This window comes from Phyllostomus hastatus, unplaced genomic scaffold, assembly GCF_019186645.2.
Source record: "Phyllostomus hastatus isolate PE091 unplaced genomic scaffold, TTU_PhHast_1.1 phas_contig_80, whole genome shotgun sequence".
Lineage (NCBI taxonomy): Eukaryota > Metazoa > Chordata > Mammalia > Chiroptera > Phyllostomidae > Phyllostomus > Phyllostomus hastatus.
Window position 1 is genome coordinate 24,466,940 of NW_025333960.1, and position 72,089 is coordinate 24,539,028.

A 72,089-nucleotide genomic window follows, 5' to 3' on the forward strand; every position below is an offset into this window, starting at 1 on the left:
ATTCTAGCAGGCAAATAACAAAATTTCAAGGTTAGTGGCTATAAATATACTCAAATATATCCATTAATTTATCCATTTATTTATGTAAGTCTGACATATATACTGGCACATATTTAAGGCCATCATCTTTCCTTTCAGATATAAATTGTTACAGCAGAAGACATTAGAGTTAGGGTAGAAAACCGCAGGTGAACTGAAGAAAAAGGAACTATACAAACAAAGATAGACTGTGACCATTACTGTTGTAGTGGTAATCAGACAATATACAATTGTTTTTGTGATTTACAATTTATATATTTTTTTCAATTTATAAATAAAATATTTAGGCTAAACTGATATATCTTTTTATGTTAAAGATCATGAATTAATTTGGAACAATTGTAAGAGAAATACATGAGTGAGAAATGAGAACCTTAGTATATTACGTAAACGCTGTTAGTGTTTCTGGCTAGCTTCTCTTTGGGTGGTATACAGTGCTTTTTGAGTTGAATTTCTTAACAAATGATTGACTCAAAGAAAGTAAAGTTCTATTACACATTTTATCTCAAATTCAATAACTGGAAGTTTCAACAAATTTGAAACTTAAAATTTTTGTTTTAATATGTGGCATTGAGAATCCCACAGAATTTCTGATGTTGCTTAAACCCGCCAGGCCAAGCAGAATGTGACTGACAGAGCTGTCTACATTGGTTGTCAACTGTAAGAAGGCTGCACAGCTCAAAGCCCGCTTTGGAAGAGTTCTGAAAACATGTTGTGCCTATATAATATCACTACACTCACTCTTGCACCTGCAATTCACTTTTTAGAGTTAATGGAAACCTCAGTCCCCATGGTAGCATATGTAGTTAGCTAGTGATTGATAAAGGAAGGAAGCAAAGGAAATCAGACATTACTAAACATAATGAACTGGGGAGCAGAAGTCTGTTTGCTTTACCAAAAAATTACAGCTTCACATACTCCCCAGGGAACCACCAGCCTGTTACCCGCAGATCACTAGGGGGAAGGACAAAACAATAAAGGGGGAAGTAAGCACATGTGCAATAGAGCCAAGATGGGACCATAGAAACCTGTCGGTCTAGCCTGGGGAAAAGATTGAACTGTGTGAGACACAACCCAGAAAGATCTGGAGAATAAATTGGTTAGGAGGTGGATGCATTAGAAGTCCCAAAAGCTTGGGAAGTTGATTGGTATTTGGAAAAACCCCTGGTCCCTCTCAAGCCCTAGATAATATAATCTCAGCTAATGAAAAGGTTTTCCTCTTGCCCACCTGACGGGTAACACCGGTGCTGGCCCCACATTGTTCCTGCGTTCCCTGTCCTTAGCAACCACGTGTCCTCAGCAGCTGTACTGCCAGCAGCTCATCGTCCAGCTCCAAGCAGGAGCCTGGGTACAGCAACGCAGCAATGGATCGCAGCGGGGAAGGGACTCTGCTAGCTGATGGTGACAAAGGCTAGACTGGGGACTAAGATTTAATATGGTACAAAATCTCTGGACAAAGCAAAGCCTTTGCTTTGGCCTTGATGAAGACAAGATAGGACTTTTTTTCATGGCAGGGTGGAAGAGATGAGACATTGGGAAACTGGGGACAGCCTCCTATTTCCACTCAAATACATAACACCAAGCCTCTACCCTCTATGTGGGTCTCCTGGAATGCTTTCTTTGTGACTCTGCACAAATGCTATTTCTGCTGGAAACACCTTAAACCAAATGTAGCTGATGAGGAGGTGGCTATGCTTTACCATGAGTGATGCATGCTAACAAATCCTAGTCCACCCAACCCCAGGCATGGCCAGCAGACTGCCTTCAGGCAGAAAAACAAAAAGTAACACACTCCCTTTTAATTGATTGCTCCTAGCGAGAAACCTGCTGATGAGAAAACAGATGTAAGCAAAGTCTGAAGTACTTTGACCTTCCCAATTTACACCTGGCTGCTGCTTCTTTTCCTAATTCTATCATGCTTCTTTCATTTTTGCTGCTCATTTGAACCCACACAACAAGGTGTATGTGTAGTTTCTTTGTTCAGCATTATGAGTTAAAATGATAGTTGCAAAATTATGCTATGCTTTTAAGAAAAATTAATTAAATATATTTCTGACTATTGCAAAAAAAAAACAACAAGTACTACCCATCTTTTGAAATAAAGTATTAAAGTAAAAGAGATAACCAAAGTATCTGTTAAATAAGGTACTTATGCAAGACATGCTACTTCAAATTTGGATCGCATAGATATATTAGAGAGAGATCAAAAGGCTAGTACATTATTAACTACAGAATTATTTTAAATTTTATAAAATACATTATAAGCACAGTAGATAATAAAAAAGGATATTATGCTACTATTTTCCTTTCATTCATTCATTTAATGATTCATTGAAGATACAAAGCAAACAAAACATAAACGATCTCTGAACTCTGGGTACTTATGTCAGCATTGAGTGAAAGAAAAGCAAACAATAAACAAATAATCACACTAAACATTGGGGGTATGACTGTGCAGGTGCCTTAAAGAAAAGTGTAGTGATTTATTGATATAAAAAATTACGTTTTACCTAGTATGCATGTGTCTCCCCATTTTAAGTATATAGTAATGAACAAAATAGACAAACATCTCTGTTTTTGTTAAAAAAAACAAGCAAAATTTCTGTTTTTAGAGAAACAATAAACCCACTAGGTACAATCTGGGGAAGAGTGTATCAAGCAGATGAATCAAAAATAATAAAGGGAGATGTGGTCAGAGAGTCACTGAATTGAGGTAAGGGGATGTGTAAAGTAGGGTGTTCTAGCTGATTTCAAAGGCATTGGCTTCTACCCTGGTCACAAGGTGAGCCTTGCAGTACTTTTATGGGTGACATGGACTAACATGCCTTAAGACAATGACTCTGGCTGTAAGAGGTAAAGGTAGAAGTGGGAAAGACCATTACGTCAATTTTACATTCTAGGCAGAAATAAGGATGGTTCAGAAAGTGGTGACAACATCACAGGCAGTGGAAAGTGGTTGTATTCTGGATACGATTTTAAGGTAATGCAACAGAGTTGGCTTTTAGATAGGCTAAGGAGTAGAAAATAAAGGAGTCAGGGAGAACTCTCAGGAACTTTAAAACAGTGAGAGTTTTTAAGGAGATCTTTCTTGAGAGAATGACAATTGAGCTGATATTTGAAGAGATACTAGGAATTATCTAGAAAAAGAGTAAGGTTGTACCAAACACATGGGGTGAGAATGATGTTCCCAGGAAGATGAAAGGAAGGCACTTCTTTTATTGAAGTATTAACAAAATACACTGAAATTTCAGTGGATTTATTACACTTGTGAAACTTTTAGGAAAGGCATGTTTGCCACCTATGGAGCAGTGCATATGGCACTGCACTAATCATAAATTCTTAAATTTCTCTCTACATTAATTAGGTTGCTTTTACCTAAGTTTAATAAATATTATTCCAGAACTACTGTTGTAAAAGGTTCTTTTCGACACTTCAGCTGTACCTGACCCAGAAGCGACAATACAAGTTGTGTATTTCTAAAACTATGCAGCCATGCTTCTCTTTGGCAGCAGGGGCCGGGGTGGGAGTGGCCTCACAGGTCTGCAACCCTCAGCCCCTCGGCTGCAATTAAATTAAAAAATATCCAGCCTGCTCATAAGGATTCAAACCTCACATTTAACCTGGGAGTGAAATACATTAAATCTGGTCTCACATTAATACAAAATTAAGCAAATATGTACAGCATTAGCAAATATGAGTAGTATTCTCAAACATTTTCATTTTCTGTTAAGTATGTACACCTTTTACTAGTTTCATGTGTATTGTACTTACTAAATAACCGTTCACCTCTTTGCTGTTTCTTAAACACAGTACTTACATAAAATAAGCTGTAACGAAAAGGCTGGGCCATCTACGTTGTGTTTAATGCATTTTAAATGTCTCTGCTTGCACTTTCAGTTGGCTTTGCCTCTGATGGTTTGTATTTTCCTCTTTTAGAGCAGCTCCTAGAAGTGCTTAGTCTTGGGCGAATTATTAACCAAATTTGAAAAATTAGGTTACTCAAACTGCCCAGAGCAGTGATCAGAAGTGACATCAAAGGCTTCGTATGATGCTATTTTTAAAAAGAAGACTGTGAGGTGTGGTTTGATTTTTGTAAAGGAGGAAATCAGAAGTCTCAGGACAGGAGGGATAGAGCTTTGACAGTGACGCTCGCCCAGCATGGAGCTGATAGAATAAAGGAAAGCCCATCAGAAGCACATCTGGCTACCCACATGCAATCCTAGGTGATGCATCACGTCTTCCGGTGAACACTGTAGTAAACTACCCAGGTCACGTTCTCCCTGGCTTTGGAAATTCAGATGGGCTTTGGAGAGCACAAGTGGGTTCTATTTTCCCTTTTGTGTTTGAGTTACATTGATGTGACGAGGACGATGAGGCAATGCAGACAACACAAGTAAATTCAGGAAAATCAGTCATTTAATGTCAGTTTGGTAACTGAAAACAACACCAGCTCTTAAATGTTGTTAACATTGCCTGGAAAATATAAGATATATTTTAACTTGACTTCTTATTTGGCATAAGCTAAGTGTGTTGGTGGTTTTTTTTGTGTGTGTATATTCCCAATTAAGATATTAATTTTCTAAAGGCTAGAGCCAGAATACTATTTAAATGACCCTTGCAATTCTTAGGATTTGGGGGATTTTTTAGGCTAATTTTCTGACGACAGCTGGAGGACAGGAGACCAGATGAGAAGTCGTTGCTGCTTTTTCTTACCCAGGCTCCTCAGTGTCACTGGTGTCCCCATCTACCTCATTTGTTTGCAACATCTGCCCACCATGCTTACTGCATTCAGGGAAAGTTCTCTTATGAAATAGTTGTTAATAATTACCTACTGTTTACATGGTTTCTTCCCGTTTAAAAGTTGCTTTTTAATGATGTTCACACAGGAGTTCTCTGGAGAAGAAATGTACGTAAAATTGCCCCATTTTACCAATGAGAAAAATGGAGGTTTTAGTAAGATGTTGAACCGGTATATTGAAGGTATTTTCACTCATCTTCATACACACGAGGTGACCTATTTTGGTATTATTACTATTATCACTTTCCCTTTGCTTTTGGGGCTCCTCACTGCAGCAAAATATCATTTTATACCTTTGTCCAGTGAAAACATTTCCCTTTTAAAGTTTCCTGTGCAAAGTCTATTTATAGTGGGCTTTCTTTCATCTACCTGAAACATATTGCAGAGCTCTCCAAGCCGGGATTGCTAGCGGTTTTTATGAAGGACTGTCAGCCCCTGCATTCTTTACACATCGTTGAGTTTTAAAGTGCAGGACTGTGGCAGCTTACTATATAACATGGTCTAAATAAATCTATCAATTGGAGACTTGCCTCAGCAGCATTTCAAAAGCCTCACACTGGCCCCAGGTACCTTTGCGGAAAATGTCCCCTCTCAACAGGCACTTGTGGAAATCTGAATGCAATGTCGGCCCTGGTTAAAAGAAAGGCCCCAGAAAAATCAAGAATTACTGAATGTGTGAAGCCAAATCTGCCTTGAAACCCATTTTTACAACTTCCATTCAACTCTGTGAGGGCTTGAAAATAACGCATCTAGGGTCAATTAGCTTTAAGTTTTAAAATAATGTTGGTGACTTTCATTCTAGAGTGAGATCTGCTGAGGGCTTCCTTCAGATGGAAGATAACTCACTTGTTGTAATAGCAAATAGGAACTAAAGAATTAGAACTGATAGGCGAACACTCTTGATTTAGATATGGGCTGGTTTACTTAAGAAAAGTGATACCTTGGTAGCCTGGAATCATAGTCCACTTTTGTATTCAAATTTTGTATCACTGGCTTTTTCCTGGTGTTCCATAGTAGATGGGTGGGATATGGAAAGGTTTCCTAATAGATATTCTAATGCTTAGTATACATCGTACAAAGATAACTATTATCTCATATTTTCTCCAGTGCATCATTCTTCTTGAGTGTACGTAAGGCAGAGTAGATAGTTGAATATAACTGGATGAAAGGGAGACACGAAGGCCTCCCTTTCCAGGTATTTGCTTCACTTGATGATGTCTTCTCTTAGAGTTCCTATGTTTGAGGGAGTCATTGTGCACCAATGCATTAATTTTCATTCAATTATTAGCATTCACCACCAAAACATTACAAATCAGTTTATCCAATTATCTGATTATCAGTGTTACAAAGAGATATCAACACAAGCAAGTTTTGCTTAGGACATGAAAGGGTACAGCAATATATATTCTTTGCATGGAGGCCAAATTCAAGTAATGGCCTTTGAACAGATGGAAAAATTCTTTCACACCTTTTATGTGCAACTAAACTATGCAACTATCATCTTTCAATGCATACCTAATGACTATCTACTCTATTCAAAGCACTATGGCGTTGGAAGATAAAATAGGTAATTTAATCTTTGTATCTGCTTTTACAGACAGATGAGCTAAATAGGGATGTGTATGTATGTGTACATGTAATATGAGGAAAGTATTGGCAATGAATTCCTAGTGATTGAAGTAAAGCGTTGTGTGTGAGCAGAGGAATTAGAGACTAATCCTCCCCCAGGGGAACTGGGCCGGGTTCGGAGGAAAGCTGTCATTTGTGCTCTACCTTGAGTTGTAAACAGGATCCTGAGCGATAGGAAAAGGGAGGAAAGAGCCCCGAGAGAGGGAATGACAGGAGTGGAAGTTGGAATGGGAGGAGAGGTGGTGTGGGAAATGGCCAACATTCCTGTTTCCTGGAAAAGTAAGGTTCTTATAAATATGTGGGAATAAAACGTATTTGAAAGTAGGATAGTTAAAAGTAGGATAGCAAGGGCTAGAAAGTCATTATAAGGGTTTTAGAATTTAACAATGTAGGTGATAAAAAGTGAATAAATGGATTAGAAATACAAGAGTAATATGTTCAGTTATGTTTTATAAAGAGAACAGTTTGCAGAGAGGATCATTTGGGGAGGGGTACTCTTGCTTTTGCAAGAGTAATTTAAAAAAATGAGAAATGAAATAAAAACTATGAGGACCTGACCAGAGCAAAAGAAAGAAAAATAAGCTGGGAAAAAAACTAGGATAGAGCACCAAAAGGATCTAATGATTCATTAAATGGAGACAGTGGAGTAATGGGGACCCCAGAAAGAAATAGAATGAAATTTAATAAAAAAATTTCTTATTATTACTTCTGAATAAACTTCCGGCAAGATGGAGGCATAGGTGGACACACCGTACCTCCACGCACAACCAAGATTAGAACAACAACAATTTAGAGGCAGAATAACACCCAGAACTGATAGAGAATTTATCTGAATGGAAGTCGGACAGCCAAGAAGCTGAAGAAGATCCGTTCATCCAGACCGGTAGGAGGGGCAGAGAGGAAGAGCAGACGTGGGTCGTGGCGCTCAGAGATCTAGGAGAACTGGGTGCATAAGGCAACCGGGAGTGTGTAAGCCTTCTGGGATGCAGCGGTGGACCCGGAGTACGCAAGCGGAGGCTGGCGGACCCAGTGAGGCAGCGATTGTGGTCCAGGGCAGATCGCGCAACCCAGGATCCCAGAGAAGGGACTGAGATCCCAGGAGAATGGAGCTACTGCCATTGTTCCCTTCTGTCCCCACTCCCGCCCCCACATACAATGTCACAATCTAGCGACTGGGGTGCCCAGCCCAGGTGAACACCTAAGACTCTGCCCCTCACCATAACCAGAGCAACCAGACTGAAAAAAAAAAAAAAGGGAGAGAGAGAGAGACATATCTCCAACAGAAGAACAGATCAGTCCCCCAGGACTCATCTTTTTGAGCGACCAAAAAATAGCCAATCTATCAGATGCACAGTTCAAAACACTGGTGATCAGGAAGCTCACAGAATTGGTTGATTTTGGGCGCAAATTACATGAAAAAATGCAGGTTACCATAAAAGAGATGAAGGAAGATGCACAGATAACCAAGAGTGAAGGGAAGGAAACTGGGACTCAAAACAATAGAGTGGACCACAAGGAAGAAAAAAACAACCAAGCAGGAAAGAAGGAAGAAATAAGAATTCAAAAAAACCAGGAGAAGCTTAGGAACCTCCAGGACATCTTTAAATGTTCCAACATCCGAAGGGGAAGGGGAAAAGCAACAGATTGAGCATGTATTTGAACAAATAATAAAGGAGAACTTCCGCACTCTGGCAAAGGAAATAGACTTCCAAGAAATCCAGGAAGCTCAGAGAGCCCCAAAGAAGTTGGACCCAAGAAGAAACACACCAAGGCACATCACAATTACATTAGCCAAGGTAAAAATGAAGGAGAGAATCCTAGAAGCAGCAAGAGATAAGGGAACAGTAACCTACAAAGAAGTTCCCATCAGACTGTCAGCTGATTTCTCCAAAGAGACCTTACAGGCAAGAAGGGGCTGGAAAGAACTATTCCAATTCATGAAAGACAAGGACCTACATCCCAGATTGCTCTATCCAGCAAAGCTCTCATTTAGAATGGAAGGGCAGATAAAGTGCTTCTCAGATAAGGTCAGGTTAAAGGAGTTCATCATCACCCAGCCCTTATTTTATGAAATGTTAAAGGGACTTATCTAAGAAAAGAAGATAAAGAAAAAACATGTATAGTAAAAGGACAGCAAACTCACAATTATTAACCACACCTAACGCAAAACCAAAAGAAACTAAGCAAACAACTAGAACAGGTGCAGAACCACAGAAATGGAGATCACATGGAGGGTTAGCAACAGGGGAGTGGGAGGAGGAGAGGGGGAAAAGGTACAGAGCATAAGTAGCATAGAATGTAGGTTGAAAATAGATAGGGGGAGGGTAAGAATAGTATGGGAAATGTAAAAGCTAAAGAACTTATAAGTGTAACACATGGACATGACTAAAGAGGGGGATATGAGTGGGAGAGGGTGTGCAGGGTGGAGGAGTGTGAAGGGGGAAAATAGGACAACTGTAATAGCATAATCAATAAAATATATTAAAAATGTCTTATTATTCTTAAGCCACTCCTTATTGATATAATAATGATATTGATAATAATGTTAAATGGTTGATAAGTGTTTATTCTTAATCCTCACAACCAATTGATAAATGGACAATATTATTGAGACTATAGATGAAAAGCAGAAAGGTTAAGTGAAATATATAAAACAGAAATTTAGATAGCACATAATTTACAAAAAAAGGGTCAAATTCAACTGCTTTTACTCCAAGTTTAATCTTCTGAACCATCCATCAGACTCATCTGTTCTGTGCATCATTAGATTCAACAGCCCGAAGTCCATACATCCATACATGATTAACACAAAATGCTCTTCATCTTTTGTGGGGAGAGGGAGGTTCTTATTACATAAATGCTATGAAGCAATTTTCTTTCTCTGCCAGGAGTAGGAACAAGAAAAGCAAACAAAAGTATAAAAAATTGAAATAGTAGGGATAAAATTTCTAAGATTAAAGGAAGTTAGAAATAATTTTATTTCTAAAGTTAGATATAAACTTCTCTGCTGTCTCTAGATTGGGCAAAGAGGGACATAATCTTTGTTATCCCATTGAAATGGACACCTAATAATGCCTTCTCTTCTTATAGTTAGTATAGCATACATTTTCTTTTCAAATTTCACTGTGAATTGTGTTAGTTGGTTTTACATTTCATTTTATCCTTGAAACAACCTTTTTTAGTAGATAGGACTGTTTTTTTTAAGCTCCTTTTATAGGTTAGGAAGTTAAGAATTTTCCTCATAGCTGTTAAATGACAAAACTGGAATTTGAACCTTAATCTTCTGATACAAAATGCCTGGTATTCTTTCCATGATCCCACATGACTTAAGACAAGTATGATAACTGAAGGCAAACAGTTTCTATTATGAGGAAAGAGAATGAGAGTTAATTTTTTAAACTGCCCTTCCATCTCTGAAAGTTTTAGAAGAGGAAGCCTCAAGCTGGGAATGCTTCATTCATCTTGTCTCTTTGACAAGGAATAAGATGTATTTTGGAATTCTCTAAAGCCCAGAAGTCTGCTGTGCACTGACCGAGCTTCCTATAATTAAAGGCTACATTAAATTTGGATGGAAGTGGCAAACTCACTTCTAGAGGCAAGGAGCCCTATGCAAGGCTTAGTTTAATAAAATAGAAATCAGAAATCAATCGAAAGTGAGATTTGTTAGGATTAAGATGTTAAATAAAACCATGTTCCAGGCAGAGTTGACAAAATCTTTCTCCCTGAATTGGTGTGAAGTAAGGAGCTTCTGCAATCATAAAAAGGATTTTATTTTGTAAGTGGGTGGAAAGAAGAGATATTATTTGGTCTGAGCTGGAAGCGTGCAGAACTTTTCAAAAGATTTAGTGAACAGATGCTTTTAAAAGCTCTTACCACCTCAGCCTTTACTACTAGTAATTTCAAACAAAGCAGGAGGTCGGAGCATTAATGTTATTTTCCTTCCTTTGTCTGTAGTCCCCTTGGCTAACCACTGATACAGAACAGCCTGGAGCAGCCTTGAGAAGTCCCCATGGAGAAAACACACCAATGTCAGCTTTTAACTGGGAGCCTGTCTGCTTGAACTAATTTTTCCCGTTTCTCCCCTGTTTACTTTTTTCTAACCACATTAAAAAGGAGATGATATCCATGACCTTTCTCTAAAGATATGCTATTTTATTTGGGTTTTCATCATGAATTTGTCATTTCTTACTCGTGATGAATTCTCTGTACATTTTCCCAAATAATAAGACAAGATGGAGTATGAGGAACTAATGATACTCTTGCCAGAGATGCTGTACCCACTGCAGAAAATGCCATCTTAGATCGGTATCTCTAGAGGCAGGCTTTGAAATGAGGATCCATGTGCAATAGAGTCATTAAGGGGGTCCTTCCTGGAGACACTGTTAGGGAGGGATTTCAGCAGGAAAAGGAAAGGGAAGAAGTTTGCAAAGGGATGAATTCCAGCTAAGTCCTCCTGAGGGTGGCCTCAGTGTCCTCCCCCCAGGGAACTTTGGCTTGTTCTTACTCCTCACAGCTATTCCTGCTGCGGGTGGTCTTAGAAGGACAATCCTACAGGAAAGCAGAAGCGAATGCATTCCAGAGCTGGGGGAGATAATCACAGAAAGAGTACAAGAGGCCCAAGGGGATCTACGCAGAGCACCGACCGAGGACGCAGCAGTTGGTTTTTAAAAACCGGATAGGGTTGCGTCAGCATTTTACTTTCCCCCTAAAAATTCTTGAAGTTTATTATGAAACAAAGGACAATGAACAGCCCTGGGGTAGAGACAGGTCTTTGGAGAATTGTGAAGGGGAGGGTGGAAGTGCTAGGGAAGACGAGAGGGAGGCAGCGTTCACTGCAGGAGTCAGACAAACTGACACAGGATTTGCTTCTACGGTACACTAAATAGCATCATTTGGGATAAGTTAAGTTTACCTCTAAAGTGGCTATTTTGAAATACGTTTTCCTATTTTTACCTAAACTCCCCAGAGAGGCAACCCCCCCCCCCAAAAAAAAGACAATTTCAGCTTTTTTAGGAGTAAGTACTGATTTATTTATTCCTTTCCCACTGACTTTTGTACACATCTAAGGCTTCCTGATACACTCTCCTGCATTTTCCTCTATGCTGTGCTTTGCCAACCCCAAACTGGAGAGTGTATTACCAAAGCAGCACCATTTGATAACAGCTTTGTATGCCCAATAAGCATCTTTCCTCGCTGTAGCTCTGCCCTGCTCCACTGCACTAGCCTGGTTCAGGCCACTTTGAAGGCAGAATACACAAGCAGCTGTTAAGAACAGGCAAAGTAGAGACCCTGTAAGTAAGGTGCTCAAAAATTTTTTTAAAGATCTGATCATACTATGAGGCTTGACTTCTGGCAACCAACTGTACAGATGAATCAACTCCATTTCATTGTGAAAAAGGCTACAGTATAGTTCCTGTGTCCACAGGTTATGACAACCATGTGACTTGCAAACTGAACCATGACAAAAGTATTTTGAATATAGAATAACATCTAAAAATAATCATTATTGGTACCCACAACTGCATAATAATATTGCCAGCATTGCCAGTTTCCTAAGCAAAGGCTAACACATGCATTTAAAATCTTAAAAACAAGCTATTAATGATGGGATGGTAAGCAAGCTGGGAGTGACTTCGCTGCTTCATTCTGTCTGCAGAACTCAGAAATACTTTGTGTGTGTAGCTGGGAATATTCTCCATCACCTCCCCACCCCAAGCCCCAGACCTACTCTCCATCTTGTCCACCTAGAGTACATCAGAGGACTCTTTGTCCTCTGTCTTTGGTTCCATGGGCCAATCAGAGGCAGTAAAAGGAGCTAAGTGGGAAGAGAGTGAGATGGGCATATCTGTTCCCAGATTGCCTCCATCCTGGGATGTATAGGGCAGCTACAACTCTCTCTCTCTCTCTCTCTCTCTGACTCGGAAACTCTTCCCTCCCCTCGAACTTTTAGACTAAGGGCTACTAATGTGTTCTCCCTGTTGCTAGCCCTGTTTTCTCACTGTTTCACACTGTTTCCAATGTTCCCAACCCCTGGGGGCTTATACACCTCTTGCTGTTTTCTATGAATCCTGCTTATATTTCTATATAGTTTTTTTTACTAAACTCAACTTCTCCATTCGAGCACAACTTCTGGGACTTGACCAAAACAGAAAGGCAGAATCGCTTTACCCTAAAAGACATGTCTGCTCATAAATCTATAGTTCCCACATAGTCCCATAGTCTGTAATAAGAAATAGACTATTTGTTAGAAGCAGAGCTATCCTCAGACCCAGGTAAGTGGGGTCTGTTGCAGGCCCCAGGCCTCAGAAAGCCTCACTTATCACAAACTCACAAAAATGAATTCATTAAAAACACCTGACTGCCTCCGTTGCTTGAAACCCAGCGCTCTGCACTAGTGTGGCACTACCCGAAATGCTGAACATCTGCTCTCATGACTAGCGACGTTAGCCTCAAGCAAACATTTCTCTACACTTTTGCTATGGCCTTGAGAGAAAATGTACTGCATCCGAACTTTCGAAATTGTGGAACTATGTTTCTGTTAATGTGGGCGGCACACTGCTTTGGGGCGCAGGAAGGATTCAAGTGGTGAAAGCACATAGGTAAGGGGGAAAATGCTAATTTATTAAATCTTTTCCCTCAAATATGAACTCAGTAATTTCTTGCATAATGAATTTTCATTTTCTGGTAGTATAGAGTACCTGTTTTCTTTTTTCTCATCCTGTTCCAATTTGTACTTCAGGAGTTAATTATAAATCAGTATGGCTTAGTCCCAACAGAAACTGGCAGAAGAAGCAGTTGCAATGTTAAATATTTAACATTTCTTTTATGTTTATATATATCTAGGTCAAGATTTAACATGCTTAAAGCCATTATCAAACAAATAAACATTGAAAATTGGAATTTAAAATAATTATATGTTTTAATAAAAATAGGTACTAAAATGAATTAAAAAGTAAACATCTAGCTGTATTTAAATATTTTTTTAAAAATTTAAAATATTTTTTATTTATTTTTAGAGAGAGGGGAAGGGAAGGAGAAAGAGAGGAAGAAAAACATCAATGTGTGGTTGCCTCTCACATGGCCCCCACTAGGGACCTGGCCTGCAACCTAGGCAAATGCCCTGACTGGGAATCAAACTGGCGACTCTTTGGTCCATAACCCATGCTCAATCCACTGAGTTACACCAGCCAGAGCTATTTTTTTAATTTTGACATTTACTATAATCATATTTATATTTTATTTTAAAATATAATTTTAAGTATTTTAGAAGAAAATTTTGAAAATAATATTTCAATCGTTAACATTTACACTTTGATGAAGAAAGTGAGCAACACAATTTGCACCAATCTTTCACATTCTCTGAAACAATTCTGTAACTCAATCATTACAAAATTATATCAGCAACAATTATGTAATGAGTGGTCTAGCTTGTGACAATATAATGATGGTAAAATAATGTTTCCTAATATTCATGTCAATTACCAATATATGAAGGAGTATAAATAACCTTTTCTGCCAAAAAATACTAAGAGAAAAAAAGAACTTTGATAATTTAACTGAGTCTTTGCTAACAATGATAAGTTTATGAGGAAAGACAGAGCTACTAAAAAATCTTGACTAAGCAATAAACCCTTTTCTTTTTCCCAGAAAGGACCACAAAGGAGCAGTTTGGAATTAAAGAGATATAGAAGAGGAATTAACTGCTATTGGTCAAAGTACTATAGTAACATCCTTTAGTGACCCAACCCGAAGTCCTGCTTTGAAAATTAATTTTAGAAATGCTTTCTTACTTACTGGTTTAGCCACATGTGTGTCTGTGCTGCATGTTCTTCTTCTAGTAGCCATCTGCTACACAGTGACTCTCAACATTTTACTGAAGGCTAAAGGGAAAAGTGCATTTTATATTGTGCCTGTGTGTGAATACACACACACACAACTATATGATTTTGGAAAAGCATTTTCACAAAACAATACCTACTAACACAATACCTGCCATTACACTGTGTGTGGTACACACTGATGTTTTCTATTCTTTTTCAGGCTTATGTAGAGAAAAGCACTGATAGCAATCCTCTACACCACACATTCTCAATGAGATTGATACTGTCCCCAAGGGGGTAAAGATGAGCTATTGGGGGCAAAGAAAACTTAGATAGTATAGTGATTTGTGGCCCTCCAAAAGGTCAGAGTTCATAAATAGGTACACAGTACACCTGTGGTATCAGCATTTCCTGGAGGTTTGGTGTTAGGGGACATCTGTGATATTGTTAACAACCACAACAAAAATAATGTTTGAGAAGTCTCCTTGGGGGTAATTGAAAAAAATTAAGAAACACCATGAAATTGACATGCAATTTATAAAACACCATTTAATAATTAAAAAATAACTTTAAAAATTTAAGAGAACCAAGTAACTGGGCTAAAATTCACATTGTCAGAGAGAAAGCAAATGAGATCAGGTATGTAAAGAACACAGTGCATTGAACATTTATTTAGCACCCAGAATCCTAAATCCTAGGCCCATTTTGTTTATAGGGTTTAATATGTCAACAGCCTTTCTGAAACTACCACCGTTACCCCTTACTTTTCTCAGATTAATCAAATTACATCCTCTCTGCTCCAAGAAATCAGGACCCGAGCTCCAACTTGTTTAAGAGAAGGGAAGAAAGGAAATTATTATGATACAATTTGAGGTTAAACTTTTAAATTAGTTTGATATTGGGAAGCAAACGTGGTTATAAAACTATGGGATCTGCCCAAGATATCATTTAGGAAAAGGAAAAGAAGGCTCATGCAGTGTGGGGAAGGCAGCAAATAGAGGAAAGCAAACTCTTTAGTGTTTGTATCACAATGGCGTTCAGGCTACCTAATGCATCAGTTACATTTGTCAACATTTTACTCCTGCTGTCCCGTTCCTATGAGCCATTCTTCTCTTTCAGTCCTCATGTTTCCATTGTTGGACCAGCTCCATGATATGGAGAAACAATAAATATTACCAAAGCTCTCATAATAGAAAAACAGAAATGTTTTAAACAATGTTTCTTTGCAGTCCAAGTCTAATATCCAAAAACATGTGGAAATCAAAACCATATTTTTCAAGTAAACTTGGAATACTTAAAGTTCACTGCAAGAAATGACACCAAAGTTTTCAGCCATATATAACTGCACTGCACAGTGCCAACATGCACAACCCTCAGCTTCTCCATATTTGCAATGGCAATCAAAGGCAGATAGAATCTGAGCAATGGAGGAAAAGGTAATGTGTGCCCCATTTTCCCCTATCCATATGTTGATTAAGCTATTCAAAGCTCTAGTCACAAAGTGGGAATGCTGGTTAGCATTTCAGTCAATACAATCTCTGTTGAACACACGATATGGTTCGTAGCCCATTCTGAACTGGCAAGCTAGGAAAACGCGGTCAAATTGTATCACGCACCTGCTGTGCTCAGAGGATGGCAGAAATGCTGAGGCACAGCGATGGCCAAAGAGGCAAATCACACCACCACAGGTGGGAGTGGGGATGGGGGTGAGAGTGGGGAGACACAGCATAAGCTGCTTCTATCAGGAAAATGTCTATTTTGGAAGGGTCGAATTTTCTCTTTCTGAGAGGATATGTGGACAAGTCAAAATGATAGCCTGCAATGAATGGGCCATTTCCTGTGAAATGTCTTTCTCTGGCGCTTGTTTCAGATGTTAGTGCTTCACGGGCTCAGACTGACATTTTGATGTATTCAGATTAATTTACTCTTCTCTGAAACTAATATTTTATTGTCACTTTAAAAAATGGCACCTGATATTTAGATCCAAGATAATAAAAAGTCTATTTTTCATACTGTTATTAGAGATACTTTTATTTAGAAAATTGGTTTATTTGTTAATGATACAGTGTGATACATAATAAAGTCCTGTGTAAGGATTTTTTCAGAAATTCATGAACTTGGTACCACTCTGGGAGTACTGTCCAAAATGGGGGCTGGAGGCCTGCCTGTTTTTAAGCAAACAAACTTACACATACAAATTCTCATTGAGCACTCAGTGAAGAGGATACAAAATATTATTGTCACAATATTATTATTATTTTTGGATGAGCTCTCAAAATATTCAATACTATAAATATGTATTTTTCTCTCTATATATATTTTTTTGTACTTTTTATTGTTTGAAATGTGTGATTAATCAAATTCAGGGCAAATAAGTTAGAAGAGAAGATAGTCTAGACAATTATTATTATTATTATTATTTTTTTTTTTTTGCTGAGAACCTCTTATGCTGAGAACAAAATTCTCTTTAATGGAAGATCTTTATGTGTATCATGATATGGCCTTCAGGTGTCTTTTAAATAAAGTATAGAAATATAATTTCTTTTTATTTTTTGGAACAAGTTAACTTTTCCTAACTGGTAGAGTTCTCTTTTTCTGTTTATAGTTTATATATATATATATATGTGTGTGTGTGTGTGTGTGTGTGTGTATATATGTATATATATATATTAAAAATGGGTTCCAGATTCCAGCTGCACACTGTCTGGATGTTTTTGAAAGCATCTCTTTTCAACTAGTTTGGTTAGCAAAGTTATTCCAACGTGATGGACACTATTAGAATAGCCATAGTTTTGTAGTAACCTACCTCTAAGGAGTATTGATGTTTGTTAACTATATCAGTTAATCCAATTTTAATATTTATCACTCTAGACTTATTGGAAGAGATGGCCACAGCCTCCTAATTATGCAATAGAATCTATTTATTCTTTTCTTTTTCTTTTGCAATTTTAGACTGCTTTGGGTTGAGAAATTATGAAATATAGGTACACTTTTAAGTTACTTCTTTGAAACAATCCCATTCTCCTGTATAATTGAGGGGTTTTTTTCTTTCTTGGTTTATTATGTAATGTATTATCTTGTATCCTATTATTTTATCCTGGCTTGTCTGGACAATACTATAATAAGTTGTGATGGCTGACAGAGCATTAAGTGAATTTCAATAAATTATGAGAAGCTTCATTCTGCCAGTTATGCCAGAAAAATTTGACACCTCAATAAAAGACAATAGGGGCAGTTTTAAAAATGAATCCCTAAAATTTAAATATTTGTCCTATTTTTTCTAATCAATTCTTCTATGTAGGGGGAAAATTGAATAAATGTGTTTTAAAACTCTGTCATGGTAAGGTTTATCTTTATTTACAAAGTCCTCAAAACTGTTTATTAAAAGTTTTGAGATACATATTTTCTTTTTAAAATCATTTAACAAGTGGAAGTTGCTAAAACATATTAGATCGAGCATTGCTAATTATTCATCGTTGTCCATGGGAAGTATTTGGTCTCTGGCCAATAAAAGACTGTCATTTCTACAAAGGTATACTGAAGCCTCAGTATCATGTGCACTTTACATGGCATTTTAAAGGAACTTTATACATAATTGTAACGAGCATGTAATTTTCCATGCAAACTGGACACTTTGAGGGGGAAAGGCAGTTAGTTCCACTCAGATGTGAAGTCTGGACTGGCAGTGACAGCCAGCACAGCAAAAAGCACAGCACTATGTACAGCTTCTCCAGCGTTGTGGATGCCCAACATACTTTTAAAAATATTTTAGTATAACTCGTTCATTCTGACAATTGTTTCCAATGAGCGCTTTTAATCATGATTTTCCCAACATTTTGCAATAAACCCACTACTTAATATGCTAGGGGAAGAAAGAACATGTGTTACAGATTTGCTCTTTAACAATTTTAATTGTAATCTTTCAATTCTTTTTTAAAAATTAAATATGTTAATTGATTTTTGAGAAAGAGAGAGGGAAAGAGAGAGGAAGAGAATATCAATGCAAGAGAAAAATTGTTCAGTTGCCTCCCATACGTGCCCTGACTAGGGGTGGAACCCACAACCCAGACAAGTGCCCTGACCAGGAACTGAGTCCCAACCTTTTGGTGTATGGGTGACGCTCCAACCAACTGAGCCACACCGGCCAGGGCTCACTTCTTTTTATAAGTTGCTTTGAATAGCCTTCTTCATTTCCCCTTTGTTATTCCACTTTTTCTTTTTTCCTCTCTCCCTCTTCTTGAAATTCAAACCTAGGATATCATGGGTTTGGGTGGAACTCTTGCCTGGTAACAAATTATTAGACAAGGTGGAAAGTGTGGTCTGAATATATTTGGGAGAAGATGGGCTTCTCCCTGGGTAGTGGTGTCTCTGCTATGTGTGGTGGGAATGGCGACCAAGGCGCCCAATTTCTCTATATAGAAACTTTCAAACACTCTCTCCCTCTGCCCTACCAGCTTCACTCATGCCCCTTGTGTTACCTGGTGAGTCCAAAACATGAGACTCACAGCGATCTGAAGAACAAAATACATGTATCTACTGAAGCTCCTTAAATTAAAATTTCCTTCCTTTCACTGAATTGATTATCTGTCAAACTCCCTTCTGTTCTTCAAAAATGTGTTGAAATACCTCATCTGTTACTGCCTCCTGTTCTAATCTCTCAGTTTTTGTGGAGGTATACTTCGAACATTTCTTTTTTTTTATTATCCTAGCGTTTTGGAAAAGAATGAAACAAGTGTTCATATATCCCATTTCCTTCAGCATAAATTTTTCAGAATGATAGTTTCAAAGCTTAAATCTGATGGTATTATTTCGCTTTACCAAAACTTTTATTAGCTCGGAAGCCCTGAATAGTCTGGCTTCTGAATTCTCTTCATTCTCATCTTGAGTCTTATATTTTCACATCCCTTTGCCACACACAGGTCTTTTTTGGTTCCTTTGATATTTTATGCTCCTTCCTCTGCAGATAGCTCTTCTTGGCACTTTCTATCTTTCAGTTATTATTTTTCTGAAGAGGGAGAAATTGCAGAAATGCACTGTTGTTCTTTAATTCAGGTTTTTATTGATATAATTGTAGATTTTAGAGCAGTTACAGTACAGAGATCTTTTCTGCCCTTTCTCCATTTTTTCCTAGTTGTAACATTTTGAAAACTGTGGTATAACAGTGATTTTCAACCTTTTTCATCTCCTATCACAAATAAACTAATTACTGAAATTTTGCTGCACACCAAAAAAATTTTTTGTTGATCTGACAAAAAAATGTTAGGTCTAATTTTCATTCTTTCACAACAGATGGCTACTGTTGTGTTGGCTGTTGTCACCTTTAACTCGACAATCTAAGGGAAAAGAAGTCAGTGCACCTGGCTAAATAGTCAAGTACTGCAAGGGTGGGGGAGGGGGATAATAGTGGAAAGAAGGAGAAGGGACTAGACACAGAACCTGTATGAATGACCCAAGGACACGGACAACAGTGTGGGAATCAGCTGTGGGAGTGGGGGGGGGGCTGGGAAGAGGAGGGCAAAGGGGGACAAATTGGGACAACTGTTTTAGAGTAACAGTAAACAATGATTGAATAGAAAAATAAAATTCTTGGGGCACACCTGTTGAGAACTGCTGTGGTATAATATCACAGTCAGGATACTGACATTGATAAGTCTGCCTATCTTATGATATTTCCCAAATTTTAATTGTTTGTTTAATGATGTTTCCCAACTACAATTTATAACCAGTATCATTTTGTATTAGTTTCAGGTGTACAACTTAGTGGTTAGAAGTCATATACTTCACAAAGTGGGTTCCCCAAAATTTTAAGTACCCACCTGCTCCTAAGGTTTCTTGCACTCATTTGTCTGGTGTTCTTAATTTTATACAATTTTACTACATGTGGGTTTATGTGTTCATAGCCATAGATAAGATACTGAATATTTCTGTCACCATGAGGATCCTTTGTGTTGCCTTTTTATAACACAGCCATCTCCCTTCTATCCACTGGCAAGTGTAAAATGCCTCTAATGTCTAAAAGTTGGGCATTTCAAAAATATGTAAGTGAAATCATACAGTATGTAACCTTTTGAGACTGACCTTTTTGCTCAGCACCATGCCTTGGAGAAGTCACCCAAGTTGTGGCATGTATCAAATTGTTTGCTCCTTTTTATTGCCGGGAAGTGTTTATTGCTGAGAGATGTGTGCACACAGGTAGTTTAGGCAATCATGGGTCAGGCTTTGGCTTTTATAAATAAAGCTGCCTGAACACTTATGTACAAGTTTTTATGTAATCATTCTTAATTCTTTTTCTAGTTAAGACATCGCAGGGAATGAAAGTTGCAATTTTACACTTGCGTGCATGATGATTCAGTTACAGGTAATGTGTACTATTGGACTTTCAGCTCCATGGGGGCAGGAATTATATCTGGTTTTCTCAGCAGTGCTTTCCAAGGGCCGAAAACAGTGCTTGGCACACAGACATTTAGGAAATGAATTGCTGACTGTGTGAATGAGACACTTCATACATATTTCTTACCTAGTCTGACAACATCCCTGAAATTTATACATTTATGGATTTTATTGTACAGGTGAATAAAATTAGGTAATTTATCCAAATTACTCTTTGAGGAAGTAGGCAGGGTAGATTTCCAAAACATATCTTACTTTAAAGTCTTCCTCTTTCCATTGCACTAGCCTTTTCCTTGCAGCTAGGAAATCATTTCTGGTTTTCTCTGGTGGAGCCATTTATTTGCAACCACAGAGACACAGCTGTGACAAAATACTACATTCAATTGATAACCTAACACAATGATATGATGAAACAAAAACTAACCCCACTGCCTTTTGTTTTGTGATAGACTGCATGAGAAAGCACACTTAGGCGCTGTGTAATTTGCAGTTTGCAGGTGTGGGAATCTCTATTTCCTATGACACAAATAAGCCTGGACATATTTGGTAATTACTGTGTTAACACAGAGTAATTGCACAGCTATTTCTTTCTTACAAATTATATGGTAGTTGTTCTTGGAATTACCATAAAAAAATGAAAAACTTCTAGTTGCCAGTAAATGATTGCTTTATAATTACAAAATAATTACATAGTTATTTTGGCCTAGAAATATAATGCTTTGTACAAAATCCATATACTTTGCTGCCAGAGAGCTGCCAAAGTTCAAGGCTATCAGTCCTTTTAGGAATTGCCCTTAGGATTTTCTAAGATTGTCAAAAATTTTAACTTCTCAGGGAAAAAAAATATATGTCACAAAAGAGATAGCCTTCCTCATTAGATGAGAATTTTCAGTGACCCCAAAGCTATGACATTGTAAAAATTAAGTCAGTAATGGTAGTAACAAACTATTTTGCCTACCCCTGATGAGACCTGGTTGGCTGTCATTACTCAAGAAGAAGACAGTTAATTTAGTGTAGTCTTTATGCATTTTCATGTGTCACAGAGTCAACTTGCTACATGGGAATTGTGACAGTTATTAACTTATTCAACTTTTCAGTAACTTAAAATATTGACTTCAGTATATTTGCCTATTTATACTACATTTTATTATCTCATTTTTAATTTTTATGTTATTAAAGCTTTACTTCCTGGGAATGTTAGAATATTGTACATAGATTGATTATTTGTTTAGATTTTTATTTATTTATTTTAAAAATATTTTTTATTGTTGTTCAAGTACAGTTCAGATTGATTGTTATTTGTGATGCCAACTCTGCTTCTCTGGATACTTGAAATTAACATTTTTTAAGAAAGTCAACAATAAAACTGCTGTGTAATTATGTTATAAAATTGAAAACTATTGGAGAAAATAATTTCAGTTACAAAGCTTAAGGTACTCATTAACATTTTTAATTATGTCTATATTGTCAGAATATAATTTTTAGTGTAGCAAAGAGTTAAAAAATTAACTTACTAAATTTTAATTTTTGTATCTAATAGAAAAAGATAAAGCTGAAACACTTTGGAGATTCATAGTAAAAACAAATTTAATGTGGAATTTCAATCCCAGGCATAATTGAATAACTACTATAAGACTTAATATTCCACTGCAAATAGGATCTAGTTTTTTTTTAATGTATAAGGTATCTATGTTCAAGTATTACAACAAGCAGTACCTGGCTGTGATTCATGTGGGAAGAAAAGTCATGAAGCAAGCTGCACTTCCCCCCAACTTTCCTCCTGAGGCATTTTGTACACTTCCATACAAGCATGTGGAACCAAAATGGAACCAAAACAGTCTTGCTGGGCAGAGAGAACAGAGGTCAAAGATCAGAGTAATTGAGGTGATGGCAATCATCAAGGTAGGCTATTTAAAAACAGGGTAAAGTGTAGAGAAGAAGCTCCAAAAATATACTTTGGGTCTCTTTGAATTTTTGTCAGATACTCACCTACAGATTAATAGTGTAAGATTCTGTAGGACATGCATGACAGATAGCTACCAGGTGCCCAGTGGACTGAAGGAAGTGTTCAGACTCCATATGGCACTAAAGACAGACCATGGAGAGGGGGGAGTTAAGGCTCTATTCAAGGTATTCAACTGAGTGTTCAGGGGAGCCACACTTAGCTTATATAGGAAAGACTTATTCTAGATCCAAACTCTCTAAAGTCTAAAAAAAGTTTTCCATAAGATAAATAAATCTACTAGTAAATTTACTGCCTTTCAGGCAAAAATTAAATGTTTTTATAGGAAATTAAAATCCACATCCTCCACCACATAGCATATACAATGTCCATGTTTTTTATTAAAAAGTAAATTATGTAGAATTAGGAAAATGTGGCCCATAATCAAGAAAAACAAGAAAAGCTGATCAATAGATAATACTTGTGTTAGAAGTGGAAGACAAGAACTCTAAACAGATAAAATACACTCCAGGTTTTAAAGCAGAAGTTGGACATAATAAATGAACAAATGTATTTTCTTGAAAGAAATATAAAAATTATATAAGAAATTCTGGAACTCAAATTATAATTTCTGAAATAAAAATTACACTAAATAAGCTTACCAGGAGCTTTGACATTGAAAAGAATAGGTAAGTGAACTGAAAAAGAACCTAGCAAAATTATCAAGACTGAAGCACAAAAAGAAAAAAAAAACAGTCTCAGCAAACTTTAAAACAACATCAAGAATTCTAACATAAAGTAATTGGGGTCACAGAAGAAAAAAAGAGAAGGATTTGTACAGAACAATATATATGTAGTCCTTCTGGACAAAGCCCACCCATTGTTAATCTAATGACAACAGTTTGCAGGATATCAATGTAACCTGGCAGCTAAGGAGAGTGGACTGGAATGTGCATGCATTCCAGAAAGTATCCAGCCATGTAATATGAAAAATAGAGACATTTATTGAAGAAGACACAATATACAGAAAAAAATTGTACATAGGACAATGATACCTCAGCCCCCTTCAAAGTTATGACCTTCTTGAGGAAATCTGGTTCATTGGTCATTAATCAAGTCATTAACTACAGCAGCACAATGTTTCTTCTGCTCTGGTAACAAAAGCCAGAGAACGAATTTTGCCTCAGCATGTTTCATGCCAAGATTCTGAATGAAAGTCTCAGACACAGTAGTTTTGGAATCCCCAGATCAGTTTCTAGTTCTTGTACTGCCAGTTGCTAATCTTTGTTGACTGCAGCCTGTACATGTTCAACATTCTCAGGCTTTCTGCTTTGTGTAGGCCTTCCAGAATGTGGATCACTTTCAACAGATTCTTTACCATCTTTGAAACATTTGTGCCACAATTTTATTTGTGCTGCACTCATTGCATCATTCCCAAAAGTCTTCTGATTCATCCAAATAGTTTCTAATGTGGAATGTTCAAGCTTAACATAACATTTGATGCAGATTCATTGTTCTACTTGCTCAATCATTTTGAATGTGTCATTGACACAGTACACATGCCCACTCAACAATGTCTACCACCCTCACTGACAAGTACAGTGAAATCATCATTGTTCACACATGAGCATTCCAGTCCACTCTCCTTGGCTGTCAGGTTCCATCAATATCATGCAAACCATACTCATTACATTCACAATGGCTAGACTTTTTCCAAGTAGACCTTGTGTGTGTGTGTGTGTGTGTTTGTGTGTGTATAGATATGGATATATACATATGGATATGGATATAGATATAGATATGGTTATAAATATATCTATATCTTAGAAGCAGTGTTTTAAAATACATTGTATATGGAAAAATTATAATGAATTGTCTGAGCATTTGTCAAAAACAATCCAAGCCAAGAGACAATGGGACCTTATATCTTTAATGCTGAATGGGAAAATCAAAATACAGTAAACCTAAAATTCTATGTCTTTCATAAATGTCATGGAAAATAACCTTCAAAATATTATGGATAAATTCTGCTAAAGTATCCTCCAAATTGTATTGAAATTAAAATATTTTCAGATGACCAACAGATGATCAACAAATTTATGACAATGAATGTTTGAAAAGTTCTTCATCTTAACAAAAGTAATACTAGATTGAAGTTTTGAGTCATACAAAAGAATGAAGAGCACCAACAATTTTAAGTATGGGGTAAATATATTTTTAAATATTGTTATATCTTTATTTTTTTAAAAAATGACTTGAAAACTAAAATGATATTAATGCATTTGTGAGGTCATAACATAATTTATGAAATATAAATGACAAAACTTGTACCAAGTCTGGAAGAGAATAAATAGAAGTATTCTATTGTAAGATTAGTGTGCTATTTGTGAAATGGCATGATATTAATTTATTATTGACTACAATGACCTAAGGATGACTATCATAATCTCTAGAAAAACCACTACAAAAATAAAACAAATAGATACCTAGCTTAAATTTAAGCAGAGACATAATTAAACACCAACTTTCTTAATTATTCCAAAAGACGATAGAAAGCTGGAAAAGAAAAACAAATATTAAATCGGATGAGGAGGAAACAATAAGAAAGATAATACAGAAATTCAACCATATCAACATTTACAGTAAATGTAAATAATATATTTTAATGAGAAAATAATTTTATCTTGAATATTAAAAAAGAGCTACTTTATGATGTTTATCTGAAATACACTTGAAATATGATTCCAATAATTGGTTTTATGTGAAAGAATAAAAAATAGACTAGACAAATGCTAATTATATGAAAGTTGGAAAGTTGTATCTTTTAATATCAGATACAATAGACTTCAAGATAAAGCATATAACCAGAGAAAAATAGAAATATTTCATAAAGAGTCACTTCTTCTAGAGTATATAACATAATTGTGTACAAATCATGTAAGTGAGCTTTAAAATATAAAAAGCAAAAACTAAATGAAAGAAGAAATAGAAAAATAGACAAACACCATTAGATTTTAATATTTCATTTGACAAAAACACACTTAACCTAATACACAGAATGCCTCAGTGACTCATAAGCTCCATATAATTTTCATATAAAGAATTCACCATGATATACCATAATTATGCCATAAGTAAGTTTTAATAAATCTCAAAGCATGTAATAACTCAGAGAATATTCCCTGACCAGAACAGAACTGAATTATAAATTAATATCAAAAAGATATTGGGTAAATACCCAAATATTTAGAAATTGAGTGATAAGCTTATACATATGACTCAAAAATCCCCCAAATTTAGAAAATGTTTTGAACTAATAATATAAAAGCAAATAAAAATGTAATTTGTGGGATATAACTAAAGAATATTTAGGAAAAAAGCATTTATAGCTCAAGAACATTTATCAGAGAAAAAAGGATAATTCAAAATAAATCTCTAAATTTCCATGTTAAAATACCAGGAAACATAGAATAAAATATTTTTAAATATATGTTTAAGAAGGATATATTAAAGATAAGAGAAGGATAAAGTAAAATAGAAAACAGACAGGGGTTATTGGCAATGCCAAAGTTTGCTTTTGAGGAAATTGATGAAATTGCTATCAAGACTGAGGAGGAAAGAAAATGAGAGAGAATAAAAGTAATATCTAAATAAAAGTATAGTATTAGTAATCCTAGAGACATTAAAAATATATTAAGTAAATAGGTCAAAGAACTTTATGTCAAAACAATCTATAGCTAAGGTTAAATGAACAAATTATTTTTTAAAAAAATATCATTTACCAAAACTGATCCTGTAAAGAATAGCAAATCTTTATAACCATATATTTATTAAAGAAATTGTATTGTTATCAAAGACTTCCCACCAAGTAAAATGAAATCCAAGACCACCGGTGTCACTGGTGAATTTATCCTACAAATAGATTAAAAATTGGACTCTAAGTTACACGGATTCTATCAGAAGGAGGGGAAAAGGAAGCAATCCTAACTCATTTTAGGAAGGTAGAATAAAACTCAAGTACAAAAGCTTGACAAGGGTGTAAAAAGAAAAGAAAATTACAGATGAAATATTAGCGTATTGAGGCCATGTATTACATAAAGAGATATGTTCTCTACTTCACACTACATATACTAAAATTAATTCATGAAGAATCATCAAACTAATCTGACAAGCTCAAACTATATAACTTGTAGAATAAAAACAGGCAAAAATCCTTATAGATTAGCATAGGTTTCCCTAACGTGCAAAAATGACTAACAATAGAAAAAGATCACTAATGATAAAAAGTCGATAATTTGTTATTAATCAAACTTCTGCTTTGTCAAATATCCTATTAAAAAGTAAATAAGAAAGTCATGAGAGAAAATATTTGCTAAACATTTGATAAAGGATTTGTATAAATAATATATGAAAAACTTCATATAGTTCAATACTAAAAAGACATTCCAGATTTTTAAAGAACTGATTTGAGTTTGTTCACAAAAGATGTAGATAATGAAAAATGAGCATATTAAATGCACAAAATAAATCAAGGAAAGGCAAATTATAACCACAATGAGATACCACTACTAGAATGTATATAATTTTTAAAGATTAACAACTATAATTGTTATGGGATGATGGCAGTATAAAATATAACAACTGCAATGAAAAAAATGTTTGGCAATTTCTTAAAAGTTAAATATATACTTAGACCTTTGAAGCAGCCATGGAGGTAGTTGTGCCATTCCCATCTGGTTCATAAAAGAGCCTGCATGTCATGTGTGATTTGTGGAAGTAACTGACAGCAACCACTTGCATGATCTTCAGGATCTACCTAGTGCCCACGGTGAAGCCATACTCTCTGGTGCTGCTTCCGACTCCTCCTGGTCATTTATCTGCAAGATGAGAGTCTTCTGATGGGTAGACTTTGGGGGAGGAAGAAGTGGAGGGAGGGAGGGAGAAAGAAGGAAGGAATGGAGGGAGGGAGGAAGGGACAGATGGAAGGAGGAAGGGAGAGAGGGAGGGAGGAAGAAAAAGGAACAGACTATTATAGACTTAATGTTTGTGTCCACCCACCTCAAATTAGTATGTTGAAGCCCTAACCTCTACTGTGATTTTCAGATGGGGTCTTTGGGAGGTAATCATAGTGGGATAAAACCATGAGAGTATGTCCTTTATGATGGTATATGATGGCATGATGAGAAGATAGACATATGAGGTAGCTTTCTGGGGTAACGGACTGTTCTAAAATTTAATTGTGGTGATGGTTGTACACTATGTACATTTACTAAAAATTATTGAATTATACCCTTAAAATTAAAATGAAATAAAAAGATCTCACTAAAACAAAGACAGCAAAAGAACAGACACAAAAGAATCTTAAACCAAAAAGTCTTTAAGAGTCTTTCTCTCTCTTTCCCTCTCTCTCCTCATGCCCTCACGCATGCACCAAGGAAAGGCCACACAGTGAGAAAGTGAACCTCTGTGAACCAGAAAGGGAGCCTTACCACAACTTGAAAATGCTAACACTCTGATCTTAGATTTTCAGCTTCCAGAACTTTGAGAAAATAAATTTCACTTGTTTAAGACACCCAGTGCATGTATGCTATTTTGTTATGGTAGCATAAGCAGACTAAGACAAAAAAAAAAAAACATTCATGAGTCCATTTATATAAAGTTCATGCACAGTCAAGATATCCTGATGGAAATTCATAAAAAGGCTGTCTCTGATTGGAGGGTGTGGTAGCATTGCCTGGGGAAGTGTATAAGGAAACTTTTAGGATTGATGGAAATGTTCGGTATGCTAATAGTTTGTGGTTAGATGGATGGATACATGCATTTGTCACAACTCATTTCACCGCATACAGTCTGTGCATTTCGCTCTATGTAAATGTACCTCAATAAAAATTTAATATATTCAAAGGGAAAAACGTATTTTCAGTTAATGTTCAACTTTTCTAAAATATTCCCATTTTATTTCATTTTCTATTTTATGTTTGAACTTTTTTTTATTTGATAGAATGATCTATAGGATAAACCCAATCTCAGTAAAAATCTCAGAAGCCCCTTTTTTACACAACAGAAATTGACAAGCTGATTCTGAAATGCATTTGGAAATGCAATGGATTTAGAAAAGGCACAACAATCTTGACAAAAAAAAATGAAATCGGAGGGCTTACTCTATAAACCAGTACTTTCTACATACTACAATAATTAAGATTATGTATAGAAATTATGATTTGGTCTTATACCACTACAAATCAGTTTAAACAATAATTATTAAGTTAATCATTATTAAATTTTACATTTAAGATTTATTTAATCTATTCACTAAGATGTTAAATGCAGATTGGCCTAATCATATACAATTCAAAAAACAGAACACATTTTCTTTAAATATTTAATAATGTGATTTATAAACTTCACTTTTTAAAAGGTGTGCACAATTAAGGGTTTGTTATATGATCTCTATTTTTAATTCATATCTTTCTCTAAGATACTGCAATTCATTTTTGAAACTTCTTTTTATGATGATAAACAAAACACTCAGAGGTATTACAAATATTTCAAATGGAAAATGTACTGCTTCAAAGAGACCCATTATCCAGTTCTCAGAAAAGACTAATTTTCAGTAAGGAGAAGGGATTTATGTTTCAAATTTCTCAGTACTAGACATTTTCTTAAAATAAAAGCATGGCATGGCTTTAAATGATGATAAGAGATTCAAACACCGAATGTAAACAGATTTGGTAAGCTCTAAATAAACATTTAAAAAACAAACATAAGAGCATTTCTACATTACTACCTGTTCTGTCAAATGATAATTTTTGATCCAAGATATTGGAAAACTTGACTACTTTTCCAACCTCCGATGTGAAGTGCCAAAACAAAGCCTATTATTAATTAATCCACTTGTTCAGTTAACAATGACTTTCCCAACACCCCCTGTATGCCTGACACTTTCAGGTGCTGGCTGTATTAATTACATAGAATGCACTCAATAAATAAGGCTTACACTTACATATGGATGAATAAAGGGATACATGCAAATGCTCTACCTCAGCTAAAAATCCACGCAGAGAAACATGGTCAGACAGAATTTCAAAGGGTCCACTGTAGTAAATGCTTCTATTAGTAGTTACAGGGACCTCTGATCTCACATGACAGATGTAAACTGAGAAGTAATTTTATAAGTATATTTATATTCATGTGGCTTAAAAGTTATAGGTTTGTATTTATTTTTATTATTTTTTATTTAAAGATCTAATTGGCTTTTTCCAGCAATTCCTGAATTGAGCTGCATTGCACCTGGTAAATATAAAGGGGCTTCTATAGGTTTGCATTTAAAGTTACAGGTTTGTGTTTGTATTTTTCATGACTTCTTTGGTTTAAGAGTTTCATTGACATTTATTAGCATATAATAAGCTGCACATACTTAAAGTGTAAAGTGTTGTTAGCTTTAACATATATACACATGTGAAACTAACACCATGATGAAAATGAGCATGTCCATCATACCCGGGTGATGAGAAAGTTCCTCATCATCCATTGTCATCCCTTCCTCCTGCTTCTTATCTTCCTACTTCACACCACATATAAAAATTAACTTAAAAGGGATCAATGAGCTATGCAAATATGAGAGTTAAATTATAAAATCCTTGAGAAAAAGTATGGTAAATCTTCATAACCTCAAATGCTTATTTGACACCTAAAGCACAAACAGCAATAGAAAAAAAAATAAAACATGTTAGTTTTTACAGGAAAACCAAAGATCTTAAAACTATATGATTTTTAGTTTGTGACATTTGGGCACTAATTCATTTGACAGTCATACCAGTAACATTTTCTTTTCAAGTTTGAACCCCAATTCCATCAGAGTCTCAATTAAACTTTATTTCTTTTTTCTATGCTGATAAGATAGAAATAAAGATACCTTTCAATTGGTGCCAGGAAACATATGTGAATTAAATGATAAAGCAGGATGTCAATAAACATTCATCAATATTCTCCGTGGTATTAATAAGCTTCCCTTTAAAGCAGAATTCATTTAGTCTGGAGTCAGTCAATCTTATATGAAAAAAATAAAGAAAAGAGAGAAAATTGCTGTCAGGTAGGCACATTTGTCTACACTTCAGAGCACAGGCAGTTTATATTAAACAAAAGGTTCCACAGCTGTAGGTTGTTACTTATTAGGGTTTAACAAACAATGAGACAGTGCAAAATACGCCACTCCACCTCCTCTATGGCTGTTTTAGTTAAGGAAACCAGCTTTTGTGACTTATTGCAATGCTCCCCACTTATATTCCAACATTTCTCCAGTGGAAAGATAGACAGAATGACAGTAAATGCAGGTGTTATTCTGAAATAATTTTGGGAAAATCGTGAGCATGTATATGAGGATATTTGCCATGAGTTGCATGATATAAATATTTGAATTATATTAGTCTATTAACTTTGATTTATGGTTAATTAGAAGTTAAGAGAGTATTTGCAACTTCACATAAATATCTTAAGGCAAGTTCTTAACAGAACTTCAATATCCTAAATTTTAAAGGCAATTTGCTTTCATTCTGAGCATTTGCTTATACTTTTTCTTGGTTAATAATTCCCACAGAAATACTACTGTGCTCCAAGAACCTGATTAGAAGCTGTAAATAAACACAGAATGAATGCCAGTCCTGTAAAACACTTAAATCAGAGAATCAGAATCCAAGGTATGGTGGGAGAGGGTTAGTAAAGTTTCAACCCCATTTCACATATAAGTTAACAGAAATCTTAACTAAATGCATTCTACAACATTTGTTTGAGTGGGTATGTGTTGGAATCAAAGATGGAAAGAAAGGCAGATTGGGCCAAATCAATCATTTTATTTATATGAGAGTAAAAACATAGAAACCATTTTTTTTTCACGCTTCATGGATCTGATTGGAGGAACTATTTTTTATGTGCTATCTTTGGGGTTCTGGCCTAGTCCCCACTCTCAGTTGAAAACACAGTGAGGATGACCTTTTTCTTAATTTTATCTTTTTTAAAAACATGTCTTTTTAAATGATTTTATTTATTTATTTTTAGGGAGAGGGGAAAGGAGGCAGAAAGAGAAGAGGAGCAACATCATTGTGTGGTTGCCTCTCTCATGCCCCCTAGTGAGGGAAAACTGGCCTGCAACCCAGGCATGAGCCCTGGCTAGGAATTGACCTGGCAACCCTTTGGTTTGAAAGCTGGCATTCAATTCTCTGAGCCCACCAGCTAGAGCAAGGGTGATCTATTTAAATTGAAATGAATTTTTACATCTCTATTTCTCTTGCCTGAGCATTACTGATTTCTTTTTAAAATATAAATTTTAGTTTAAAAAACTGTACAATAATAAAACCTCTCTACCAGGGTAAATAATCTGGTAAAAATATCAATTACTCAGAAAATGAAGCATCCTGATATTATTCTTCAAATTTGGTCTGAGAAGATATGATAACTTTATATTTTTCAAAGCATATTCAAAATTTTCTCATTTAATTCTTGCAATATGAATTCTGCAAATACTAGTACTTACACTGAAGGTAACTATACTATAGAGTGAGATGTCCAAATATTTTTAAGTATCTGTTACTAGCTTTTGATGCTTTTGATTTTAAGAGCAAGGCACAACATTTTCTCTCTACCCTCCAAAACATAACATGTATTGATTTTGTTGCTTGTTTGATCTGTGTCTTAAGCAGACTTGTATACGATCTATGTGAATGCTCATGCTTTACCTGTCTCTCTCCTTGATTTCAAGGACAAAGTCTTTTTTTTCTGGAATGCTCATCACAAAGAATAATATCTTTTGAGCATCAGTTGATTCTACAATTTGCTTTTTCAACTTTAATATTTCTTAAAATATAAAAACACACATCACAAAAATGGAACTGTATTTGAGCAAAATTCTAAGCAGCACTTTATTATTATTATTAACTATTTTGAAAACCAAGAGGATATAAAACTGTCCTTGATATCAAACAGGTGGGTGACAGGTCTATCTCACTTTTGATAACACTGCTTTCTTTAATCAGTGGGTCAGCATGATTCAACTAGCCTACTGTGTAAGTGAAGTGTGTATAATTTATAAAAATTACATTCAATTGAAAATGGTCAAATGCTTCAGACAAAAAGAAGACTGTAACAGTCTGTTGTCCTAGCATGAAGATGGTCAGCTAACCACATAATATATTTTATTTTAATGGATGATAATAAAGCATTAAGTGCTATTTTATTAAAAGATAATATTTTTGTTTGAATAAGTAGATTTAGGTAGGCAAAAAATCTTCACTTAGCTATTAAATCACTTTTATATTATCTAAAGCAAAATCTCTACACTAAATGTGTATAAATCCCTGACTTTCAAAGAACTAAAGGGAATGTAGTTTTTAAAAAGATTTTATTTATTTAATTTGAGAGAGGGGAAAGAAAGGGGAAAGAGAGTGAGTGAAATATCAATGTGTCATTGCTTCTTGCACGCCACCTGTTGGGGACCAGGTGTGCAACCCTAGCATTGCCCTGACTGAGAACTGAACTGCTGACCCTTTGGTGCACAGGCCAACACTCAATCCACTGAGCCACATCAGCCAGAGCTAAAGGGAATGTACTTTACACTATAACAAATGCTAATGAAATCAACTGAAAATAATGAAATCAACTGTTAGTCATTAATCAGCTGTGCCTTGATAAGTGTTCCCTCTGGAATGATATAAAGTTGCCATTAGAAATGATTCATTCACAGTTTACACTAAGTGTTTCATATTTTTGTTCCAAGCAGATTTAAATTTGATATTTAATGCGTAATTGTTAATTTAGATGTCATGGTTTTATATTTGTAACTTGTATTTAATCTTCAAATTCTATCAGCCTGTGTGAAATATATAAAATAGTAAAAATCACTAGTGGTAACATACTAATAATTTAAAAATCTCAAACAAAATCCTAGTGAGAGCAAAATGTATGCATACATACAACTAGAATTTTGATTTAGAAGTATATCTGTAGAATTTGGAGAACAAATATGCATAATGTCATTACATCCTTTTAGGTTAAGAAATGGTTAAAATTGTTTAGGCATTGATATTGAAAACATTATTAATATTAGCCCTGGCTGGCATAGCTCAGTGGATTGAGTGTGAGCTGTGAACCAAAGTGTCACAGGTTCGATTCCCAGCCAGGGTACATTCTTTGGTTGCAGGACATGAGCACCAGCAACCGCACATTGATGTTTTTCTCTCTCTCTTTCTCCCTCCCTTCCCTCTCTAAAAAATAAATAAATAAAATCTTAAAAAAAAGAAAACATTACTAATATTTACAAATTTATTATGTAAGCATTCTATGGAAATGCAAATATATGAATTTAAATATGATTTTTAAAAGATTTATTTATTTATTTATTTTTAGAGAGGGAAGGGAGGGAGAAAGAGAGAGATAAACATCAATGTGCGTTTGCTGGGGGCTGTGGCCTGCGACCCAGGCATGTGCCCTGAGTGGGAATCGAACCTGCGATGCTTTGGTTCACAACCCACGCTCAATCCACTGAACTATGCCAGCCAGGGCTCAAATTATGAATTTATATATAATCATGTTGTTTTGGGTGTGATATGAGATACAAATTTTACATACATCTGATTAAACATATTAAGAGTCAGTGGGGACAGAGATAAGGCATGGAAAACAATTTAAAATATACATATATGTAGTTATCACAGGAAGTATATGAAATTTAAAGTTAATATAATTCATCTTGATATATAAAGCTACAGCAGATTACGTAGTGAAAACACCTAATCTTTCACATTTTCAAGAAGTTTAGCTATTAGAATTTCAATAAAAAACTTTCACTATGAGTTTGTAACAAAAAAACAACCAAATGGGTTTATATAAAATACATCAAATTTATTTTATTTCCTACCAAAGTTCCCATTGTGCATAAACATATAATTATTTTAATTGTTTCAGTATCCAAATTACTTGTGGGAGATCTCTGAAGGATATTTAAATCTTCCTGCCCAGTATAGTAATAATAAGTATACTGGTAGATGTTATTACTTAGCTTCTGTTGGTCTGTGGATCTTGAAAACTAATGGTGCTATATATTTTTCATCAAGTATTATCAACTGGACTTCAGAGAAAAGTGTTGTAACATGTTCCCTAATTTTTGCAATATTTTCCCTGGCTTTACATCTTACAAATATAAAATAGTTTGTTTAATCTTACTATTGAAGAGTGAAGCCCTGGCTGGTGTAGCTCAGTGGATTGAGTGTAGGCTGCAAACCAAAGCATTGCAGGTTTGATTCCCAGCCAGGGTGCATGCCTGGGCTGCAGGCCATAACCCCCAGCAACTGCACATTGATGTTTCTCTCTCTCTCTCTATTTCTTCATCCCTTCCCTCTCTAAAAATAAATAAATAAATCTTTAAAAAATGGGTGAAAATAGTGAAGAGATTTTTCACAATAAGATGGAAATAAACACAAATAAGTATAAATTAAAAGGCTGAGCAATAAAGTCACAAAATGATATAAACAAATTAAGAAAATCATGAATTTTAGCTGTATATTAACACAAATTGTCATAAGAAGGTACCATTTATAACTATACATTTAAATATATTTATAAATTACTATTAGCAATTGTTAGGTTATGTTGAAATCTGTGTATTTAATATACACACATGTACACCCATGCATTGATAGGTAGGATTGCTGACAAATTTATAACTGAGTGGACACTTTTTGGAAAACTATTTTTACCCTTTATCTCCTATATTTAAGTTTTCCTGAAATAAAGTTATTTATGTGATTGAGTTCCTTACAACATTTTAAATCATTTATTCTTAAAAGCATTGTATCACAATTTTTATATTGGGCTATAAATTTCAGTGTAAAATGAGGGGAAAACAGGTAAAATGTCAGGAAATAAATAACATTATGTGTAAATCTTTATATCTAAGCATTATATCCAGATGTGGCAAGCACTTGCTTAAGCCAAAATTTCAAGTATGCGTCCTTTGCCTCTACAAGCCAACTCAGCCCCTCTGAGGTCATTGGTAAAAAGCAACATTATGATGAGAAGGCTTCTTATCCCTTGTGTGTTCCGTAAGGGACAAAAATAATTAACCCAGATGACCGGTCAGAACAAAACCTTTGCCCACACTGACGCCTTTATCACACTAGGCAAAGCTCTCAGAAGCTATTGACAACAAGAGAGGCCTTCGGGACACCTCTGTTGTCCTACCCGTCCTCCCAATCATCTGTCTGTTTCCTGCTTTTATCTCCTTTCTAAGAAAACTGTTGAAACCTTAGAGTCATGTATTTGAGACAATGAAGAGAAGACTGGGAAAAGAATGAAGAAACCAAACAATATATGGTTATTATTAGAGAGATAGCCGGGAGAGCCCTAGCTATCTCACACCGGTTAAAATTATAACTTCTGAAATAATACTATTTCATGGTCTGTTCATGCTTACTCTGCAGAATCCACATGCAGGTGTGTGTGTGCATGCAGCTGGTTGTGGTTGTGTACAGGTAAGAATGGAAACAAAAATAATGTATATAAAATCCACTGTTAGGAAAATATCTATATTAATAAGGAAAACAAGAAAAATTAAGTTACAGAAAATCAGAAGCTTCTCTACCTGCTGGAGTGCATTTCCTGTAGTTTCATTATTATAAGCAATTATTTCCCCCAGGGGTTGAGGATGATTGCACTTCATTTATACTTGGCCTCCTTTGAATCAACTGGCCTTGGCCTAGGAAAGCTGCCAGCAAAGCAAAGAATAGAACAAGTCTATATTCTCATCACTTGAAAAAGATGACAAAATTTCAGAAGGATTATTGACTATTTGACAAAGTTTTACTTCTTCTCTTTTCTAATTTGTGGTTCATTCTAGATTTTCTAAAAGGAAAGGGCAAAACCAAAAATGCTACTTGTTAAGTGTCAGAGCAAAAATGCTTGGATATGGGTTGCATAGTGTCAAATTTGAATCCATCTATTTCATACATCATGAATACAAAGCTATCTGTGAAAGAATTAGGAACAATTAATGCATTTTGTTTTACATAATAGAATTCTGATAGAGATTAAGATAGTTCAAGTGCCAGACATTGGCTCTTTCATCTTCCACAAAGTATATTCTGAAAATATCTTAGTGAAGAAAAACACTTTGTTGTCAACAGTTCCCCTTTTGAGTTGGCTTGTCTAGAAATGGGTGATAAGATTTTGTGATAGTTCTTTGTGAATTAACCCTGAGTGCCTGTAGATCAGCTGTGGTTTGGGGCTCTGAGGAGGGGCTGGAAAGAGTTTACTGAGTAACATCAATTTGACCTCCTCATCAACAATTTGCTTGGTAGTGACATGAGGCAGAGAAGCATCCAGTGGCCTTTCCCTCTCCACATCCTCTTAGGGATGGTCACAGTGACGCTATTGCTCATTCAGTGATCTAAGCAGATATGACTGGGAAGACCCAGCAAAGCAGATGCCTTGGAATCAAAGCAACAGCTACTTCCTGTTTGTCACAACAGTGAAATCTGCCTTCCTAAATCTCACACATATGTGGCTGTGAACATCCTGATTTCTTTTTTCAGTTTACTGTCTCTATGGGTTGTGTGCATATGGAGGCTTTTTGTAATTATTCTCTGCCTGCCATTAATTCTTTGGCACCTTTTCCTGATGTTATAACAGTTTATTAAGTTCATCTTCTGTGAAATGTTTTTCTTCTCCTCCCCCATATAAAATATTTCCATTCACTTTTTATTATTAAAGTCAGGTGAACCATAAAAGAAGCAAAAAACCCAGAGAACATTTCCAGATTTGCTGCTTTGGAAAGACTTACCCACTGGGCTGCAAACCCCTGTGTTGTGGGCTGTGTAATTGAACACAGAAGCCATTCTGATAACACTAAGTGAACACTGCTCTGTGGGTGTATGTGCTGTGCGTGTGTGTATGTGTATGAGAGAGAGAAAGACAGACAGGTGCTGGGTCCTGTGAAGTCACACACTTCAGTTCCCCAGACTTGCTTCAGTAGTCAATGGCATTACTTCCCCAAGACTGTGAGCCAAGACTTAAATCACACTCTGTTAGTTTCATGTCATAACCAAATGGAAAATGGGGAGTTCTGAGTTATAATGGGCAGGTCTGATGAACTTCATGAATTCTCCGAATAGGTCAGAACCTTACACTAGGCAGGACTTTGCATTTTCTTTTGCAGTAAATTGCCCTGCACCAGAGTGACAAATCATGTCATATTTTATTATGAAACCTGGGAACTCAAATCAAGGATCAATGAGACTTCAAAACATATACTTATTAAGGGGTGGTGGTGGCACGGAAGGCCACAAGGCTTCAAGCTCTACCTTACTTCCTCTGCTTTTCCCAACTTTCTCATTTCGGACTGTCGTTTCACAAAGTTTTCATAAATATTAGAAGAGGCAGTCACTCAACCCAGGTGCTAGGATAAAGTCAACTTAAAATTCTCTTTAAATACAGATTTTTAAGAAGTCCTTTTAAAGAACTCACTTAAAATCATAGCATCCTTATTTTAGGCAGGTAAAATGACAATAATTATTTCTAAATAGTTGCAAAATGTACCTAAAACATTTAAAATATTTGTATAAATACTACTTAAAGACTTCAAAAATTTCCACAGCACTCAATTTTGTGATTTTTCTATCCTATTTTGAGTTTTTAATATGTTATGCCTGTAGTTTAATCCTTTTTGTTGGAATTCCAAAGTTGTCTTGTTTCAGTCATCTAATAGAGCTTAAAATATTAAGGACATACCAAATCATTGTTCATACAATATGCTGATAAACCATGTAGAGCAGTACCTTCCTTTAATTTCGTCTAATCTGAATGATTTCATCCCTTTAAGGGTTCATTATTCTTTAAACTTTTTAGAGAAATTCACTGTTGATTTTGAGGAAACTTGTAAACAATTGACACATTGGTTCACATACATGAACATGCACATTTATATGCTGGAACATACATATCTGCCTATGTATTGGGTCGGCCAAAATGTCCATTTAGTTTTTTCTGTAAAATAAAAGACACATTTTTAATTTTCACCAGTAACTTTATTGATGTGGATATTTTTAGTATGACAGCTATCTCCCGCTATTTGCTTCTAGTGGGCAGAGGCCAGGGATGCTGCTAAATATCTTCCAATGCATATGACAGCCCCACAGCAAAGAATCATTTGGCCAAAATGTCAATAGTACTAAAAAACTTTGCAAAATACTTTGACATGTTCGATCAGTCACAACACCTTTCCGATATACTGAACAAATCTTTTTGTGCATTTCAGTTGTGTTTTTACCTTTCTTTCTTGAAATAATAAAGCATAATATGTTGAAAGTGTTATGCATATTCTTCCACCTTCAACATCAGAATGGCTGCACAAAAATTCACCAATTTTGATGTTTTTTAAAATGCATACTGGTATGACACCTGTCACAATACAATCTAACAAGATTATTTCAAATGAAGTTAAAGACAACTGAGCACTACTAGAACCATCATATGGAAAAAATGTATCCAACCTTTTGGCCAACCCAATTTATTAATTTATTCCCTTGGTCAAAAGAAAGTCTAGATTCTCATGCTTACAGCTTCTGCTATGCAGGAGGAGTATCAAATGCTATCAGTTAAATTAGCAAGGACATTTTCACGGAAATTGATTTCTGGAGTCTGATCCCTGAAATCACTCACAGTCCTTGTTGCTTTTCAGGTGCCCCATTAATCTTTATAGAACTCTATTGGCAGTGGTGCTGGCTGCTTTCACATGCAGAGCTGAGGGCAGACGTGAGTGGAACACCGTGGCCCAGGGCTTCAGGTCTAATTCAACAGAACTCACGTTAGGCCTTTAAACTAAACAGAAAATGATATAGAGGGGATTTGTAAAGACAGGGGTGTAAATTACAATAATGGTGCTGAACTAGTCCCTGATGGAGCCGGTTCAGGGAAGAGCTTGCTTCTTGAATTACCTCCCTTGCCATTTTATGTGGCTTGCAATTTAATAAGGGCCATGCCTCAAAGCCAAGGATTTTCTCATCTAAATGCTGCCTCCTCTGGTGAATGGATATTTGGGAGTGTGGGCAGCAGCTATAATGGCAATTGTTGGGAGGGAAAAAGAAGAAAGTGGACCCAAATCGGCAAACCATGACTACAGAGATAAAAGGAGCTATGATGAAATCGAAGTTTAAATTACTAAGGTAAAACCATCCAAAATGCTACAGCATGACAATGTGTAGGGACAATGGAGCCAGTCAGGTTTCCTCGTCCGATTTCTGGGTGACTATGACTCCACAGTGTTCATATTATAACCTTGAGTAAGGGCTCGCATGCGCAAAATTAAACTCTGTTATATGACCAGAAGGTGAAATATTGGCACTCGGCCGGGTTTGTGTTCATTTCGCGTGTAAGGGTGTCGGGACTTCCTGCCTGCGCCCTTGAGGATTGCCCCACCCTGGAATAAAGGAACTCCAGATATCTTGTCGGCCCCGTGTATTTTCCAGTGCTTGCAGTACATGATGCTTTGCTCCCAAACTCAAGCGCAGCTCTACTGGATCATCTGAGCTCTAAATTGGTGGCACTTCCATAAAAGGATTAATCTCTTCTGAAGGAAAGACAAAGATAAAATGTTGGTCTGGATTTTCAGAACTTCTAACAATAGCTGTAGTTCTCTCACAGGTAAGAAGGATGAAAGTAAAAATACTCAGGAAGAAGTAGGTTTGAAAAAGGTTGAAATGATTTCTAGAAAAACAAAGGCTGTAGCTAGTTTCTTCTCTGGCTTGCCGCTTGCCAACTCTATCACCATCATGGTCTCTTTTTTCGATTCAGCTCTCATAGTAATCTGTTTGCAAATGTAGGATGCTCTGATGACTCTTTCTATCCTTATTATTTTAATTTCTGCACACAATGTAAATGGTGTAGTTCAGAAATATTGGTGAATTAATGAAAATATAAGCAATTCCACAGCAAACATTTAAACATAACTGGGACAGAAGTGATGATTCACTTGTTGAATAACAAAAGACCATACTGATGACAGCGATGACATTATTCCAGCATGTGGGGTTTCAGAATAAATATGTTAAACCTTGAGATACAATCCTTTTCTCCGAAGCAGCACCCTCTTTCATGTGAAAATGAGAGAAATTAAATATAGACAGACAGATAAAAAGGATTTACTCCATTTTCAAGGTAATTTATTTTCAGTGCTTACTTTCTTGGCTTTATTTTCTGTATTAAACACTATAAAAGCTCTCTTGATTAAGTTCCCCCAAGTATCACTGAGTGAAGCAGTTCAAAACATACACAGATTTGGTCATAAAGTGCATTTTATTCCTCTTGTCAAAACAACAAAGAAGTCAGGAGGATATCTGAAATCACACGAAATGGACTCTAGGGAAGGAGAGATGCATGAAAATGTTCTAATATCTGCCATTCATGGCGAATAAGTGCATAAGCATGATTCAGACACTTGTGCTTGAAATTCAACTAAAAAATCACTTTCTGTTTTAAAGATTGAGTATGGGCAGCCTTTTCTTTTTATTTTTCCTCTGGGTATACTGATAAAATAAAACAAAACGATGAACTATTCAAATTTACACATCATTTTTCCAAAAAAACATGTGAATGTTTATGTGAATTATCTAGTACTGCCACTATGAATGTTGTATAAAAGAAAATTTGGATGTATATTTCTATTGAAATCTTTAAATATGAAGTCTCCTTGTACGCATGGGCAAGAGATTTTTTTTTAAACTACTTAAACATTGATGCTTGAAATCTCCATGGGGCTCAACCATGACTTTGGTGGACTACGTGATCACCCAAGACATGATGGGCAGTGTGCCGATGTGACCGCACAAGGCTCTTCTGCAGGCAAAGTCTCTTGAAGCAAGAACTCCAGCCAAAGTTAGAACCTTAGAAGGGGAACATTTCCCATGAGATTTCTAGTATACAAAACAAATGTATCTGAGTTTATTTCATCTTTATAACAACTTAATGGTCAGGTTAGATGAGCGATACTGTCTTCATGTTACCAATGAGGGGAAAAATGAGGTTTGGGGATATTATCTGACTTACATAACATCATAGATCTATTAAGTGACTTAGTTGGGATAAAACACCCATTCAGTCTACTGGGTTGAAGATCTTTCCATTAAACTAGTTTTTCTCAACCTTTTAGCCACCCCCCTTCTTTTCTTGCCTTTTGGTGGGCTTTATGTTTTTAAATATTTTGTCAAATAAATGAAACAAACTTATCAAATAGCGTCCTGAAGACTTACCACAAGTAAATGTGGATTTCCCTTGTGGACTGGAATGTGAAACAGCTTGTGTGAACTTCTTACTATCTCAGGGCAGTCAGAGACTCACTCTGCCAAACCCATCCCACCTCCCCTTGGAAGACAATCTCAGGGCTTATCAGTCCTTTACACACTGGTGTCAATTTGACAAGTTTCCTTCTGTGGCTCATGAAGCCTGGGCATGGTATGGGTGACAGTAGAGGGATATGAAAAATTCCAAAGCAATCAGATGCCGGGTTAAAGACTACTGGAGGCAGAGAGGAGAATGGAGATAATGTATGATTCATGGTTTTTCCTCAGTGCTGTTCTCACTTAATAGAAAAAATGGAAAACAACCCTAAGACAATGATCATAATTTGATGACTACAGTAAATGGTTCACTGCAGATCAGATGGATTATTTTTAGCCTTCATAATGAGCAAATCAAATCATCGCCTGATTGACGTGGTCAAATAATGCATACCTGACTATAAAAGTAACTGAACATGACAATTTGAACTATGCCCAATTAGCATTACATTTGTGTGTGTGGTGTGTGTGCTAACTTCATAAAAGCATCTTGGTGTAAACCCACAATGGCAAGCTTCTAAATTGATGTTAAAAATGTAACAGATTCAATCCTCAACTAGAATGTTCTGAAAATGCAATTTGCTCAATAATAAGAGGAAAGTAAGGAAGTCCCTGCCTAATATAATTCTCTTAACACTATATAGAGTTAGGAAATATAATTCTACTTTATTAATCAACTGCACATTGTGAAATACAGTTATGTCCTAAGTTAGCAATTAAATTCACATGATACAATATCTAATATTCATAAAAGACATATTGCATGCACATTAGCTTTATAGTTTTTGCATTTTCTTTTGCCCCTTGAATAACATTTATCTTGTACAATTTGAACTCTTTAACGTATCATGTCTTTATAATGGATGGTCGGACAACCATTACTGTCTCATGCAAAACCGTGTTTTACCTATTTAGTCAGACAAAATGAGAGCCCCTCAGTCTTGCCTTGTTCTTTCATTTAATTGAATCTTTCAACAGGACTGCCCATCTTCCCTTTAAACTCTTCCTACACTTATCAGCTAAATGAATTCCTATTTATCATTTATGAACTTTGCAAAGTCTTTCATTATCTCCTCCTTTTCTACTTCAAGCAGAGCTAGCTACTCTTTTTTCTTTGATCTTGTGACATATTTTTTTGATAGAACTCCTCTATTAAGGTCTTTTTCATATTTCATTAGCTGTCTACAAACTGTCCCTCCACCATCCCAATCCTAGAAAGAACCATAGTATATTGATTTCTGAATCCCTAGAGTTTAGCTCAAAACCTGACACAGAGTGGGTGTTCAATAAATATTTGTTGAATAAATGTCTTTGGTCAGGCTTCCTAGAAGCAGAGCCTGAGACTGAAATTCTTTTGCAATGATTTATTGATGGAGAACTCTCAAGAGAAACTGTAAGTAAGCGAAGGAAGTAGGGTAGGAAGCAGGGAAAGGACCTAAGCAAACAGGCCATCAGATGAGGTCTTCCTTAGCGGATCCCAGGGTAGCTCTGGAGTGTGAGGGACACCCCACAGTTGTTGTCTCATGAAGCAAGAGGATTGGCCTTCTGTAGCTTATATCGTTCCATCGTGAGCCATGGGCCTCCTGAGAAAAGAAGAGACAAAAAAATCCCAGACATTTCCAAGCAAGAGAGCTCAGTTTGATCAGCAAACCTCTGGAGAAGGGCTACAGTTATGTGACGTTATCCATCATTACTCAGAGCAACCAGGGGAGGGACCTGGAAAAGGTAACAACAATGTCAAATAAAAAAAAATAGGCCCATTGTCCAAAGTACTGTGAATAATGATCCTCGTGGAATAGGATGACTAATGTGGAATACCAGAAAGAATTCAGGCTTAGGAGTCAGACACCTGGTCCGAATCTCAGTTTTGCCTGTGTGACCCTGGGACAGGCCACCGCGCCGCACTCAGTCTCAGTTTTCTTCTCTGAGAAAGGGTGGTGATAAATCTATTTCCTGTGACTCTGCTAAAGTTTAGTGTAACATTCTACTCAGGTTCTGTGACAGTGAGAGCCCTTCCCCACGTGTTAGAAATATTTTTAAAATACAGGGTGCACAACAGAGAAAAAGCTAGACCAACTCTCTGTTTCAACTCAAAATCCACATTGGAAACCTTAGGTAAAGTTTCCCCTTCCAAAAATAACTCTTCATTGTTACCCTAATTTGCTTTCTTCAGAGCACTCCTCACTATTTAAAATTGTCTACAGTGATTACCTCTTTTGTTTTTTATCATCTGCTTTTCTCCCAAAGTCAGATCTAATCCATTGTTTTCCAAAAAACAAGTTTTATGTAAATAAGGTTTTAAGTACATTGCACAACATAAAAAAAAAACTGAAGGGGACAAAAGCAGAAATTAGTTGTTACCCACCATGGCATTGGACAGCTGTTACTAGTAACAGCTAAGCTACATTGTTGGGAACCGCCCTGACTGGTATCAGGAGCTGAAACCCCCGCCTAGGCTAAGGCTAAGGGAACGCCCTTGGAACTGTAAGCCAGCAAGGAGACAAAAGCTTATCTCCCTGGCAGGAATGCTGCTTCTGCTGCTTTATTCATGACTGAACCCCAAAAAGCTTGGTCGGTTAGCCAAAGACAGGTAAGATTCCCCACGGGGGGAATGACCTAAGACAGGCACGATCACTTTGGGGGGCCCCCCAAAAGAAGGACTCGGGGGGCTGCAGCAAAAGAGGGTGATGGACCCTCGCTCCTCGGCTTTGACATAGCCTGAGTTCTCAGTGTCTGGGAAAAAACCTCCTTGTCTCCCTGTTGCCTTAGTTCCCTTGCTCCACCTAAGCCTGAAATAATGACAGGGTGGTGCAGCTCGGTACTGAGAAGTGCGGATTCCCCGGGGTGATCAGGCCTAAGAAAGAACATGTAAATTACTGTGAAACCTTCTTTGTTTAGAATGCTCTCAGTTGAATGAGAAGGGTCTTAGGAGGAAGTTATTTTGTTCCTCAGTCTTACAGCTCTTTGACCCCCAACTCAATAGACCGGCAGAGTTCTTTGTTTTCTATAGTTCCTTACTTCCCCTTAATGAGTACTGTACTTTACCTGAATTATTATGCAAAATGAGCCCAATAAAAGCAGGTATGGACAGTAAATCAGCACGCTCCCCACTAGGGGGGGTGGCCATTTCGTCCCTACTTCCCCACAGAAACTAGTCTTTCTCTGTGCATGTTGTTTTTTCTCGCGTGTTTATCGTCGAGCCATCCACAGCGTTCCGTGGTCACTGCTGGCCGGTGACCCACACCCCCACGCAACACTACATGACTGACACATCAGTGTAACTAGTTAACTTATCAGAGTAATTTAACTCTGATAAAAGGTTGGTCTCATACTTTGGTGTTTGGACATTGATTAGCTAGGATATGTCTGGTCAAAAGACAGGCAGCAAATCGATGTGCTATCACTTCACTGGAGGGAAGGTGGCTGCTAAGTTCCACCCACCCGGATGTTTGACTACCAAAGTCTTCCTCTAAGGCATAGCTGCCTTACCACAACCCTCTCCTCCGCTTCACTAAAGGCTGCTTTTAGCTGGTGACATTCTCTTAAGGAAGGGAACTCTGCAGGGGGAGAGCCATGAGTTTCTGGACAGACATAGCCGTCTCTGTGGGGTTCTGGGTGTGGCTGGACAGTCACATGATTGCTTTTTTTTTTTTTCAGGCTGAACAGTGCCCAGCACCTACTGCTTGACCCCTTTTTAAATGAGGGACTTCAAGACTAGACAGAATGGCTCATTTCAGTTTATTGCATGGAGTTAACACTAGTCCAAGTTAAAAGCAGACCCAATGGTTACATTATACAAGCTGTAAGGTTTTTAAACTTGTGACAAGGGATGGAAGGGAAATTCTACTCATTGTTACGTAAATCCTCACTTAAACTTCAGTGAACCCAGCACTTAACCCCATGAACCTTCACCTGGTGTCCTTAGCCAGTCCGATCTCACCCTAACTTGCATCAGCAAAGGCGTCGGAAGGGCGGAGGTTCTGGACAGCAGATACAAAAGAATTCCCTTTTCCTCAATGGAAACAGCCTTTAGAAAGTGGGAGCTGGTGGGATAGAGAGATGGAGCATAGAGGGCTGAGGAGTTCAAGGGATGGCTGCTGGGTCACCAACAGCACCTCAGTGACTGGGGTCAAATCTAATCCTTATAATAGCTGCTTCTGTCTTGTTCTATGCAGATTCTTTTGCATAAAACCCTGCCGGGCATACTGTTGGTAGTAAATACCACTAAGAGGGGGAGCGTCACTCCCCCCTACACACATAAAAAGAATTACCTTCTGGAGGGAGGGATCTTTGTAGTGCATCCTTCTCCTGTGAGGTGAGTGTTCTAGGAATCCATATGTATCAGAGTTCCAGCTGGTATTGCTGTGATAGGCTGTGTTGGGCTTCAGTGAGTTTTTATTGAAGACTCTCAACATGTTAGCTCATTTCATGATGGGCGATTTACAAGCACACCTGCCTACACTGCACTGAATGTTCATCAGTTTTTGGCCAAAACCAGCCTGACCCCCATTCCCCATGCTCCCTATTCACCCCATCTCACCCCAGGCAATTTTTTTGTTTGTTTCCCCAGATGAAAAAATGTCTTCAAATGGAAACATTTTGCTGATGTGGAAGAGATGAAACAAAAAATATCAGAAGCATTAATAGGCATCAAATTGACGAGTTTAAAAACTGTTTTGAGCAATGGGATAAATGTCCCGGTAAGTTTTTTGCATGAAATAGGGAGTACTTTGAAGGTGATTGAAGTTTAAACATGTAAAAATAAACACACAATTTTTATAAATAAATTCTGTTTTGGGGGTCCTCTTTGTAAATTACTGATGGTCTTAGTGATATTTTAAATTACCTTATCAAAATCTCACACTTGTCTTAATTTAGAATCGGAACTGAATGTGTTCCCACTTAGTAGAGGTCAAAGGCCACACCTGCTGTAGCCGTGTTGTAACCCGTCTGAGCGCACTTAGTTTCACAGACACATGCATGTCACTAGTATTATTATTATTCACCTAGCCATTAATTATGACAAGTCTTAGCTGACTCATTTTCAGATTCCCAATTCAAGCAAAGTTTCACAAGTTCTATGCTCTTTACAATATTACTGCTAGTTAATGAATAAAGTCAGGAGAGACAAGACAAAAAATTGCCATATAGTTCTTGAACTAGTATGATAACATAAAAATTATATTGCCTATTTGTATGGTGTTTTTATGTTCATTATTATATTTTATGTTGTGAATGTCTGAATAGTCATATGTTGCTTATCTGTTTTATTTTTCAAAAATTTTGGCTGGCCTTTAACTTGCTTTTTTCTGAGTCTATAAACATACATAAATATGAATTTATACTTTTCTAAATTATGACATATGTAAGATGTTGTGGATTCTTAATTTGCTTCTTTGTGCAAGTTAGACATAAATAGCAATCCCACTCACTGTATTTCTTGATCCAATAAATCGGAGCTTGGAACCCAGGATGACTGAAGTCTGAATTATTAGTAATGCCAATGTCAATCAAAAGAACAAGGAAAGAAGAAGTTGGAGGTTTTATATAATTACATGAACACATGCTCGAATACCTGAAGACTTCTGGTATTTACTTGTATTTACCACTGACCCAGTCGCTGATGGATGTAGATGTATCAATGGTAGCAGATCCAGCTTTTCCTCCTTCCTCCTGAATCTACTGATGTACCTGTAAGAAGTGATTCAACTCTGCCACTAAAGACTAAGAAAGTCAAAGAATACAGAATAACTGCCTGAGAAATATAGTTTTTTCTTTGGTTTTAGATGTTAATATATTTTTATAGTAACAATACCAAGGACTGTATTCCCTCTATGCATTTTAATAGTCTTTTTGGATATATATGAAAAAATCTTGCAGAATGCAAACATACTGCAGACAAGCCAAATCTGATATCATGTATTATCAGGTGGTTTATCAAATATATTTGTTGAGAAAATAAAATACATTCAATGGTTTAAAGATTACACATTGAGTTAACTCTACTTATTTTCGGTCTCACATCTAAATTTGAAATGGGCATGGTGAGTAACTAGACCCTATTTCATTTAACACCTGAAATGTTTATTCATTCCAAAATGATAGATGACTTTTGTAAAGTATAACTGAGTCCATACTTTCTGAATTAGAAAATTGTTTCTCCTCATTTACGAAATTAATTTTCAATGACAATTTAATGAGTAAAGGGGGGAAGAAACACTGAAAGAGACAATGAAAGCTTTCATAAACTCTTAGAATATAAAGGCCTTGAATTGTCAATAAAAATGCACCTAATTAAAAAAAAATAAATGTGTAAGACTGACATGAAATGAACTTAAATTCCCCACACTTCTGCTAAAATTTCATTGCATTCTCTAATTAAACAACTTTTTTATGAACTGCTGGGTGTGTCAGGCAATTTTCCTGACTGAATTTACTCCAAGAAATAAGCAAATAAGGAGTTTATGATTTTCATTCTACACCCTCATCATTTAGGAAAACTTCAAAATTTGAAATCTGACTTTCATCCTTTGTTTCCTAGAATCCTGCTTTGATATTTTGGACTTACAATAGGCACTGAATTTATATTAACATTGACTTTATCCAATTATAATGGCATCAACCAAATTACCATGTAACAGGGTTGCTGTGACCGTTTAGGTTATCCACAGATTTGGCTGCTTCTGGATTTGCAAATATCACCTTCCACACCCCAGCTTTAAGTTTTCTGTGCTGTGATAGCTTGCTAAGTGTCTGATGTTCTTTGTACCTGAAAAAGAAATACCAAGGCACATGGGTTGTGCAAAGGTATGACTGTTTTAGGATATCAGCAAAGTCCTTTAAATAAAAATTTCTATTCTTTAAATAAAAATTATAAAAAAAGAAATTCATTTTAAAATTTCAAGACAGTAACTGATGGGTCTCATGAGCAGTGTGAAGTTTACTGGTCTATGTTAAATGATGCTTATTTGGTTACATATTAATCTAATATCTACATACACATTAAGCACATTATGTTATTGGCCAAGCACAGACTGGGTTGGCCAAAATCTGTTCAGTTTTTTTCCATACAATAAAAGACACATTTTTCATTTTTACCGATAACTTTATTATTTTTTCAGTATGTCAGCTATGTCCCATGTGGTATAACATTGATTGTACTCAATTAATGTCTTGATTTGATTGCTGTCAACTTCAACTGTTCTATCTGAACATGGAGCAGCCTCCAATGAGAAATCTCCAGCACAATACTTTGCAAACCACTTTTTAAATTTTCTTTTATGTACTTTTTCCATTATAATTTAATCCCCTTATCCCTGCCGCCCCCTGCAATCACCACACTGTTGTCGATGTCCATGAGTCCTTTTTCTCTTTTGCTCAATCTTTCTACCCAGTACTCTCTCCCCAGCTTAGCTGTCTTCCTGCCTTGTATCTGTGGCTCCATTTTGCTTGTTAGTTTAGTTTCTTCATTAGATTCCACAAAGGAATGAGATCATGTAGAATAAGTCTGTCTTTCTCTGACAGACTTATTTCACTTAGTATAATGATCTCCAGGTCCATCCATACTGTTGCAAAGGATAAAAACTTTTTTTCTTTTTTACAGCCAAGTAGTATTCCATTATATAAAAGTCCCACAGTTGTTTTATCCACTCATCTACTGATGGACACTTGGGATGCTTACATATTTTGGCAACTATAAATAGAGGGGGGTATGTAAAAGACCTGTACTCAGAAAGTTATAAAACACTGAAGAAAGAAGTTGAAGAAGATAGAAATAAGTGGAAGCACATATGTGTTCATGGATAGGAAGAAGTAATATCATTAAAATGTCCATACTACCTAAGGCAATGAATACATTTACTGCAATTCTTATCAAGATTCCAATGACATATTTCACAGAACTAGAACAAATACTTCAAAAACTTTTATGGAACCACAAAAGGCCCCACAAAGCAACATGATCCTGAGAAAGAACATGGAGTTGGAGGAATCATGCTACTAAATATCAAACTAGACTATAAGGTCATAGTAATCAAAACAGCATGGTGTTAACATAAAAACAAACACATAGATCAGTAAAACAGAATAAGTTCACACCTTTATAATCAATTAATATTCGACAGAGGAAGCAAGCATATACAATGGGCTAAAGATAGTTTATTCAATAAATGGTGTTCGGAAAATTGGACAGATGTGTGCAGAAAAATAAAAGTAGACCATCCTCTTACACTACACACATGAATAAATTCAAAATGGATCAAAGACATAAATGTTAAACCTGAAACCGTAAAAATCCTAGAAGAAAACATAGGCAGCAAAATCTTGGACATAGCTCATTAAAATATTATCACATAAATCTCCCCAGGCAAGGGAAACAAAAGAAAAAAATAAACAAATGGGACCACATCAAGCTAAAATGTTTTGTACACCAAAGGGGGACATCAACAAAATAAAAAGACAGCCCACAGAATGGGAGAACATATTTGTTGATACATTTGATAAGGGGTTAATATCCAAAATTTATAAAGAAATTACAAAACCCAACACCCAAAATCCCCAACTTAATTAAAAAATGGGCAAAGGACCTGAATAGATACTTCTCCAAAGAGGACATAGGGATGGCTAGTAGACATATGAAAAGATGCTCAAAGTCACTAATCATCAGAGAAATGCAAATTAAACCACTTCACACCTCTCAGAATGGCTATCATCTATAACAACAAAAAACAAGTGCTGGCAAGGATGTGAAGAAAGGGAAACCCTTTTGCACTGTGAGTGGGGATGCAGATTGGTGCAGCCAGCTGTGGAAAGCAGTATGGAAAGACCTCCAAAAATTAAAAATCAATCTGCCTTTTGACCCAGTGATCCCACCTCTGGGAATATATCTGATGGAACCCAAAACACTAATTCAAAGGAGCAAACCACTTTTGACACATTTTATTAGTCACGTCATCTTCTCTATACATTGTATAAACTGTTTTTTGCATTTCAGTTGTATTTTTACCTTTCTTAAAATAACAAAGCATAATATGCCAAAAATATTGCATATGTTTTTTCTTCTTCAATATTAACATGGATACACAAAAATTCTTAATTTTGATAAGTTTTTCTTAAATGCATGCTGATATGACAGCTGTCACAATACAATCTAACAAAATTGTTTTTGAATGAAGTTAAAGACAACTAAGCGCTACTAGAGCCATACTACAGAAAAAAGAAAACCAAACTAAGTTTTTGGCCCACCCACTTTTCACAATACACCAAAGGTTTTAGTAAAATAAATTATTGTACTTTATTCAGTTTTCTTTTATTTGACTAATAATACTCTTTACCTTTCTTTTATCAAATGTGATATGGATAAAAACAAGAACAAATTGCATAGACTAAAGAAGAACAGACATGAGTCTGAAGGTCACAGCCATGTGATGTTTTTCCTCTCAATATAAACTATGTTTCTAACCCAAGCACATTCCCCACTCATTTCCCTTTCCTACAGCTTTTGTCAGTTCTCACCTGGATTAAAACAATTCTTCCCTGGATGAGGTATTTTGCACAGTATTCAGACTGACAGTTTATTTTAAGTTATACTGTTGACTCTTATTACACATGCAACATATATCTTGTTATACATTTAATAAGTATGGACAAGAACAAAATAAGGAAAATGTGTTCTCATTACTCATCACCATAGAAAATCACTATTAATATTTTTATGGTATAATCTTCTCTTATAAGAACACTTAATTTGTAAAAATAGCATTGAAAACCCATTTTGCTTTGTTAACTATCTTTGGCTTCTGACAATCTGTTATAAAGTTTCCTCCAATTCAATTACATTTTATCCTGTGGTTTGTATTTATTATCACAACCCTGCAATAATCCTTCTCTTAACTAAACCATCCTTGAAGGAATCCTGATAGTTTTTTTTAATCTTTTACCCAGATGTTTTATTGTCCCTCGCTTAATTTTATCTGGTGCCTGTTGTGCTTCTGTGGCCCATGTTCTCACATGTTGGCCCTGGATGACCTTTTTCTATTCCCTTTTGACCATTAAGTTGTTTCCACTTGTGCTGCATTTTCTTCAAGAATGTGGACCATCTGGGTATTGATCTCTCTTGTCACTTCATTATCACATCCTCTCAGGTTTCCATCATTTCTGTGACCTTTTCCTCAGAATCTCAGATCAGTTTCTCGAACATGCTTCCTACATCACAGGTTTAGTTTTTTTTCCTTTAATGGATAATGACTACAAAGTAATTTGTAATATAATTTAAAATTCTACTATGACATTTTCAAATTTCTTTCTTGAATTTTTCCAATGACTTTTTATTGCCATATCAAAGCATTTCAATATTTTTCATAAAAATCATATGTATATTTTCTTAGAATACAAAAGAGATGTTATAATTTTATTTTGTCCCTTGTTTAATGCATTTTTAGAACTCTTTAAATAATTTGCCTTATTTATATTATAGAATAGTTTTAACAAGTACCCTATTACATTTTTCTCCAACAAAGAAATAACATCTCACCTTACATTTTTCTCCTAAATATTATAAATGCATGATCATTACACCTGCTCACTCTATCGGTATCTTATGTTCAGATATGAAAGCTGGGTTAAACTGGAGTCCTTCAGACACCAGCTTTCACCACCTAACTTTCTGCACACCTTGACTTTATGTAGGTATGCAGTATAGTTGTGTTGGACTTTCTTCAAATTGCTGTTGTCATTTCACAGGGGACAACATTGTTGTACCAGAGAAAGGCTCTCAAAGCATTGTGTTACATTCTACCAAGACAGAAAAGGGCCCATTGTGAAAACCCTTTCAGGAGAAACTCAGCTGTTTCTGACTAATGTATAGTCCTTCCGGCACAGAAGGTTCTGAGTGCTGTCAAATATATGTTTGTTAGCAACCTGGCACAGGACACAAGAAACAAGAATTATACCTTTCAAACACTTTCTTGTATAACATTTAATTTTCACCAGTATCTCCTTATATCTTTTTTTCTTCTCACAAAAGAATAAAATCACTCCTTTCTACATTTCTTCCACAATATATATTGAGAATCTTCTACATGCCAGGCATCATGCTATATATTGGGAAGTACATGGATGAATGGCACTGTCTATGCCCCTGTCTCAGTGTGTCTGCATTTGGGAAGAGCAGGTACACTCTGTAAATGGCTGTATGAGGCAGCCATATGCTGCAGAGCTGTGAAGGGCTGAGTGGTGTAGGAAGAAGATGATTGGGGTGTCATCTTAGAATGGGACTGCCAAATACCACCTTTATGATGGAAATGAGTAACAGTAAAGCTTGTTATAATAATAAAGAACAATTATTCCAGAAAAAGAAGAAAAGAACAAAATCATCTTAGCCTCAAGTTTCTGGTCTTTTTTTTAATGCAGATATATATGTATGTATGTATGTATCTTCATATATATTTGGTTTTTATATATGTATATATAATTATTATTATAATGCTCGCCCAAGGACATTTTTCATTGTTTTTAGATAGAGGAAGGAACAGAGGAAGAGAGAGAGAGAAATATCAATGTGAGAGAGAAGCATTGATCTATTGCTTTCACATATGTGCCTGGACTGGGAATCGAACCTGCAACTTAGGTATGTGTCCTGACTGGGTAACTAACCTGCAACCCTTGATTACTGGATGATGGTCCAACCAACTGAGCCACATCAGCCAGGATTACTTATATGTTATTATATATTAACATATATAAGTGAAGATATATGTATATATAGAATACAATATTTCTCTATACCATATTTCCTAATTTTTTTAAAAAATTAAATTTACATATTCTTAAAAGGTTATTTAATGACTGCTTATAATATATAGTTTAAATCTTTTCTGCTTACTTTTCAATAACATTAAATTTAATTGCTAATTTCCTGAGAACTACAACAAAGAAATGCATTCTCAACTTGTTTTAAAAAAAGATTTTATTTATTTATTTTTAGCGAGGGGAAGGAAAGGAGAAAGACTGAGAGAAACATCAATGTGTGGTTGCCTCTTCCATACCCTCTACTGGGGTCCTGGCCTGAAACCCAGGCATGTGCCCTGACTGGGAATCGAACTGCCAATGCTTTGGTTCACAGGCAGGCACTCAATCCACTGAGCCACACCAGCTGGGTATAAACTTCTTATATTAGGGTCTAAGAAAACATGCCATTAATTCAAATTAAAAACATTTAAAAACTAAATTCTAAAATTATACATTATAATATAGGTTTTATTCACCAGTCATTATACACCATAATGAACAGGTTACATTTAATTTTACTTAAAAAATGTAAAGAATATTATGCCCTTTTAATTGTAGTTCACCTGATGACCCTCTGTGATGAGTCTAAAGGATCCAAGATAAAGTTTATGAGGGATATCATTAGTTCTTCTACCTGGAGAATAATTTAAAGTCATTTACTATACAGATGATGATGTGGCACTAAATTACACAAAAAGTCACCAGGAAAGCAGATAGCACACATACCTGCTTACTTACTTTCTGTAATCTAGCTCAATGGTTCTCAAACTCCAGTGTGTATTAGAATCCTCTGAAACCTTGTTAAAACTCAGATTTCTATGATTTGTTTCTTTCTTGTTTATTTATTTTGCTTATTAGATTCTACAAGTAAGTGGCATCATATAGTATTTGTTTTTCTATAACTGGCTTATTTCACTTAGCATAGTGCTCTATGCACTATGTTCATAGTTCATTTATGCTGTCACAAAAGGTAAGATTTTCCTTCTTTTTCACTGCTGAGTTGTATTCTGCTGTGTAAATGTATCAAAGCTTTTTTATCCACTCATCTACTGATGGGCACTCGGGCTTATTCCAAATCTTGGCTATTGTAAATAACACAATGAACATAGGGGTGTATACATTCTTTTGAATTAGTGTTTCTGGTAAAGGTGAAGGTATTAAGCAAAACAAACAAACAACAAAAAAACTCATGGAAAGAGACAACAGTATGGTGATTACCAGAGGGAAAGGGGGCCGGGAGAGGTAGAAGGAGGTAAAGGGGTGATACATGGTCACAGACGGAGATGAATTTGCATGGTGAACACACACTACAATATATAGATGTATTTTAGAACTGAATATATGAAACCTATGTAATTGTTTTAACCAGTCACCCTAAAAACGTCAATAAAATTATAAAAATAAAAAAATTAAACAACAAAAAAACAACCAAACAAGCAAAACACTCTCAGATGCCTGGCCCCTTCCGCAGTGTTTCATTCAGTAAGTCTGAGGTGGGGCCTTGGAGTTTGCATTTCTGTCAGTTCCCAGAGGCTGCTAATCCTGACCCCACTTTGATAACTATAGTTCTAGGGAATTCTGCTTCAAAGGAAATTTACTCAGAGAATAATTTGGAATTAGTGTGTATATAGGGCTACGAGAATGGACCATTTCACGTGGTCAGCCAAAATTCACTTCAAATAGAACACTTATTTTTTTTCCACCTCTTCTCTCTTCAGCCAAAAGCACACAAACACCTGTCTTATCTGAAGGGGATATATTCTAAGGCACTCAGTGGATGTCTGAAACCATGAATAGTACAGAACCCTTTATATGCTCTTCTTTCCCTATCCATATATACCTATGGTAAAGTTTAATTTATAAATCAGTCACAGTAAGGGATAAACACCAATAATTAATAATGAAATAGGATACCTATTGTAATACTATAATAAAAGTTATGTGAATGTGGTCTCTCTCTCTCTCTTTCTCTCAAAATATCTTATTGTACTCTACTTACCCTTCTTGTGATGATGTAAGATAATATAATACCAATATGATTAGATGAAGTAAAGTACTTAGAATGACAGGCAATTTCAAATACAGATTATTTCCAGAATTTTCATTTAGTGTTTTCAGATCACAGTTGACCATTAGTAACTGTAACTGCAGAGAGCAAACCCACAGATAAAAGGGGACTATATGAGTGATTTTTCCAATATGTAGAGTTAGGACAGTGTTATGAAGAACTATGATGCAACCACTCATTTACCTCAAAGGAACTGTATTTTTTTCCATTTCCCTAAGCCAGGGAGTGAATTGAAGTTTTGGGAATCAACACAGTTTTGATAAAAATTAAGTGCAAAAGATACCGAGGAAATTGTAAAACACAGGTCTCACAGGTCTCAATCATGTCTCACCTGGAGGGGAGAAAAAGGACCGGCGTGAAAATAGAGTGCTATGTATGACTTAGCAAATATCCGAGATTATGATGGATGTGGTAAAAATTGTTCAAACCTCCTTCTTATTCTACCGTAGAGTGCAGATGATAAGTGGGTTCTACTATGTTAGAGGACACAGCCGTTGAAAGAGAAAGCAAAAGAAAGAGAGAAGGAGAAAACAAGGAATGGCCAACCTGTCAGTAGTGCCAATGGCCATGCAGGTAAAATCAGGCCATGAGAATGTTTGGCTAGCTTTAGATCACCATGGTAGATCAGAGGCTGTGCATTCTTCAATTTCATTACACCTATCTCTATTGGAATTGAACAAAACATATTAAATCAAATTAGGGTTACAAAGTTAAGCAATTTCAACGAACCATATGTCTCTTTTCTTTTTTTTTCTCATTAACTGTGAATTATTTGATTTGGCGTTCAAAGTAATTTTAAAATAATAAAATATGAGGTTCATGCATTGCATTAATTATCAGATTTACCTTCTGTTGAAAATAATGAAAAGTGACAAGAAAATAAATCTTTAATGATGTGAAAGAATAAGGAGAAAAGTCATTACTCAGCATGCTAAATGTACATTTTAGATTTATCACTTTTTACTCTGTTTTATTCATTTATGCATCTGCATCTCCAAATAAACTGTTAACTCCTAGAAATCAGAGATCCTAATTGTTAGTGGTCAGTGTATGTTTATTAAATGAATGGACTGAAACACACTCGATTGGGTAATTGTAAATAATTCTAATACCAAGGAGGAAATTATGTAAGGGATGGCATAGGAAAACATCAAATCTTGTAAAAGAGAGCCCTGACCTTCTGAATTTGAGTTTAGACTTCTAGAAACTATAAAATAAACACTAGGTCCATTCCGGACTGATTTCAAAAGTTCCACATAGAACTACCATTCAGATTTGACTTGACTGATGAGAGGGAAAATATGTAATTCATTCAATACCTGAACCCACATTTCTGATTGTTCTTATAAAATTGAAATGGCCCTTTGAATTTCTGATTCTGACAAATAGCCATATCTAGTGTTCAGTTTCAAAGCTCTAGCCTTTGTGTTCGCTGTCTGTCGCCTATCTTCAGTCATGTGTATTTGTGGCTCACTCCTTCTCTCTGCTCCTTCACCTCTCTGGCTCAAGTGCTACCTCACCAGAGCCTTTCCTAACCACCTTGCCCCCAAAAATATCTGCTTTCCTCCTGGACTCTCTATCCCTTATTTTGCTCTTGTTTTATAGAATATCACCCTGCAGAAATATTTACCCTGGAGTAAAAGTCAAGATATTTAACTCCCAGAGATAGCACTGGGTGCCAACCCCATCAATCAGAGTGGGTGCTCACCAGGTTCCTATCGGACTGGACATTAATTCTTCAGCGCCTAGATCAAGAGGAAGCCTGAGGGTCCCTGGGAGGGTCTAAGTGCAGGCATGTCCAGCCCATGGATCACATACTGCCCAGGAAGGCTGTGAACACGGCCCAACACAAAATAGTAAATTTACTTGAAACATTATGAGATTTGTTTTGCTTGTGTTACTATTTGTGTATTTAATGTGTGGCCCAAAACAACTCTTCTTCTTCCAGTGTGGCCCAGAGACACCAACTATGTGACACCCCAGAGATACCAACTGTATGACACTCCTGGTAGGAGATTCAGGAGGAAGGAGGAAGGTGCACTTGGAGAAATACTTACCATGAAGTACAGAAATAGCTCAATATTTGCGCAATCTGCACACCATCCCAGCTCATCCCTGGCATTTTTGTACTTTTGAGTCTGGATCCCCTGTCTCCGGAATATAGGCTCTGTCTTGTCCACCAGTACCAAATCCTCAGGGCCCAGAACGGTGCTTTTCATACAGTGGGTACAAAATAAACATATGTTAAATGAATGAATAAAGAATAATATGCAAGAGATTTACATGGCACAATGGAAAAATCTTAGAATTTCTAATTTCTTTCTTTTTATTACAGAAATATACTTTATCAAAATGTATGAGTAGTGGTTTAATATTTTTACTAATATTTGAACATAACAATTTTTAATTTAGTAGCACAATACACTCTCAATTCTACGTGTACAGATAGTTGCCCAGTTGCATTCTGTAAGAAGTGATATAGTCAAACACTTGAACACAGCACTTTATGTTTAAAATGTTTTGGACCTATAATATATACATACATATGTGTTTAAAAAATAGCTACATTCTACTAATTATGTTAGTATACTATATTCCAAAATAGAAATATTAAAATATGAAAGAGTTAAGCAATATTCAACATTTATTTTATGTATCACTTTATTATTCCAAATTTTTTTCAAAGTAAAACTATTAATTGAAACCTAATAATAATGAATTTCAGTGTTAGCAATATTATTTACTCTATCAAATTTTCTGGAAATTGTTGCTATAATATTTTGTGATATGACTGGACAAAATTTCTGGCTATGAGTTAATTCATTTCATTTTAATGGTTCTCACAGCTGAAAAACTTAACATTACAAAGACACGAAGATCCAAATACAAAAAGAAGTCATCAGCTATGAAATTATACTTTTTAAAAAATGTTTCATCTCTCTGAGCAATTGTGGAGTTTTGTTAAAATTCAGCTTGTCAATTTCTATCTTTCCTGATATCTACAAACTCTTTATTCAGACAAGTTAGGAGGGGTAAAGTGGTTATATTTTTATCAAATGATTTAAGCTCCCTGAAACTTCTCATTTGGAATATGGTGAAACAAATTTAAATATCTGCTTTTCAGTTGTTTCATACTGGTATGCGTGTAGATGACTCTCTTAGGCAAATTTTGGAAAGTAATAGCCTAACTAGGCAAACGTTTTCAAAGTGCTCTTCATAACATGAATGCTTTTGAAAAAAAAAAGTTTCTTTCTCATAATTTTAAAACATAGTCTTTACAATATAGAGACTAACTGTTATTTTTTTTTTCTAAAGTATATTCTGGAACCTCTGTGATATCTAAATACAGCACCCCTCAACAGAGCATTTTGGCATATTAAATATCTTAAGCTGCAGGAATTTTGTTTTAAAAGCAGAAAGAAGAAAGTCACTGTGAACTTCCCCTCATCCTTTTTCCCTGAAACAGATCATAAAATTCCCACTTGAAAGCCTCTCCCCTTGCACGGGGAGGAGGAAGACCTGCTTGCCCGTTATCAGAGACCAGGAACTTGGGACCACAGACTCTGCGCAAACAGGCCTCCTTAAACTAACCCTAATTTTCCCTAGTTACTACTTCTTCTTTTGTCTTGTCAATTGTTCACAGTTTCATTGTTGTTTGATGTAAAAGATATAAAAGCATCCTGCTCTGGTCACTTCTTTAGGGATTTATTCTCTTGTAAAGGCTCCCCTTTACATGTAAAAGTTCAATAAAATGTGTATGCTTTTCTCTTGTTAATCTGTTTTGTCAGTTTAATTTTCTAAACCAGGGACCGGGTTGAAGAAAAGCTTTTTTCTCTCCAGTGGATGCTACTAACCACTAAATTTAAAATATTGTCTTATGTGACTTTACATCATTACTCCTTATCTTATTACAAAGTATTGTGAAGATACCATGATACAGGCTTGTACAATTATAAATCCACACAAATTACGTATGCAATCTGCAAGGTGCCACGTGCACTGGAGGGGAATGGCTGGGCCTGTGGGTTCTGCCAGTACCTCCACTCCTCCAAATCCTCTTTCTTTTGGCAAAACTTGAGTGTGGAGGTGATAAGTGACTTTCTGACAAACAGATCAGTTAAAAGCATCAAGGTCAGTACATTAATTAAATTAAAATGAAGCTTAATTCCTTCCACCTGTTCAGAAATAAAGCTGAAATGGAATTTCAGTACTAACTTCCCATACCCCAAAGCAAGTGTTTGTGACTGCTGGGAGTGTGCTCCCCACTGTGGAGAGGGCCTTGTGGCATGGAGAGATATGACCACAATTTACTGCTGCTAAATAGTTTGACTGTGAAAATTCTAATTCAAAACAGATTCGCTTTCTTTGTAAAGTAAGTCCACTTTATAAAACTACACAGCCAGTTTTTTTCTCTTTAAATTTTTATTTAGACAATCCTCCTTTGCATAAGAAAAAAAGATTCAGACCTGTGTTTCTAGATTTTACAAGAGATTACTATGTATTTACTAATCAGCTTCATCATTTTCAGGCTGCTTATTTGAGTCTTCACATTAAAAAAATAAAATAAATCTCCATAGAAAATTAGATTAGATAGAGATCAGAAATTGATATGTACTCTTACATCCTTTCTTATTTAACTTTTCTTTTCTAATATCTTTTCTCCATTTTATTAAGCTTTAAAAATTCAGTAATATCATACATGATACCAGTAGAAATATCTAAATATGAATTATAACTGTTTCTTTTGTTGCATCTATTTCAATATTTTCAAATCAGTTTCTTAAAAGAGCTCTGGGTTTATTTTAGCCATATACTTCATTGATTTTAAACAGCACAGTAGCTTTCATATTTTCAGATTGTAGGTACAAACTACTTCAAGTTGTGACTGGGTAGGATTTCTCTATTGGCAGCCTGTTGTAGGGTGACAAATTGTCAGAATGATTTGAAGGCAGCATTAGTTTTACAGATTGGTTATTAACGTACTGGCAAAGCAGTGAGGACAAAGTGCCTGCTTCCTGCTGGGCTCCACATAAATTGGATCTTCCTGTGAAATTGGGAAGGGAGCAGGTTAAGGAGGGTCCAAGGCCAATGTTCTGCAGTTGAAAGCAGCACTCAAGGGTCTACATTTAAGATCTTTAGGAAATGAGGCAGAACTAAAATTTTTTTTGAAGGATTCAATCAAACTCACATTTCCCCCTTAACTGTTTACATAAAACATGCCTAAAAGGAATAAAAAAAATCTCTTGAACACAATATTTCTGTTTTTATCAGTGTGTACACATGCATACACTCTTATGTGTATGCCTGTGTGGGAAGGATATTTATGCACTTAGTGGATAATCTATTTTTCTAATATGATTTATACAATCCAAGCCAAGTCAAGCACAGGGTTAATAACTCTTCCACCACCTAAGGAGACACCTAAGTGAAGGCCACATGTTACACTTTGGCTCAGTATCAGTTGAGTTTGTTATTTCAGGATTCTAACCTTCCCTATGCAAGACCCTGGGCTTTCCTTGGGTTTCTAGTCTGGCCTTTTTAGTGCAATTGACTGTATTAAATTGTTTGTTTGAAGCAATAGCGACAGCCAGAAAGACTGAATAGTTTTCATCTGTTAGGATTTTGCAAACCACTATAAAATTCTCCTTAAAAATTGAACCCCAAAGGCAGAGTACAGCCAAAGCCAGGGGCCAGGCCAGCAAGGAAGCGACCCCTAGAGGATAAATCATGCTGCTTATACTTAATGCTGAAGCATCAATGGGATCCAAACTCACTTTGGATTCCATTTTCCAAGCACATGGCCAGGTTTTCAGTTTTGGTTCACTTTCTTATATTTACTTGACCTGTCCCATCAGGTGAAAACCAGCAACAGATAGTGAACAATGAAGGTGACATAGCACTAACTTGACAATTGGAAAAGATGGGCTCTGTCCCTAAAAGGTTAGGCCCCACCTGCAATGGGAATCCAGAAGAAAAGCTCAACAATATGGGGGAAACGAAAATCATTTACAATGGAGATTGCAGTGGGGTTAACTGATCATGGAGTTAGGGAGGATATTTTGATTTAATCCAGGGAACTAAGGCCAGACTCATAGGATCTACCTAATGTTGTGTCATGTTGGAGGTACAATAGCAGAGGATCTACAAAGAATCCACTAAAAATGTGATAGAGAGTTAAAATGAGCTGCAAACTAATTTTAGGAACCCTAGTTTTGTACTGCAGACTTGTCTTTTCCATGGCCTAACATGGTCTTAGGATGTCCAGAGATGGACCTTGTGAGGACCAAGATGGCCTTAAAAGTGCCAGGTTGAGTCTGTAATAATTAACTCTGTGAACTTCATCATGTTATTTAAACTCTCTCTTCATTAATTCAGATGGCTGCTTTTATAAAGGAGTATTCATGGGGTCAAAAGGCAGTTCCATTTTTAATTGTTGAAGTATCTCCACACTGCTTTCCACAGTGACTGTACCAATCTGCATTTCTAGCAACAGTGAAAAGCATTCCCCTTTCTTCACATCCTCACCAGCACTTGTTTTTTGTTGAGTTACTGATGATAGCCATTCTGAGAGGTGTGAAGTGGTTTAATTTGTATTTTTCTGATGATTAGTGACTTTGAGCATCTTTTCATGTGTCTACTGGCCATCTGTATGTCCTCTTTGGAGAAGTATCTATTCAGGTCCTTTGCCCATTTTTTAATCAAGTTGGGTTTGTTTGTTTGTTTTGTGTTGGGTTTTGTAAGTTCTTCAAAAATTTGGGATAGTAACCGCTTATCAGATGTATATTCAACTATGTTCTCCCATTTAGTGGGTTGTCTTTTTATTTTGTTGATGTCCTCCTTTGGTGTACAAAACATTTTAGCTTGATGTGGTCTCTTTTGTTTATTTTTTCTTTTGTTTCCCTTGCCTGGGGAGATATATGTGATAAAATATTATAATGAGCTATGTCCAAAATTTTGCTGCCTATGTTTTCTTCTAGGATTTTTGTGGTTTCAGGTTTAACATTTATGTTTTTGATCCATTTTGAATTTATTTGTGTGTGTAGTGTAAGAATATGGTCTCAATATAGTTTCATTTTTCTTCACACATCTTTCCAATTTTTCCAACACCATTTATTGAATAAACTATCTTTAGCCCATTGTATATGTCTGCTTCCTCTGTCAAATATTAATTGATTATAAAGGTGTGAGTTTATTTCTGGGCTATCTGTACCTTTATATTAAGGCACATTAAGGTATCTTAATATTCAATGTACCTTAATATTAATCAAACAAATGTATTTAAAGGAAGTTAGCTACTCACACAAATACGTGACTTACCACTTTCTTTAAGTGATTGAAAGATGACTTCACCAATAATAAAAACATCATCCCATATATGTGGTGTCCTGACCTCTGAGGTGCCTTAATTAGCCAACAAATAATCTTCAAACCAATCATCCTAAATCATCTTCATGTTCTTGTCAACATGGATTCAATCACTTCCCAAGGGAGTGGTCAAGACAGGATCCTTCAGCAACCAGTGAAGATGAGATTTCTGTGTCATTTATCTGGAGACTGGACAGCCTCCTTGGTTACCTATTGTCACCAGGAACCATCATATATCATGACAGTGGCCATATTTTAAAATCCACACTTCTGTCAATCCAAGCATTACATTAGTAGCTTAAGATCACAGGTATAAAATGATCTAACTCAGAGTCTGCCAGACTGCAAAGCTCATGTTCTTATTATTTAAATATAGGACTTTTTCCTGGTGACATTGTAGAATAGTCTGCGTGCTTAATGCAGGGAAGAGAAGACTCAGACCCATCAATACCTTTCTTAATGTGAACATCCAGTGGGGATGGAGATGGGAAATGTTGTTAGGAGAAAAACTAAGTACACAAATAATGATTAATATCAAGAAAATACAATAAAAGAAACATATTGTAAAATGAGAAAGCTCATTACTTTTTATATTGTAAAATGAAAAAAGTCATTATTTTTTCTATCACTGTTTTTCTCACGGAATGACTGCCTATGAGATAAATTGTAAGTAACATTGGACTGTCTCTAGAGAAAAATTGTAATGTGGGCACAATTAATGATGAAATGGACAAACAAATATTTGATTTCTCAGATATATTATATGAAGTAGAGTGAAGTTAAAATTAACTTCTAAAACATAACTTGCATAAACTTACAAGGCATTTCATATGCATATATCTCATAGTTTGTGCTTAACACTACAACTTTACAGTAATTTTTATTTAAAAAATCATGGCAAGGATTTACTGAAAGACACTCACATGTGAGATGTTGTTCTAAGAGCTTCACATGATCTTTCATTTAATACTCAGGATAATCTTTTGCAGTAGGTACTTTTATTACCATTTTTTATATTTGATAAAAACCAGGTACACTGTATATAGATAATTTACCTACATTCTCCATAGACTATAGGGCATATATCCAGAGTTTTAACCCAGGTCTGTCAGATTTCAGAACCTACACTATTTTTGTTTTGTAAATGTCATTTTCTATACATTATTAAAGTTCTATTCAAAAACACTCAAATGTAAGTTAAAAACATAAAACAATGGCCATAATATGTGCACAAAAAATAGTTGCTGAATAACAGAATAAATGATGTAATGGTGGCATTAATCTTTAAAAATTTAAAACTTTATACAGAGAAATACAATAATTTTCATATACCTGCAAAGTTTCTAAACATTTTCCACACTTCTGTCATTGCTTGTTCATGACAACATCCCTGTGTGGTGAGCATCTGTCTTCTTAGTCCACTTTATTGATGAAAATACTGAAGCTCCGTGTTATTACTTTGTCCAAGTTCATACCACACAGGGTGGTAAAATCTCCACTTGAGTCAAGGTCATACCACACCCAGTCCTCATTCCAGTATGCACGTTGGCCTTGAAATCAGTCACATCAAATCTATCACCTTACTTTTCCCTGACTTCTAATTTGCCCTAAACATATATATTCTAGAAATAAAAATTCTTTTTTTACCTCTTTTTAGAATTTTATGTGATCATATCCATTTTATAATCTGAGTCATTATATCATTGCTCTGTGAGTCCTTCTCTATGGCTCAGAAGCCCAAAGCTATTCTGGGACTAGGTTTCTGCCCTATATATAGGCCATTACTTTGAAAATTAGATGAGTGGTAACCTTATTAATATTTCATATTCTCAATCCTGCTTGAATTGATAATGTTGCAGCAATTTTAGTGTGAAATAATGTAACATAATATGCATGGAGAATAAGTAGTCCTGTCAGAGAATTAATAAAACTTAGTTGTGAGAGGGAAAAAATTCTCACTTTTTTTTTACCCTGATTCAGGAGGATTTCGCCTTTCTCTCTGCCCTATTCAAGTTGCCATATTGGTAAATTAAGCATCTTTCCATTCCAGAGTGTAAATAAAAGCTGGCGTCATTATTCTCTATAGCTGAATTAGAGCGGCTGTGTCCTGTGTATTCCCACAGGCATGCAATGGGGTCTGTACACTGTTGCAGAGGTAGAGGGACACAAGGAAAGGGCTACCTCAGCAGGATGACCACCTGTCCCCATGGTGTAGATGGCTACCTTGATGCGCAAGCTTATAGAACACATTTTACCTTATTTAAGATAGATAGATAGATAGATAGATAGATAGATAGATAGATAGATAGATAGATAATCTCAAAGCCCTTGGTTCTATGAATTACTAAGGTGCCAATTCCCAGTGAGCAGAGAGGCAGAACCTTCTTCTGGGGAGTCACATAGCATGCAGTCTGGGTTTTATAGACTCCTTCTGCCCAGCCAGCTCTGTGTCCCGCACTTGTGAGCCCATTTAGTCCAGCAAAGAGGTAACTGCCTCTAATTCTCCTTCTCATCTCTGATTTTCCTGGTTTCCACTTTCCTGGCTACTATTTCTTTAGGAGATACCAATTTTGGACTCCACTACATTCTTTGATGAAATTTTGCATTATCTTATCAGGCATGTGCACCTTGAACTTTCTTTCACTCTTAAATCTGGTCAGTCTATTAATTTTTGTGTTGCTTTGCAACTTTAGACCCAAAGATTTCCCTCTGCCAACCTTGTCCACACAACATAATTCCTCTTGCAGTGCTCTCTCCTAATAGACCATCAAAAGAAAGGGTAGCTTTTTCCAGTTAGAAAACATGATGAAACTTTTTAAAGATTTGAAAAAATATGTCTTTTTTTATTGCAAACTCTCAGAAAGTATGGAGAAGTTTAACATATGCAGATATTTTACTCATTCTATAGAATTCCAATTGCCAGTGGGAAATATTTGTCTTTGTTTATAATTCTTAATGAAGCCCCAAACATTCAAAGAAAAACACTGGTAAACTTAAAGGTGGGTTACTAATAATATGTAAGTAGTTTTATACATAAAAGGGTGCAGAAAGTGAAAATCACAAATTATTGTCTCCAGCGATCTAAGTTACAGACTCTTATTTTCATATGGCATCTCAGAATTTGTTTAGAGATGCATCAAATGATTCATTCAAAGGCTCTAAACACACTCCAAAACATACATTCAGTGTGAGCATGGTTCAAGCTCAAAGTTCCATGCTATGTTTCCAAGCTTGAAACAATCGTCACTAACAATGAGTTTTAAATCCTTTTAAAATAAAATGATTAATTTTGACTTGACATACTTTGACACCAGTGATGTTTATTTTTTCACGTGTTCATTTTTTCATTCATATTTAGATTTTATCACCTCTCACACCTATACATTTATTGCATATTTCTGAGTGCTCTTATTGATGTCCAACTTTATATCATCATGCTTGTTTTGTAAATATTAAAATTTTGTATCTCACATCATATCCCATATATTTCTGCCTTAGCCACATCTGAGACTTCACCACATTTGCATATCAGAAGGGGGAGGATTGAGGAGGGGAAGAATAAGCTAAACTGTTTAACACAACACCCAGAGCTAGGCAGCCCCTGTGTCCCTCGGGGAGGGGAGGCAGTGAATGGAAGACTGCAGGGCCACCTGATGTTCCAGGGTCTGCACGGCTGATTTACTGCCATGGCTACAGGATATTTTTTGCAGAACAATGTTATCAGACAAAAGGGTCTCCACTGTCCCCTGTATTTTAGGGTTTAATTTAATGTCTCATCTTAGAAAAATCCATTCTTTTCCCTCATCCCTTTCAAGGTCTTCTGAATATTTGGGATTATCTATGGTTCAGCTTTTAACTTAAGGCCCAAAAATTGTCCTAAAAACTTAAAAGAACTGACGTGCTTTCCTCAGTTTCTACCCTCGCTGGGGGCAACTTAGCCATGATGGAAGCAAAGGCCAAACCAGGAGAGGTGACGATAGGTTTGCACATATTAAATTGTGTAATGTTTTTCATTGCTGTGTTTAACCAGAGAGTAAAAATCACCTGTAAGCCTTCACTGCTCTTAACCAGGAAAGCATTTCCTTGGAACTTTTCTTCATTCTATTCACATTAAAAAAAGCATCCTATCCCCTGAAATTCTGCCTGTTAAAGGTTACGGTGTTCATGTGGGAGTTTGTTATTAGTGCCGTTTGCCAAGTAGTTCAGGTTTTCCTCCTGCTAGGCCCCCTGTGCGCTCCTGCCTGGCTGTGGGTGACGGGCTTGTGTGCCGAGGTCTGGCCAACGAGTGGTCTCAGCACATTTAATTGCTTTTCTCTTTTCCAAGGACCCACCAAAGTTTCACGTAGAGGCTCTCTGCCAACCAGGGCCCCCCCACTAGGGGCAAACTGTGCAAAGATCCCTAGTTAACCCACAACAAACATGTATCAGGAGTGACAGTAATTTAATCCTTTGCTGTGTTGAGACACTAAGACGCTGGTTACTTCAGCATGATCTTGCCTAGTCTAATTGATACAGCATGTAAGTTGATATTTCAATATATTTAAAAGTTGTAGTTTTATCCTTTAAAATGCTTTAATAAAGGAACACTGCTCATTTTTCGAATATCTGAACTCTATAAAAGTAGTTTCAATTGTTAAAATTGAATGGATAAAATGGGTAAAATTGAATGGATAAAAGATGATGAACTTTAATAATGGGTAGAGTCTCTCCTGAACTTTGACAAGGCACAATGACATTAAATATCAATCGCATGGGGATTTGCAGTTACCATTGGTCTGTTATTGTGTCTTTATAAAGGCAAAAAAAATTCAAATACATATGAGAAATCATTTTTACATTCTAATATTACTATGCTTGAATGCTCAAAAATAAACTTGGGAGTTGATAAACTCCATTGGGAATTAGTCATTAAAATACATGAGTACGTGCTGCTGGTTCAGGACTTTAACACAAGTTCATTTGTTTTTCTGTGTCTCACTGTTTCAGAGCATGTTAAATGTAGTCTAAAGCATGCATGCCACTTAGGGAACATAGATATTTTGGTCAGGCAGGTACTGACGCTTCTGTGGTTTTACCTCAATACGCAATTCCACTGATGGTGGAAATTACCTATTAAGGTCTCATTTCCTTTCTGTGTAGGGAAAAAGGAAGTCCCTGGCAAGCTCCTTTTTCTTATACGTCTGAAAGCTCTCCAATTATGCCGCTACTTTTAATTCTTACCCACCTTCTTACCAATCTATTGTGGTTTTGTTTGAAGAAAAGATATCAAAACAATTTCCATCTTACTCTAAATGTAAGGATTTAAAGTCTAATCTTGAAACTTTATCTTTTGAAAGATATTGTGTACTGTAAATCACACGTCCTTTCAGAACTGAAGTAACTGCACTAGTTCTGTTAACACAAGCTTTCTAGAATTATGTGGCACTCAAATACCTTCTTTTTAGACGTTTGCAGTTTTCTTGTGCAATTTACAGTGGAGGCAAGGTGGTAGGGAAAAAATGAAGGAATTGAAGATTTAAAATATTGGAGCTTATGACACAGGAAATTGCTTACAACTTGATGAGAGAAAAGTAGAAGTGCAAGGTTGAAATGGGCAAGAGATAATCACATATTGAAAAGCAAACAGTGAGAATCCTGTTGGTTAAATTACTATTTAAAATCCAATACACAACTGGGCTTGGTACAGAAGCTTTAAAATAATTTTTAAATTCTTTATCTGAATATTAATTTCCTAAGGCCTTCTGGGGCACTAGAGTGATTCCAGACACAGTGAGGCCTCGTGAGCTGCTGACTCATGAAGCAAGCAGTGCATTAGATTACACAGTTGCATTTTTCTTTCTGAGAAAAAAAAAGATAAAAATGCCAAGGTGAGTCTCTTACATTTTATTTTACACATAAGATAAAGAAACATGTATTATGTTCATTTTATTTGTATTTGTGAAAGTAAGGTTCTAATTTGTGATAAGTATACCTGTGACCGGAAAGGTAGATCACAGGCATGTTATGTACCTTGTAAAAGGAATTTCAGAAACAGGAGGCATTGCTTTGTGGGAGATCTACCAATATAAAGATTGCATTTCCAAACTTCCTTTTATGCAAAGGCAAAGTCCTGGTAGGTCTTATTTCTGTGGCTACAGGACTCTGCTCTGTAACTCCCAATGGCTGTTACCATTTTGGGAAAGGCAGGTTGCTTTAGAGCAAATCAAATAGTGTGGAACTCATCGTGATGGAACTGGCAGAGCATGATTCAAAAAGCAGGGTGGTGACACACACACACACCCACTAAACAATTTTATTATGAGATCTGCTAAGATCCAGAGATGACACATGATTTGTTAAGGTTTCTGCAGCAGAAGTTTGCCTTGCATTTCTATTTTTTAAAGATTTTATTTATTTATTTTTAGAGAGAGGGGAAGGGAGAGAGAAAGGGAGAAAAACATCCATACGTCATTGACTGTCAAGTGCCCCCTACTGAGGTCCTGGCCCACAACCCAGGCATGTTCCTTAACTGGGAATTGAACTGACAACCCTTTGGTTCATCGGCCGGCACTCAATCCACTGAATCACATCAGCCAGGGCTGCATTTTCTATTTATATAGCTCTAATCATATCTCGAGATCTCTCTCACATATTAAGATGTCTCTTAAAATGTGATCTGTGAGGTGTAACAAGTGAATGCTGGGCTACTAAATGAAGCTTGGCCAGTTAGACATGGTAGCTGGGTGACTTGTATTGTCTCTCACAATTAGGGCTTCCCTGCCCACATGGTCTTCTCTGCAGAAGACTGGGTTTCCTTACTCTATGGATCTCAGGTACTGCTGTACAACTTGTTGGGTCAGTGGACTATGAATACCAAGAATTGTCAATGTTCTGGAGTGAAGAAAACATGAATAAGATTCTTAGCCAAACCGAGATGCATGAGGAATTATCTATCTATCATCTACCATCTATGTATGTATGTATGTATGTATGTATGTATCTATCTATCTATCTATCATCATCTATCTAGTAAAGCACCCATAGTTAAGATTTATAAACAAAGAGGGAAATCTTGCCATGCACAACAACATGGATGGACCTTAAGGGCATTATATGAAGTGAAATAAGTCAGAGAAAGACAAATATTGTATGATCTCCCACATATGTACAATTTAAAACAAACAAACAAAAATGAACTCATCAAGCTAGAAACAGATTGGTGGTTGCCAGAGGCAGGGTGGAGGCTGAGTGAAATGGATGAAGATGCTCCAAAGGTCCAACCTTTCAGTTATAGAATAAATAACTCCTGGGATATAATGTACAGCGTGGCAAATGTAGCACTGAACTGTATATTTGAAAGTTGTAGAGAGTAGGTCTTAAAAGTTATTTTCATAAGAAAAAAAATTGTGACTATGTGTGGTGAGGGATCTGAACTAGATTTATGGTGGTGGCCATTCCACAATAGATGCCAGTGTGGAATCCTTATGTTGTACACCTGAAACTAATACAATGTTGTATGTCAATTATATTTCAATTTAATTTTTTTCCACAAAACGAAGACCTTTTTAGGGCACAGTTGGAACCCACAGGGTATGCTACGTGACTTTGGATATCTAAGGGGAGCAAAAGAGTTCTGACCCTGAGGGGCAGGGAGAGGAGAGGATGGGCTGAGACGTGCTGACCATCAGGGGTGGCTTAGAGAATGGTCAGATCAGGGCAGAAGTGCCTCAGCCACTCCAACTCTTCCCAGAAGAAGCCTGATATCCCTGGACCCCAGAGGGTCTATGTGCCTGCCAGTGCAGTCATGGGATTAGAAACACCTGGGTGTCCTAGGTGCTGGAGGCCCAGGTTCCTCCATAAAGAGTCTGGCCCATCCCAGTGCTCTTGGATGACTTGTCCACAAGCCCCACTCAGAGTCACAATGTGGCAGTGGCAGTGCCTCCTTCCAGAGGCTCAGCCATGTGTAGGGGAGGGGCCACCCAGGCCAGAATGGAGGATTGAACTGCACATGCCCAGGCTGTAAATCTACAGCCTTACAAAATCCCCAAGGGCCCTGGTTAGTCATGCAGGCTTCTGGCAAGGAACCCTGGGGCCAGGATCTGACATCAGCTGAGGTCCAGAACCGGAGCCTGATTGTGTTGTTCCATTGCACATCCTCAGGGCCAGCTGTTCCTCCTGTGAGCTGAGAGTTTATGACTGAGCATAACCTGGGTAGGTATCCTGAAAAGTACAGAAATCGATGATAGAAGTGGGATGCTATAATAACAACAAAATTGATAGTATGTGGCACTGGCTTAGGAAACTGGGCTACAGACAGTGAAAAAAAAGTATTCTGTGAAGCTAGAAACATGCTTATGAATGTTACACTGTGAGAAATCATTTAGAAGATTACAATTTCCTGTAATAAAGTAAAAGGTAGATAATACCATAATGATCTTATTACTTTAGGTTAAAAATATAGGAAAAGAGATTTCTTGAAACATAGGTTAGTTTCTATTGGATTTTTAAAGGCGATATAGCAGAAGTGATCTCAGAAAACAAATTAAAAAATTGGCTCCTTTACAAGCAGGAATAAGAGAGCATTTTGACAGTTCAGAAATTCAGGGACTTTCAGGGCTGAGTAATGTTATTGATTCTTATCAAATGAGTACAGATAAAACTCGGGATCCTTTGAGTGACAGCCTCGGACAAGAAAAAAAATTAAGACATTGCCTATTGCACCCTTAGCTAAAATTCATGAAAGACTCACATAGAATTCAGGAAAACCATCCAGGTAACTCTAACAATGCTCAGGGAAAAGAGGTTAGGTGTGACTTTCAACAGAAGCTTTATAAACTCAAAGTATCTACAATTAAATCTAGAAAAAGGGACATAGGCACATGAAAGAGATGACAAG